The sequence below is a fragment of the Zootoca vivipara genome, chromosome 3 (genome assembly GCF_963506605.1).
Source record: "Zootoca vivipara chromosome 3, rZooViv1.1, whole genome shotgun sequence".
In the NCBI taxonomy this organism is placed as follows: domain Eukaryota; kingdom Metazoa; phylum Chordata; class Lepidosauria; order Squamata; family Lacertidae; genus Zootoca; species Zootoca vivipara.
The window spans coordinates 69,819,608-69,880,555 of NC_083278.1; the positions used below are offsets into that span (position 1 = coordinate 69,819,608).

Below are 60,948 nucleotides of genomic sequence, written 5' to 3' on the forward strand. Positions count from 1 at the left end.
TATGTTGATTGAAGCCTGATTTAAATAAAATACTCTTGGATGAAAAACCCACGCATGTGTTCTGCGACCAGCATTATTTTGATTTTTTTACTCCAGGGCTACAAATCACAGGCATGCAGATGCTGCACTCTGTATGCATTTTGAATTAAAGCAGGCTTCAGAACTAACTTTAGGGTCAGCTAACTATGGCCCTACCAAAGGCATAATCATAGGAAGAGCCCTGCGAGCTGAGACTACAGTGGTACCTCGACTCATGAACAACTCGACAACCGAATTTTTCAACTTATGAATGGGGCATGAGGCAGCACGCTTACGAATTTCTCGCCATCCGAACGGAAACCGCGGCGGTTTTAGATAGGGTTTTTTCGACTTACAAATTTTTAGATGGGGTTGCTTTGACTTACGAATTTTTCCGTTTCCAATTGCGTTCCTATGGGAAATCGCGTTTCCAATGGCACTTTTCAACTTACGAATTTTTCGACCTATGAAGGTGCCTTCGGAATGGATTAAATGTGTAAGTCGAGGCACCACTGTAAATGCCTACTTGGCCCAGAATTTTTTTTTCACAGTGGCCAACCAGATTTCTATGGAAAATTCACGAGCAGAATGTGATCAGAACAGCACTCTTCCCACCTGTTTTGGTTTCTCAGTACTGGCTCCTGAAGGGATGGTGATTCTATGATTAAAATTGGCACGTGATTGAGGAGGACTATCAGATAAAGCCAACAATTGGAAGTACAGGTGCGCCCAGTAGTCTGCGCTGCAGGTCTTGTTTGTCAAAGAAAACCCACAAAATAATCCTACTCCAAACAAACTTGGCATAGGGGAAGCTGGCTTGAACTGCTGGTTGTATACTCTGCTTATATCAAAATGAAATTGTCAAAAGGTGTAGAAACTAATCTAAATCTGAAATGTCGATCCAAAATAAAGTTTCACCCTATCTCTAACAAAACCTGCACTCTGATCATATTTGACTTTCCTCATATCTCTTACTAGATATTAACACTGGCCCGAGAAAATAACTACAGAAATATAGCCCATATTTTCTGTCACTTGACAGAAATTCCATTTACAATTGTTCAGGAGACAAGAAAATATTTCTAAATTTGTATGAGAGTTATTCTGACCCATTTTGGTTAGATTTTGACGAACAATCTGTACCCTCAATTTGGTGGAAATAAGTCCTGTGCAACCTGAAAAATAACTGGAAAATAAGGAGTGATGTTTTATATGTTTGAAAGAGGGATTCCAAAACTAGTGGGGTGATAAAATGTGTCCTCCCTGGTAGCTGAAAAATATCACTAGTGGGAATAGGAATGTTTAGTATTGCTGTAAACGGCCAAGAATAATTTGTTGTGACCTTTTGAGAAATAATGGCCTAAGAATGATCTTGAGCACAATATTCCTAACTCCAAGGCAGTATCAACCAATAACATACAGTATTGGCACCACAGCAATAGTTTTTCTCCGCCCTTTGGTGTGTGTGACCGGAGTCCCTGAATGTGGATGTCCTTCCTCATATCCACACTTGTGTCCATTAGGTTCAATGGAGACTAGAAAAGCTTTGCAGTGTGCATCTTCATCAGCTGCACATTTGCTGGTTTTGGGATGATGTTTCTGGTTATAGAACAAAACTATAGATGAAAGCCTACAACTGCCTTTTTTTGCAAGCAGAAAAACTATATTGCACGCATTGATCTCCGTCGGGCCATATACAGAATCGTTCACCACAAAGGTCTTCAAGCAGATTAACACGGCACAGTAAAATAGCTTCTGTAAAGCCACTCCGAAGCATCACATCAAAAGCTCGACTTATGCAAATCTCCAAGCTATGGAATGACAAGATACTTTGTCTGCAAGATCCGCTTATTAACATCTCCATATAACTGATTGACATGATACATTGTGTAAAATCCATCGTGCAGTCTCAAGCTTCTCTGAGTAGGGTGTTTTGCAGCTTATGAGCAGCTCCATGGCAGGCGAGTAATGAATTATCTGAAGCGAAAAGACCGCAGGGAGCCATAAACAAAAGGGTTTTACAGATTTGTGAACCAGCTGGTAGTTGATATCTGTCATTCACAGAAGACCATGGATGGTCTTAATGGCTACTGGCGCCCTAAGAGACCATGCGAATTGAACTTGTACAGAAGATGCCTTCTTTTGGCTGAGGCACTGCTCAATAAACCAGCAGAAGAGGGCTCAGTATGGAAAGTTTATACCTTTCCCTCTCCATCTGGCCCCTACACTAGAAGGAAAAAGTGGGTTCTTCTGCCATATTCAGGATGCCTCCAGGTTGCCAGCATTTTGCAGAAGGGATTAAAACTCATGCGAGGACTTCAGGCTTGCTCAGCTTAAGTGAATTAAAATGCCATGTTGCTGCAGCACAGGTTCTAATCAGGATTGGCCTCACAGGCCCCATCACCAGATGTAACAATAATGTCATTTTCAGTGTGCTGATATAATGAAGGTTTTCTTCCCCTTATGGGTTTGAATGGAATCCTACTGAACTGAGCATCAGCTGCAAAGCAGAGGGTTAAATCCTGCTGCTTTGACAGTATTTGTTTCCTACGGTTCCCTACTGAGAACAGGCATTCTCAGCCAACTGACATCAGGAGTAACTACAGCAGGTTGGTATAGTTTGAGGGGAATGGCCTTGTGGGCCATATTGGAGTCTCCTGGTGGGCCAAGATTAGCCTGCCAGATGGAGGTTCCTCACCCCCGTCCAAGCACAATGAACTTTTTGCAGTTTGCAAAGTGTTGGGGAAATGCATCAAAAAGTGTGGGATAGGTAAGTAAATTATGAACAGGAAGACTTGTAGCAAGCAAGAAAATCAGGATGAGTGCATGATTAATACTGTAAACAATACTGTGGACAAATCAAAACAAATGCTCAATAAAGATCAGACATAGTCTAACTTCCCTGTAAGCTTTGTGTAAGCAAATCAGGATGATGAATGATGAATAAGCAAGTTATTCGGAGGAACTCTTGTATTATTGACAAAGTTATGCCATGCTGATGTATATCTCATGGTTTTGTTTTTCTATAAAGAGCCAAAGGAAAGTGAAAACCTTTGTATTCATGATCTCATGGCATATTACATTTTTTTAAAAAACACAGCTTGCTTTAGTGTGTGCTGGAAAGCTCCGAATTGAGCAAACGGCAGTTTGTTTCTTAAGCAGCCTTGTGTCATTTTTGCAAAAAGAATAGTAATATTAGCTACCACTTTGTAGCTCAACCTCACGTTAAGAAATGATATGTTGGGGAATAAACATTCATTTCATCTGGCTCGATGTGTCTTGGGATTTAAGACACATACTTCAACACAATACCAGTTAATTTGGATCAAAATTTCACTAAATTAGGCATGGATGCATAGAGAAAAGTGGAGGGAGGAGAATCATTAACTGTAGCATCCTGCTTGGAGCTGTCTTCTAGCCACTGATGCAACGCTATTTGACAAGGAATGTGGCTGTGTACTGAGAGCCCAAGCTTGGTCTAAGGCAGATCTGCCTACTATCTTAGTTTTCATAACATACAGCAGGGATGGGAAACCTTTTTCAGCCAAAGAGCCACATGTATCTCTAAGCAACTTTCTAGGGACCACAGGCTAGTGGTGGGCAAGATCAGAAGCAAATGTAGGAGAGCAGACACTACACATTTTAATTTTACCTTTACACAGTAAGCTCTATCATACACACAGGGACACACATCCCTCTCTATCCTCCATCTAGACAAGCAAGAAGCATGATCAGAGTTTGTGGACATATTTAGCACTCAAGGAGGGTGCAAACTACAAACCAGGGCCACTAAGCGGCATGGTTCGTGAAGGAATGTTCAGTGGTGTAGCATGGGTTGCCAGCACCTGGGGCCATGTGGAGGGAGGGAGGGAAATGGACAGAGTACACATGCACATTCAACTGCCTAACAGCATCTGCCTCACCCAGGAGATCACAGCCACAGGGATAAGAAAAGAAGAGTTGCTCTATTATCTGGAAAGGTCACTTCTTTGTTCACATGTTTCCAATGGAGCCCAGTGACACAAGTCCTCAACTGTATTGAGGCCACACCGGGCGTTGAAATTTTGCACCCCTGGGGCAACCGGCCCTGTGGCCCTCCACACACTATGACACTGGGAGTGTGACCTTGGGAGAGTCCTGAGGGCCAGATACAGAGGCATGGGGTGGCATGCAGTGCCTGGGACTGAGGTTCCCCACCCCTGATATGCACCTCTGAACACAGATGTGGCCTCTGTGTCTGCCATCTTTAAGCACAACAGGCAGCCTCTCCAAACAGAGTTCATCCTTGATCCTAAGATTCAGAGCACAGCTTTCTCAAAATAAAATGAGCAGCAAACAATTTCATTTCAGCTCCTGCCACCCTGAAAACCTAACTCATACAGACACTTCATTTTTCAGGAATGGGCACTACATAGGAGAAATCAAGATGGATTGCGGCAAATGCAAGCTAGTTATCCTGATAAAGGATCTTGGGGGGTCACAGCCATAAGCAAGCACAACCCTTAACATCTTCCTTGCAGGCAACAGTAACAAAAGAATGTGATATCGATTGGCTGTTGATTCTGAAAGCAGCGCATTTATCTGAAGCTTGGGAAGGAAAAAAAAAAAGAATCGTGCAAAGGGGCATTCTGCTTTGTAAGAACATCGCCGGGGCTGAAATCCATACCATGGAAATGGTGTTTAATTTGGGAGCCGAAACTCCAGCCAGGCTCTCCTTTGCTGTTGCTTCTGAAGCGATAGTTTCGTACCATATTGTGCTGCTTACAGAAAGATTCGTCGAGGTTTTCTGATGGCAGCAAGGAGAAAAGAGTCAGTGAAGTGTGAGAAGAAGGAGAATGGGGATATCATGAAGGATGAACAACGTCTTAGAGGCATGTCAAGAAAAAACATTAAAAAATGAGCAGAGTGGTGATTTTTCAGGTGATGAGAAAATCTAACAATGTTTCAAGATGACATGGGCATCTGCCCCCAAGACACAGTTGCCGGGAATATGAGGCCAAGGTCATGGGAGGCTAGATGGCTCATAGGTTTGCCCTGGATCACGTGCCGAAATCTGGCTCAAAGGAGGTGTCATTTAACATTACCATCTTCTGGGGCTTATGTCTTTCTTAAATTGGGTGCCATTGGTGGCCTTAATCGAACTCCTCCTGCGTATCACACAACCCATTTGAAGCGCATGTCACTGGAGTGCAAGAGAGACATTCCCGTGCATGGTTATAGCATCGCAAGTTTACCTCCGCTCTCCCAGTGGCATTATTATAAGAGAAGCATCCTCCAAGGCCAAACCCTGGAGATCATTTCTAACCATTCCAAGAGTTTCTCCCAGGCTATTTTCCTACTACTGTTGCCTATTAGCATACTATTCGTGCATACTATTCATAATGGAGCCAGAGGATATGCAATGTAGGTCTTTTTAAAAGAGAGGGAGAGAAGGGGGAAATTGTTTCCTTGGAGTGTACAGTTGATTTGTGAGCCACACTGGCACAGAGCTCAGTAGTGGCCCGTATTACAACTTAGCATTTAAAAATTCATACGAAACAAGGGGATCCAGGCCATTGCCAATCTTGGCATATTATTTACCCCACGTGGTGGTCCTCACTAACAAATGCTTTGGCATGGCAGTACTCCACCTAGTGGGAAGTATCATTTTGCACAGGGATGGCTGTGTGAAGCATCTCAGTTGAGTGGATCACCTCCATATCACTGCAAGCCACTGCCAAGGAACAGTAGTGCTGGCAGGGATATTCCAAGTGATTGGGATGTCACAGGAAATAAGCCCAAATCAACCATGTACAAAATGCAGCCTGCATGGTTAGTGAGTACTATCTAAGCATTGCTCAGTGCAGTGGTGATCAGATATGCCTATTTCAGTGTCAAGGTGACCCTAAGCACATTTTTTTCATGATATAGGTACATTCATTAAATTTATATAAGGCGGTAAGTCTTCATAATGAGGGGATTATTTTATTTAGAAAAAATAAAAGCAGCTTTATTTTATCTTTTAAAACAAAAGGTATAATGTAATGTATTGCAGAATCATAGAATTGTAGAAAGGACCCCATGGGTCATCTAGTCTAACCCCCTGCAGTGTGAATCTCAGCTATATCTCAGGGTAGAGAGTCCACCACCTTCTGAGGGTGTCCATTTTACTATTGAATAGCAGAATAGAATAGAATAGAACAAGGCTAAGCAATATGCAGTTCGAATCCCTGTGACGGGGTGAGCTCCCATTGCTTGGTCCCAGCTCCTGCCAACCTAGCAGTTCGAAAGCACGTCAAAATGCAAGTAGATAAATAGGAACCGCTACAGCGGGAAGGTAAACGGCGTTTCCATGTGCTGCTCTGGTTTGCCAGAAGCGGCTTTGTCATGCTGGCCACATGACCTGGAAGCTATACGCCGGCTCCCTCGGCCAATAATGCGAAATGAGCGCGCAACCCCAGAGTCGGTCACGACTGGACCTAATGGTCAGGGGTCCCTTTACCTTTAAGCAATATGCATATGAGATCTTGGTATCAGGTGCACCCCAAGGTTCTGTAGTGTGACCAAGAAACAGGACCCAGAATGGGACTATATGCATGGGTGTAGGATTGGTTCCCAATGATTTACTAGGTGACCCTGAGAAGATACAGCAACCTGTCTCATGGTAGGAGGAAGTACTCTGTATAATACCTTATAGCTCAATTTCTAATTTCATTTGTCTCCACTGTTTACAGCCACCATCTCCCAGATCCGTTTTTCTTCATTTACTCCTGACTGACAGAAGACAATTGCCTTTAACCTACATGTTAACAGTCCTTCTTAGTTGTGAAAGAAATAGAAAGGCAGCCACCAAAAATCCACCAGGAAAAGAAAGATTGTTTGAGACTCATTATATCCCTATCCAGGAAGACACACATTTATAAAGGATGAGGCAGTGAGCCAGGCTGTGCCAGGGACCTCTTACTGAATTAACCTTTGAAACTACCTGGGAAATGTTCATTCTGTACAGCCTAGCTGATCCACAAGAAAGGCAGAACAGGCCTGACTATGCTTTTATGGCAGGACATAATCTTCTCAGGTTGTAGCTTGGAGACTATCTGCATATCTTTAAATGTCCTAAGATAGTGAGAGGAGACAGTCACTGTACCTCCTACCTAGGGATCGTAATCATGTACCTGTTCAGGACGGGGGGCAGGGGGAAGTTATTGCAGTGTCCTTGCATGAACTTGTCTTATTTCAGTCCATGGCTTATAGAACACATGTCAGCTTGACCAGCTCCCACATTCTGCAAAAATGAAATAATTGACTTCATTCCTCCAGATTGTGTTGTGAGAACTCCTCGTGCAATGGATTTGGCTATTTGCAGTTCTGCTAATGCTAATCATTGTTGACCTTCACCAAGTACCCATTTGATCACCGCCAGGGGTATTGTAATTTGCATGTCTGGGGGCGTTTTTGCTCTCACCTTCTTGCAATACCGACAAAGCAGTTTGTGTTCCAGACTGTCCCAACCCTTCTAAATCAAGCTGCAAATACTTATTTTTGTCAACAAAAGAAGTTGGCAATGACTTACGAGTTCAAAGGAGGGGGGGGTTGGATTTGATATCCCGTTTTATCACTACCCAAAGGAGTCTCAAAGTGGCTAACATTCTTCTTTCCCTTCCTCCCCCACAACAGACACCCTGTGAGGTGGGTGGGGCTGAGAGACTTCAGAGAAGTGTGACTAGCCCAAGGTCACCCAGCAGCTGCATGTGGAGGAGCGGAGACGCGAACCCGGTTCCCCAGATTACCGCTCTTAACCACTACACCACACTGGCGGAACCCAAAAGAAGGTGGATGGAATAGTGAGCTAATTGTTGTTCTTTTTTTAAAAAAAAAATCACCACTATTTGGCTATTATTAAAGTTTATTCATTCATTGATCCTCAACTGTGTTGTTGGGCCTGTTTTTGTATGCTGGGAGGGATGGCACTAACAAGTCTCACATCATGCCTATGGTTTGTACGTTTTCTCATGTCTGCAGTTTAATCATGGTAGCACTGTGTTCTCTTTATTTTTCTTTCCATCGACCTTCTCCAAGCTGGCCTGGATAGTTTTTCTTCATCAGGCCACAGACTTAAGCAATCTTGATTTTGCAGATGATAGGATTAACTCAAGTACTACCCATTGCATGGACAGGCGGAGTCCCCCCAGCCCCAGGTGACCGCCGAGCGGAATAATGACTCAAGACAATGTTCTATGGGATTAAAATTGGCCACAACTTTATTAAGGTTCATATGTAGGGAGACCTTGGCTCAGGCATTGGGCGTTTATCCTTCCTAGTCCCCAGCTGGGGATCTGGGTGACTGCCGCTTCACAGGTAAGCTTCACCTTCAGTTGTGTGGGCTGGGCGGTCCCTCCCCTTACCTGGCCAATCCCCTGGCAATGCCTCTCCCAGGCGGGATTGGGCGGATGACTGAGGTAGGCGGAGACCCCAGGTATCCAGCCTAGGGAGGATGAAGCCAGCCCGAACTACCGGGAGCTGCACTGGGGTCCAGGGGGCTGCACGTGACCACACAAAAGTTGCCCCCCATTTGATGTGGGGAGCGGTCATTCCTTCAAAGCCCATCCTATCCAGCATTACTACCTTCCCCACCACCCCACATAATCATGGTAGGTGACAGGAATAGGAGCATAACAATGAATGTTAATGGCTCCTGTCATCACCCCAGTTAAGCAGAGTTCAAGGGGATACACATTTCAGCAGCATGACAGAGCAGACACTGAAATGGGTTGCGTTTGATAAGTTGCCTTTTGATGTGTTGTTTTTCCCATGATGTTTGTTCTGCTAAATATCGCTAACACACAGGATACCTGATTGACTCACGATGATTGCGAGGTGGCAATGGGGCTCAGCTCAAGTGCAAGCTCGATTATCGAGGGAATCAGCACCATCCTTACTCCCACCACAACCAAGTCTTTTCCTGACGGCCTGGTTGTTCAACATTCATCCTGATTTGTCTGTGGAGAGCTTATAGGACATCGGCTACTTAGTGAGCATTCCTTCTGATGTGACTAGAGGCCATGCTGGGCAGGGCTGATGGGAGCTAGAGTCTAGTATCATCCAGATGACCACAGGTTCCCCACTGTTACACTAAGGACAAGCAAAATCACCCCTTGTAGGGTGGAATTCATGAGGTATTAGAGGCACTACATGTTTTTAAGCCATCTTTCTACAGTGCACAGATTCTCTGTTTATAATGCACTATGGTGTGTGCTGATCTATGTGGGTTTGGCATACAAGTGGCATGCCAAGCTCTTTTTGCCTTTTCATTCTGACTCTGGTGGAGCCCAGAAGCATCTGATGTCCCAGAGGTTCTCCATCCTCCCTTAGGAGGCTGGATATGTATGTAACCATCTCATTCCCTTCTCCTGATAAATCTACCCTCTCTTTTTTTTAAAAAAAATGCATCCATCAAATGCAACATCAGCAGGAATCTAATCCGTCTTCAAACCACTTACTTCTGAGTAGTTCCATTGAAGCAGCATGGAAATCCCTGCCATCCTAGCGAAATGTCTTATTATCGCTGGCAGAGAAGCATCCTCTCTCCCCCTCTGGTCCTAATCAAACCCTTTTGTTTGCTTCTTTCCTGTGATGAGTGCGATGGGGGTGCTCCTCTCTGCCACTCACTCACACAGCCTGGTAATCATCATTGGCTGAGCTGCCTCCTCGTCTACTTGAGAAGCGCTCTGTCACTCCAAAGATGAAGGCAGCATCTGGAAGAACATGAAAAGGATGCGGAGGAGGGGGAAGAGTTTGCTCCAACAGCTGCAGACCATTCAGCAGACTTATCAAAGTACATGCTGATTGGCATAAATTACATTGCCGCTTTCTGAATGGGGTGGCGAGTAGGTGGGGGACAAAGTTTCCTGCTAAACTTGCCAGGATAGCTTTCTCGCTTTTTTTGTCTAAAATAAAGTCAAAGCAGCATGCCAAAATCATCATCATCACCAGAATGTGTAACACAATTATTTAGGCAGTTGGGTATGCTTTTAAAGAATTATACAGAAATAAGGTATTAATCCAGATTGATATGCTACAGGCAATATTTCATGAGATGAGCTTTAAAAAACTGCAGGCACACTTTTGCTCATCTCTTTTATGGGCAGGTACAGTCACAGGTAGATAAATAGGTACCGCTCCAAGCGGGAAGGTAAATGGCATTTCCGTGTGCTGCTCTGGTTCACCAGAAGTGGCTTAGTCATGCTGGCACATGACCCGGAAGCTGTACGCCGGCTCCCTCGGCCAGTAAAGCGAGATGAGCGCCACAACCCCAGAGTCATCCGCAACTGGATCTAATGGTCAGGTGTCCCTTTACCTTTTTGCAGCCACAGTGAGCTTAGCTGTGCTCACTGCAATTCCCTCTTCGACACATTATCAAAAGCACAGAACCAGGTTCGTCCTCCTTTGAGACAATCTCAAAGTTGTTATCTTGGTTGTGAGTCCTAGTAGACCTGCTCCCTGCCTTACAGGCCTTTTCCACCTGGCCTGGGGCTGAGACTGCTGAACAGACACTTGGCTTCTAGGGCAGGGGTCAGCAAACTTTTTCAGCAGGGGGCCGGTCCACTGTCCCTCAGACCTTGTGGGGGGCCGAACCAGATTTTTTGGGGGGAAATGAACGAATTCCTATGCCCCACAAATAACCCAGAGATGCATTTTAAATAAAAGGACACATTCTACTCATGTAAAAAGACGCTGATTCCCGGACCGTCTGCAGGCCGGATTGAGAAGGCAATTGGGCTGCATCTGGCCCCCGGGCCTTAGTTTGGGGACCCCTGCTCTAGGGTGTTGCTTGTTGGGGGTATTGTTGCTGTTGGTTTTTCTATCTTTATTTGAGATTTTGTGTGATTTATGCGGAATTTGTTTCATTTGGTTGTGTCTTTTTTAATGTTTTATTGTTTATGCCTACTTTTGATCCGTTATAATTAGGTTTGTTTTGTTTTTTTCATGTTGGAAGCTGCCATGAGCATGGTTTGAACTGTGGAAAGGCAGCCTACAAATAAAACAATGGATGGATGGATCTGCCCCCCTCCCTTAAAAACGGGTTCCTATATTTTCGGATGTGTACAAGAAAACGGCAGCAAACCTAAGGAAACAAAGCCATGATTCTCCACACAGTTTCACCAGTTTTGTTCTAGCATAAATCTGGAGCTAGGGGCTAATCAGGCATAAAACTGACTTAACTAAGTGGAGAACCAAGCTTTAAAGCTGAATGACTGAAGCTAAATACTAAATAGATAAAGGGCAGCTTTACTTGGAAAAGATGGTTTTATATGTACCCTTGGGGAGCATTTTAATCGCGTCATCTCCTATTCCCAGGACAAGCTCCAAAGCAAAGGCAATCTTTTAAAACATCAATTTCCAGGTGCATGGTAGGAATGAGTTTTACTTCTCCAATAGTAAGGCAAAGGTGGGGAATCTTAGGCCCAGAGACCAAATATGAACTCTCACCAGGTTACACCTCCTCTCTCTAAGCCACTCCTCTCACTGGCCCTACTTGGTATCCCTGTTTTTGCATGACTAGAAGGTGTCTTTGAACTCTGATAATACCTCTTGTTTGTTTGTGTGGGTGGGTGGGTGTGTAGAAACTAACCTACAAAGGTAAAATTCATATATGTTGCCCTACATCTCCAGCAAAAACATTAATACATACAGGATGTGAGAGTCATGAGCAGGAGGTGTCATATTAATATTGGCCTGCAGTAGCTGCTGGATTGGTCTGTAACATGAGCACCATTTTAAAGCAGCATGAATAATCTTTTAAAAAAGTAAAACCTCCTCAACATCTAAATTTGAAACTATGCTCTCAGGTTCCCCAAACCACCCCCTTAAACTAAAAACTGCAGCATGAGTACCCATTAAATAGACTGCTCAACAATCAGATGGTCCAAGAATCCAGATTAGAACTATAGTGTCAAGAGGACTTGATGCAGACACAAAGAGGTGTCTTGGGCAAAATGAGAAACTCTTTAAAAAACAACAACTGTAGATGGTTGATGTACCTCCAGAGGCCAGGAGTTCCACAACCAAGAAAACTCTGGCTCAGATCATCATTCCAATGCTGGGGTAATGTAATAATCTTAGTAGCTGAACTGGCACATACCAGGAAAGAGACACTCCACCAAGTACTGAGGGCCTTATAAGCCAATATCAATACTTTAAAATGGACTCAGAAGCAAATTGGCAGGCAGCCAATACAGGTGTAATATGGCTCTGACTACATGCCACTCAGTATATAACATTCCACACTAGCTTCAGCTTCTGAGTTGTCCCCAAGGGTAGAGCAATGCAGAGGACATTAGCACAGTCTTCATTGTTGTATTTTTTTTAAAAAAAGTTATTTTGGAAAGCATTGTAATGTCTATATCTTTAAACTTTATCCTTAGGTTTACTAAGTCCTGACTGCATCACTTTCATATTTTATTTCTGTTCTTTATCCTTTACACTTTCTTTTCAGGATTTTGCAAAGTTAGCCAGTAGTTCAACCCAAAGGAAACTGTTAACCTGTTGCATATTTGTTATAAATATAAGCTGCCTTGGGAAATGCTATAGTCTTGAAAGATGCCTTAGAAATAGCTGAAATAAAGAAATAATTTTCTATGCAGAATCAGTGCAGCTTAATATTTGTTTCTCTTCCCAGTCTCCTTTTACAAACCTTCTCTCTCTCTCTCTCTCTCTCTCTCTCACACACACACACACACACACACTTTTGTTTCAGCTCCATTGAAAAACTGGGTTCACATTTGCTGATAGGCAGCTAGCTGAACATTTGTACTGAGCCGCTTGCATTTAAGCAGAAAATGACACTGATTGTCACTAAATATAACGAGTGCCGTATGTGTGTTTCATTGGAACCGCAAGCTCAAATTAGCCTGTCAGAATTTCAACGTACCCTGATGCAAACCTGTCAACTGACACAATTAGCTCAAGAGACTAAAGAAAAGGCTTGTCAACGCCGTCAAGGCTTTCTTCTTGATCAAGTCCTGTCCCTTTGCTCAGAGCCTTTATTAAATCTAACTGCATTCCACGCTTCCAGTTAGGTCAATGCTTATACTCCTTGCCTCACGCCAACACCATCGTTTCAGACTTTTAAATGTGTTAATTCTAGGAAGGGCAACATCTCATTTGCAGGGCCCTAAATTCTGGATTAGCAAGATGAAGATGATGTTCAGCTGTATGTGAAATCTTATCAAAGACTGAACCCTAGTGTTCAGTAGGATTAGGCAACATATTATACTCAGGATACAGCAAGTCTTCAAGAATGGATTTTCAGCCTGATCATCTTCGTCTAGGAAGAAAGACATACAAACAGTGAGAAACATGTATTTGTTTTGTTACAGGAATGCAGCACGTATTTCCAGGAAGGAAAAACTTCACGTTGGGAAAAGGAGAAGCTCACTGCTACTGTCAGGTTTTCACATGAGTGTGTCTTGGGCGGGCGAGAGGCACTTGTTAACATGTGTTTTATTAAGAGACACTCATTTCTCGCCTTTACACATTTATTGAAAACTGTTTCAGGGTCTCACGATGTTCAGCTTGGCTGTCTGCAGAGAAAACGGTGTCAACACAAGAAATGGGATCTGAGTTCACTGAACTTGATAGCAGCCTACAAAAATAAAAGTGAATCCAAAGGGACGTGCGTTTGTGAAATTCCATCCTTTCCCAACAAAACTGCAAACGCCCTGTTGGAAGTTGCATGAGACCATTTACTGGAACTAAACCCACAGGGCTTCGGTCCCCTGGAGCCAGCGCCTATGTTCTCCCACCTTCCTCCAGAGGAAGCCTCCATTGGGTCGCATTCCCTTCAACAAATGGAAGGTCCCCTTTTTTCATGGATGGGACACTCTGAATCCAACCCAGTGTCCCTGGATGTCCAGGGCCAAAGGTAATGAGCTTCTACTGCTTCTTCTACCATCATGGTCCTCTCTTGTTCTCATTCCATTGGGAGGATCCCTATGATATCTGTGAGAGTCTCCATCACATCCATATTCTTTAGGCATTGCCTGGCAACACAGGTTCTAACCATTAAGTTTCCCTATCAACACGGAACTGGAAACTGTAACATCCTGGTTGATTGAGTATATGGAGAAATCTTCCACGGTTCTTTGCAAACGTTTCCATACCTAACAACATTTCAGTACCATGAAATAAAGGAACTTCTCCTTGCAGGTATTACACAAACCCAATCCAAGGACTGCTAAATAAAAACTTCAGATGAACACAGTGAGAAACTGAAAGAGCATAACTAATCTCTTGAACAGTTAAATATTAATTAGACCAGAAAGAGGATGTGGAAATGTTTAAAACAAATGTTCTTGGTGGTATTATTAAATGTTAACTTTTATGCATACTAAATCATTTTGTAGCCAGTTAAAATAGCTTTTGTGGTCTAGCAAATGCATAATTAATATATTTTTTCCTTGCCATTGATGTTTAATAATTAAATGGTGTGCTGAACATTTAGACAGCAAAAGAAGAGAAGCCCTTTGAAAAAAAATGCTATGTTTCTTGAATGTTATAGAGATTAATCATTTCCATTAAAGCTTTGTTGTTATAATTTATTTTACTATACCAAGTAGCAGCCTGTTTAGATCTCTTTAAAGTCTGATTGGGGAGTTATAAGGCTCTTTGCCTGTTTCCTGCATCAAATACATTATTCTACATTTCCTAGTTGTGTGGGCAACCAGCAAGTGCAGAATAACTAAATGCGGACGCTTTTTAATTTTATTTTTTCGGTCTCGCTTTGATGAACTAGCCTTTAAGCCTGGCAGACGCAACTCACCAGTTAATATCATGAAAGAAAAGGCCTCTTATTGACTGCTCACTCAATATGAGCTGACTCGGTGCCTAGCAGAGCAAAAAGTTTGCTGACGAGAGCTCAGCAGTCTCGGAAAAGCCAGAAGTTAGAGCGGAAATGGCTGCTTGCAGGTGGGAAATGGTGACCAGGGGACAAAGAGCTTACAGAGTTGTGATCTGGATAAGTTTACAAGTTCTCATCCAGAGTGGGAGCCGTGACAGGGAACATGGGAGGGGGCCTTATTCTGAGTCAGACCATTGGTCTATTCAATCCTTTCAGCTTGGTATTGTCCACACTGAATAGGAGCAGGATTCCAGTATCACAAAATAACAAAGGTGAAAACTGAGTATTAAGAGTGCTAACATAAATCATATCATAGCTGCCAAGTTATCCCTTTTTTTAAGGGAAATTCCCTTATGCTGAATAGGCTTCCTCACGAGAAAAGGGAAAACTTGGCAGCTATGAATCATATACCCCAGTTTCCCAGTGGCCCTTCAAAGTACGCTTCACGCAGAGTTTATAGTAAAACAAAATACGCAAACAGAAGTTGACTTGGCTAAAATACACCACCAAGAGTTTAAAGATTTTTCCCAACCTAGCATGAAACCCCTGGCTAGCAGTATACCGTTTAAAGTATACAGAAGAAAAACAAAAGGTTGGCTTTCTTTAACAGAAAAACAAACTGACTCGGAAGAGACTTTAAACTAAAGATAAACACTCTCTCATACCCACATCCCAATCCTCTCCAAGCCTCCCGCCATACTACCACACAAAATGCTTTCCAACAGAGCCTTATATACATGGAGTAGAGCCCACGCCTGTGAGCAATTAAACAGAAATCACCGGCACCTGTTTTTCTTAAACAGACAGTATTGGCATTAGATCGGCTCAAAAGCAACTTTGATTATTCAAGAAATCCAACCTCCAGTCAGTCACGGTTCCCTGACAGCCCTACCTGGAAATGCCAGAAATTGAACCTGTGGCCTTATGCAGGCCAAGCAGATGCTCTGCCATGGGGATGCAGCCCTGCCCCACAGGTGAGAAAAGAGGAAGAGGCCAAAGGAAATAGCACCAAGTGAGCTCTTCTTCATGCCTGACTTCATTTGGGTAAGGAACTGGCATGTTTGTTTGTTTGTTTATTTATTTGTTTTTATTTCCTGTTTGATTAAAAATTTGAAATGGTGGGGGCTCAAAGCGTTTTACAAAAAGGTAAAACAATAAATATCGATAAATATCACAACCACGCCTGAAAACATACCAAAGTTAAAAATACCAAAACAAATTAAAATTACCTCAGCTTTCAAAGCATCTAAGTCATGTTCTTTTTCTTTTTATTCTGCACATACAGAGAATTACACCATATACAAGCAACACATTATAAAAGGGAAAGGGGGGGGGGAGAGAAACTAAGTCAAGATAACCTTCTTCCAATAAGGAATAATAATAAGAATAAATACATTAATAAGAACACATTCACTTCCTCGTTTAGCTTCTGCTCTAGTTACATTGTGTTGCTATTCTGTAAGAATCTATTATATCCTTTTCTCTCGCATATGTTATTTTATTTCTTAAATACTATCTATCCCTCCCCTCTCCTCCCCTCCTCCCCATTGCTTCCCTTCACCCATGTGAGATCTTACCGTCACTATTTTTTTTCTAGTTGCTTTAGTATAATAAACTGGCATAAGAGCTTATTTCTATAATGTCTAGTGAATTGTGATTGCTTCTTTTATCCTTACATACTTAACAATTGCCTATTAGAAGTTCTGCATTAACACCATATTTTTTTCATGTATTCCCCTATACATTTCCATTCTGTATTGGTTTTCTGGGTAGAGCAGCCCCTAATTGCTGCAGTCATTTTTGCCAGCTCGGCAAATTCACAGATCTTAACTTGCCATTTTGTAATTTCTGGTACTTTTTCATTTTTCCAATATTTCACCCCTAAAATTATTGCCACTGCGGTTAAATAAAGAAATATGTTCCTTTTATCCTTGGGGATGTCACTTGTTAATAAACTCAGTAAATATGACTCTGGTGGGTTTTTTTTAAATGGAACACCTGAAGATTTTTTTAATCTCATGTATCTCATTCCAGAATTGTCTAACCACCTCACATCCCCACTACATATGGTATAATGTCCCAACCTCTTTCTTGCATTTCCAGCAGAGATTTGAATGTTTTCTGTATATTTTTGCTAATTTTACTGGGGTGAGATACCATCGGTAACACATTTTCATTATATTTTCTTTTACTAAGTAACAAGCTGTGAAATTTATATCAGTTTTCCACAATCTTTCCCATCTGGACAACTGAATTACCTGACCTATATCTTGTGACCATTTTATGGTCGTTTCTTTTATAATCTCATCTTTCAATTCCCATTCGAGAAGTAAATTATACATTCTTGGGATGGTTTTCTTACTTGGTTGAATAAGTTCCCTTTGCAGTTTTGAGTTTTTTTGTTCAAATCCTATTTTCTGATCTTGGCTAAAGATGTGCACTATCTGATAATATTGTAACCAGCTGTTACAAAAGCATCTAAGTCATGTTCTACCGTAGGCTTCTTGGTAATGTTCTAGGTTATGACGTGGGAGGAACAAGGACTGCAAGCGAACCTCATTGACAAAGCTATTTCTAGGAGACTAATGCTCAATAGATTAATCTAGTAATGACATTTTTTAAAAAATCTAACCCCTACTCCCAAGGTATTCCAGATCCACCACCCCTAAATGCTTGATAGCCAATTTTGTGAAGTGATTCCCCGCCCCCGCCCCCCCCGAAGATGTCAAGTTGCATGGGCGGTTACTGTAATACACAGTTCAGCGGTGCCGCAGACAGATCCAAGGGTTCCCAACTCAAACCTCAGCAGATATTGATTGATGGAATTTACAGTCAACCTTTTTCTTCAAGGAGCTCACTCTGGCATGAATGGTCCCCCCCCCCTATTTAATCACCACAACCCAGCATCGCCTGAGCTCTGCGAGTGCGGCTTTCTCCCGATTGAAGTGCAGAGTGTTTGAGGACCGGGACATTCGCAGGGAAACCAAAATGCTTGTTTACAAAGCTATTGCACTACCAACCTTACTATATGCTTGTGAAACATGGACCACTTATAAACGCCATCTCCAACTCCTCAAATATTCCATCAACGGTGTCTCCGAAAAATTTTACACATCACTTGAGAAGACAGGTGAACTAATATCAGTGTACTGGAAGAAGCCAAGATCACCAGTGCTGAAGCAATGATTCTTCAACATCAACTTCATTGTACTGGTCATGTTGTGCAGATGCCTGATGATAGTCTTCCAAAGTAACTACTCTATTCCGAACTTAAAAATGGAAAGTGTAATGCTGGTGGTCAACAAGAGAGGTTTAAAGACTGTCTCAAGGCAAATCTTAAAAAAAATGTAGTATAAACACTGACAACTGGGAACACACTGGCCTGTGAGCGCTCCAGTTGGAGAGCAGCCTTTATCAAAGGTGTCATGGGCTTTGAAGACACTCGCTCTCAGAACGCAAGGGAGAAACATGCTAAGAGGAAGGCGCGCTTGGCAAATCCACACCGTGATCAACTCCCGCCCGGAAACCAATGTCCCCACTGTGGAAGGACGTGCGGATCCAAAATTGGCCTCCACAGTCACTTACGGACCCATTGTTAAAACCGTGTTTATGGAAGACAATCTTACTCGGATACGAGTGATCGCCAAAGAAGAAGAAGCTGAGGTAATGCTGCAGCTTGCCTACATCCATCAGTTAATTTCAAGGCTTATAAGCGAATATCTGAAAGTCAGGTACAGCTGCAAACATCCTTTCAGCTTTTTTTTTAAAAAAAGAACAAATACATCCTTGATCTGGTGGGTTCTGGTTCAGGTAAACTGCTGGGCTACCCTGAAGCTAGAAGAAGAGAAGAAGAAGAAGAAGAAGAAGAAGAAGAAGAAGAAGAAGAAGAAGAAGAAGAAGAAGAAGAAGAGGAGGAGGAGGAGGAGGAGGAGGAGGAGGAGGAGGAGGAGGAGGAGGAGGAGGAGGAGTAGTTTGGATTTGATATCCCGCTTTATCACTACCCGAAGGAGTCTCGAAGCGGCTAACAATCTCCTTTCCCCTCCTCCCCCACAACAAACACTCTGTGAGGTGAGTGAGGCTGAGAGACTTCAGAGAAGTGTGACTAGCCCAAGGTCACCCAGCAGCTGCATGCGGAGGAGCGGAGACACGAACCCGGTTCCCCAGATCACGAGTCTACCGCTCTTAACCACTATGCCACACTGGTTCCCACCAGGTGTCAAGAGAGGCGGTGGATAGAGTGTTAGACCAGGACCTGGGGTGCCAGAGTTCAAATCCCCACTCAGCCATGAAGCCAGTCGCTGCCTCTCTCAGCTTAACCTGCCTCACAAGGTTGTTGTGAGAATAAAATGGAGAGGAGACACCATGGATGCCACCATGGGGCATAAATGCAATAAAAAAATAAAAAAAGAGGTGGGAGAAGCTTTTCCTGCCAGCCCAAAAGCAACTGAATGCACATGAGCTATGCCAGAAGAAAAGTGGGGTGGCTACTCAAGCTGTTGCCTACAGCCTCACACAATGGTGTAGCTCTGCCAGGCGGCATTTATAATGGGACAAAGTGACACTGCAGTGCATTCATCGATCACTTTAGTGACAGCTGTCCTCCTGGACTGCATCACAGGCAGCACAGGCTGCATTTTTGAATGTTGCCTATGTAAAAAGCATAACTAAGACCTAAGAGTTACAGCCTAACCTTTTCTGCGATCTGACAGCCTCCCGCATGCAAGAAATATTCAAATGTGCCTGCCTCCATCCACATCCTCAGTTGGTATAGTATAGTCAGTCCCATGAGAATGCAGCGCATTAGAACAATCATAATGTTTACACAGTCTTCTCTTATTATACGGTCAGAGGTCACCCAAGTACTACAAGTAAGGAAGTAACAACATATCAGTTCAAATTTCATGAGAGCCACTGCCTTTTTAAAAAAGTTTCTTTATATATTTAACATTGGGTTTTTTCTATTTGTGTTTTCTGCCGTCACTTGGATTCCACTGCCATCTAGTGGATATTTGAAAAGAAACGAGCTGTTTCTGAAAAAAAAACCTGAGTATAGCCAGAGCTGTCGTAATGCCTAAATGGGATGAAATGCAATTGTAATGCATTTGTTATACATGGTGCATCACAGAATCCAGCAAAGGAGAATCAAAAGTAGGATTGTGTCTGTTAAAAGTAAAAGTGTGTATATCTCATTAAAGGAACCCAAAGAGGAATTTTGCTTTTGCCTTTGTATTGTTCAGGTAGAAACTCACCATAAGCTGAGTTAGTGGTTAAACAAACTTTCTTTCTGATTTGGCCAAGGATCCTGCACAAAGCAGCAACTAACCAGCCAGGCCATACCAGAGAATAATACACACATTTTCATCTTTGAATTGTTTAAAGCAGATATATATATATATATATATATATATATATATATATATATATATATATATACATTAGAGCATATGATATGCAACAATTACATAAAAATAATTGGCTATAACTGGCTATGCAAAGCTTTATCTTGCCTTTCCCCATGTTATTCAACACCTACATGAAACCACAGACAGTGGTTGTCTGACAGGTTGGGTGCTGGGTGCCGTTGAAATGCTGATGAAGCCCCCAGTTCCCTTCCATCATACTTGGGAAAGCACTTGAAGTCCAAAACCTGTCTCTGAAATCAACAAAGGCCTGGATGTAGACAAAAAGATGAGGCTTAATCCAGACAAGAAGTGAAGAAAGGAGGGTGTGGTGGCTTCTCCAGTTCTCACCAGCCATCCATTCACCTTCCTCAGCATCTGACAGGAGCTACTCCACATTTCTTAGATTTCCCTCAGTCACAGATGAGAACAGCACTTGGACGTCACTTTGCCCAACTTTGTGGCTGCTCACATGTTGTCCCAGTATCCAGACCTTTGCTCAGGGCTGTCTCAAGCCGGTCGGGCGCCGTGGCGCCGTGGCACGGAGATTGCTCCGGCGCCCCCGCCCTGGTGGGCGGGCGCAGCGTGCAGCATGGCTTCCGCACGGCTTTGCTGCACAGCGCCTTCCTGCCGGCCCCGCGCCCCGCGCCACCAAGACTACCCCTAGAGCCGGGCCTGCCTTTGCTCTATACTTTCAAGTAAGCCGCAGCTGTGGTGAGCCAAGTAAAAACGTATATAAGGAAAACAAATCACTTTATTAAATTTATGGGTATTAATCTGATTCGCATAGTTTATTACAAATCTGGTGCTATTTTGGATGCAGAATATAGGGATTACACATTGTGCTGTGTTGTAAAATTATGTAGGTCTCTGGGCACCTTAAACAAAGGGGATCTTGACCCAGGTAGAGTCCGCAGATCCTGGTAAACTAGCGCAATTGCCGCTGCTTACCGCTACGAAAATAAACAGAGCCCCAGCCAGAGCTGTCAGAGCAAGGCAAAATTTATTAACCCACTCGAAAATAAAGAAATAAAAGGCCGTTGCAACAGCGGTTCAACCCCACGCAGCAAATTTAGTGGAGAAGAACCCCGAACAAAAGAAGCTTTGGATTTTTATAGGAACAGTTTCTCCATGTTACACAGTTAGCGTGAAAAAGGCGGGAAGCGGGCGGAAAGGAAGCAATCAGGCATGTACAAAGGCTTAACAGTCCGTGATGGGTAGCGACAAAAGGTGACAATCTTTGGTGGTAGCTGACTGATGCATGAATAATTTTTCCTATTGTTTCAGGATGAGCCAACGGAGATGCGGAGAACATCGGTGATAAAAAAATCTAAATAAAGTTGTTTTTCTCCCTTAATTTTGTGTATCTGTGTCATCTGTCCGCGGCCAGCTAGGTGGCAGTGTGGTATTACATATGATGAGGCGGGAGGGACAGTCATCCTAATTCAGCAGAATATGTGAGAACTAATACACCGGAGTTCATAAACATATATAGAAATCAACTTGTGATAATGCGCTGATCGGGGTATACAATATTGATGATAAGTAGCAAGAAGTTACAGTTTCATGGGCATTCTAAAGAGGGTTTACATACAATTGTAGCGGGTGAAAAGTGGAAGGAACGATTACGTTCTGACAGCGATCGTGCAATGACAGCTACAGCGGAACACTTTGACATTCAGTAACAAAATATAACGGGATCTCAGGCCAAACAGTGTATCGAAGGAAACATTTGTTAGAGACAGTATAAAGAAAATTCCTCCTTTATTTTGGTACTGTTTACTGCAACAAGATCGGCTGGGCTTCCTTGGAATCGATAATCTCCTTTCCTGGGAGGGGGGGGGACGGAGACGCTTGGTCAGCAGCGGCAAGGAGTTTGTGTAATCAGACGAGATAGCTGTCATTTCCAAACATCCTGGCTTGGCTTTGTTATGTGTACCTTCCTATGGGCTTAGGGCGGAGGTTGTGGTGATCGGATCATGTTGATTGGGATGGTGGGGCATACCGGGGCATGTCTGGTTGAAACAATAGAAGGATTCCCCATCCCGGTCTCAAGTCAGCTTTCCCTTTTGACCTGATTTGGTACTCTGTGAAACATGGCTTTGGTGTGGCCAAGAAATGCGTGTCCCCTCTCTGTTCATTACTGAACCCTTATTTCATTTCCCCTCTCTGCGGCCTAATTTTTAATTAATTAAAAATTAATGCCGCACACTGGGGTTTGAATAGTCTCCGTTCCCTAGATGGAACATGGGGATATCTTCAGGGTACTCAGGGAACTGTTGCAGGGCGGCTTGCAGGCGCACAGAGGAGCCTAACGATCGGCTAGCAGCTGTCACTGGGGAACAGCTCTGCAGGAAGCAACAGGAGAGAAATAGGAGGAGTGCCAGGGATATGGAGATATAGATAGTCCCCTTCACTACCTCCTTTAGCCAATTAATGTTTGGGAGCCACGACCAAGGGTCCCAATCCCCCATCCCCTCATGTTGGATGTTCCTTAGGTCGTGAACGAGAGAATCCATTGTCTGGAGATGCGCGGTGACGTTAAGGGTCTGGTCAGAAATGTAGGAACAGCACTCTGCCCCGATGAGCTTACATGTGCCGCCCTGGGAGGCCAAGAGGAGGTCAAGAGCAAGGCGGTTCTGTAAGGTCATGGAGCGGACCTGGGTCAACTCCGTCAGGACTGACATGGTGGAGGCTTCAGATTCGTTTATAAAACGGAGCAAAATGTCCGTCAATCGTAAAATGTCCAAGTGGTTAGAGTAGGCTCCGTATGCAGGAATGAGTGCACGGAGCCATGTCTCTCCACTAGCATTGGGCTTCCGGGAAGTCACTGGGGAGCGTCTGTTCCTTCTACGGCCATGGGGTAAATTCCGGGTTACTCGAAGCCCCGGGTGCACATGACCCAGGTAGCAGGATCCTTGCATGTGTATGCTGACCCAAGTGAAAGCTCGTGTGGAACAGACCCAGAACAACCCACCCAAGGGTTCCCCAATACGGCCGGTCTGAAAGGTTTCCACAAGGGCCGCACTAGGGGTTTCGGTTATAAAGGGGTAAAGCACTGCGGTTAGGGCAGATTTCATATTTAGGTAAGGGCGGGAATGGGTACGGTTCTGAATCCATGTCCTGTTTCCCTCAGGGTCACTAATGACAGTCACTAAGCAGGAACTGGATCCTATGTGGTCCTTGGTTCCCGAAAATTTTCTACATAGTGGCCCGGTGATTTCCCCGCTTAAGTAGATATATTGAGAGGTAGGCTTTATAAAGGTCAGGTTGCGGGTGAAGAGGTATTGGGATCTGTACTGATCTAGTGTGAGGGGTGTAGCAACAAAAGGTACTCCTTGCTCAATATGTGCTGGGGTATGAGCGCATATCCAGCAGTCGGTGAGGTTAGTTGCATGGGCTACCTTCTGTACTAATTGGATATAGGAATTGCCTTGCCAAGCGGATCTTAGGGAGTTGCGTTGGGAATCAGGGAACTCAGATAAGTTGATAGATCTGGGGGCCGTGCCGACTGGGTGGAGGGGGTCATGGCGTTGAAGGAGATACAAGTCGGAAGCTATCCCTCCACATCTCTGGGGCCCCTTGAAGTCCCACTCTAGATCAGCGCTACCCCCAACCGGGTGTAACCATCCTTCCACATACTTGTTCCCATCCCATGCTGAAAAGGTCCCCAGATCCCATAGACAGCAGAACTTTCGTACACAAATACCTTGAACTGTGGTGGTAGTGACAGGATGGGTGCAGGTGAGTCCATAAGTCCAGAAATCATTAATAGCGGAGTCCGTATACCCTTCCCAGAGTCCATGTCCTATCTCAGTGGGGTCATAAGTCCTGACTGTCATTCCCCATTGAGTTTTGTGATAAGTTCCATTGTGGCAAGTTAATCGGTTCCACAGGTTGTCAATGGTGTAGAATGCACGTCCGATGATGGAATACGAGGCAGACCGGATGAGCAGTTCCCAGACTTGAGTGTCCCGTAAGCGGGGGCGGAAAGCATGTCGGAGCCAAGTCATGGTTCCGGGCAGGCAGAAGTCGAGGTTTCCCAAGTTGCTCCGAGATGAGGGATCGGTGGAATCAACCGCTCGTCGGTCCAGGAAGAAGAAATCCGTCGGGTTCCCTCCACAGTCGAATGGTGGTTTCGCGGCTACCAGGAGGGCGGAAAAACTGCATGCCAGGAGCAGGAGGCGGTCCATCTTTTAGGGGTGAGTCGCCAATCTGTGTGGGAGAGAAAGAAGAACATGACAGACACGATACACCTAGGGAGGAAGGGAATTGGGGCTTGGGCTTGACGGCATGCAAGGGGGGGTGAGGGGAGAAGAGGGTTGTGATAAGGGTAGGTAAAACAAAAACAGGGAACTCAGGCGTCAGTTTCGGTGGTCTTCTCCTTCCGGAATTGCAGTTGAATAGGAGGGTGGTCAGGATCGTCTGGTCGTGGTTCAAGCAGAATCTGTGACATCCACCTCTCCGGGGTCTCACAGCCAGAGTCGTCTCCTTGAGGTGACGGCGTAGTTGGTCGAGCTGCGGTGTCGCCAGGAAGGTCGACGTCAGGGTGAGCGTTCGATGCAGAGTCGTCTGGGGCAGTGATGTCCTCGGATGGCGGTCGTGTAGGTCTCTCAGCGTCGTCTGGTTGAGGCTCCTCTTCCTCCGGTGGTTGTGCTGATTTGCAGAAGGTGTGGTGGATCCATGCAGAGCGTTCGGCCACCTTGACAGCAGTCGGGGTTGTGAGGAGGATCTGAAATGGTCCTTCCCATTGCGGTTGTAGGGCAATACGTCTGTAGGTTTTGATGCGTACCCAGTCTCCCGGTTTAAACGAGTGGGCATCAACATCAAGGGGTACATTTTGACAGTTTGCAGCATATTGGTGGAGCCTTTTGAGTTGCCGCTGCAACTGTCTTACATAGGCAATTAGTTCATTTTCCCCAGCTTCCAGTTCAGAAATTGGGAGTTGGGTAGTATGGGTTGGGGAAGGTCTTCCAAATAAAAGTTCATAAGGGGAGAGTTTTAAAAGTCCTCGTGGCTGACTTCGGATATTATGCAGGACTAACGGGAGGGCATTAACCCATTTGAGGCCTGTGGCTCTGCATACCTTACCAAGTTGGGTCTTGATCAACCCATTCATTCGTTCAGTTTGTCCGGACGAAGGGGGGTGGTATGGGGTATGGAGCTGCCATTTTATCCCGAAAGCCTTGGAAATGGCTTGGACTATTTCAGCCGCAAAATGGGTGCCACGGTCTGAGTCTAAACGGCGTGGAACTCCGTACCGAGGTATAATTTCTTGCATGAGGATCCTGGCTACAGTTTGTGCGTTTGCGTGTTTGCACGGAAACGCTTCTGGCCACCCCGAGAGGCGGTCTGTTATCACTAGCAACTGTTTATATCCTAAGCAGCTAGGAAGTTCGGCAAAGTCCAGTTGAAGGCTTTCGAAGGGAATGTACGCCCATGGTCTAGAGCCTGGGGGTTTGCGAGGTTCGGTTTTGGGGTTAAAACCTGCACATATGGGGCAGTTTTTAGTCACTGATTTGGCAAATTGGTGGACACCCGGGGCATACCAGTGTCTAAGAATGCTGTCACTAAGTCGGTTTGTTCCCCAATGCGTGAAATTATGTAGTACCCGGAGGTGGCGTGGTACCCAAGCCTTTGGCATTGCCAGGCGGCCATCTGGCATAATCCATAAATTGTCCTTTAGTTGGGCCCCTAGTTCCTGCCATGAGGTTATTTCTTCTATGCTCGCAGTGCGATACATTCGAGTGAAGTCCACGTCGGCTGGAACTACAATGGCCTGAAATTCATTCCTATACATTTCCCCTCTCATGGCCGCTGCCTCCTGGGCAGCGGCATCCGCAATACGGTTTCCCGTTGACACAAAGTCTGTCCCGGTTGTATGTGCCTTACAGTGTATAACTGATATGGCCTTCGGGAAATGTATGGAGTCCATTAACCTTTTTACGAGGGGGGCATGAGAGATCTGTGTTCCTGCAGCTGTTAGGAAACCTCTTTGTTTCCAAAGAGTTCCCGTAGCATGTACTAGCCCAAAACAATATTTGGAGTCAGTGTAGATATTAATGCTCTTGCCTTCGCCTAATTCACAGGCTCTGATTAGGGCGATAAGCTCTGCTGCCTGCGCACTGTAGCGTGGGTTAATAGGCGCAGCCTCAAGGATGGATTCATGTGTGACTACAGCATAGCCGGTTTGTCTGTGTCCTGCCACCACCTTGGAGCTTCCATCAGTAAAAATCGAGAGGTCTGGTTTTTCTAAGGGGAGATGATCTAAGTCTTCCCGGGGTTTTTCTGCCAGTCGGACAGCTAAGGTGCAATCGTGATGGGGGGTGCCATCATCGGGCAGAGGTAGAAGGGTGGCGGGATTTAAGGTGTTGACTCTTTTAATGCGTACATTCGAGGGAGTGAGTAGAGCGGCTTCATACTGGTTTAGACGTTCGTTACTGAAATGTTGACAGTTCCTTAAGTTTAGTAAGGTGGCTACTGCATGCGGCACATTTAAAATTAGCTCTTGGTTTTGAACTATCTCTAGGGCTCTGTCCACTAATTCCGCAGCCGCGGCAATCGCCCTGAGACAACCTACAGTCCCCTTCGCCACTGGGTCTAATTGTATGCTGTAGTACGCGACAGGACGTTCCTGACCTCTGAAGGTTTGCGTCAGAACTCCGGATGCTACCCCCTTCTGTTCATGTACAAATAATGAGAAGGGGAGACGGTAGTCTGGCAACCCTAAGGCTGGAGCCGACCTCAGTTCTCTTTTTATGGTTTCAAAATTTTGTAAGCTGTCCTTGGACCACTGAAGAGGTTCTGGTTCATCTTTATTAGTCATTTTTACAAGGGGTTTGGTTAATTCTCCATATCCTGGGATCCAGCACCTGCAGAATCCGCTCATTCCTAGAAACCCTCGGAGCTGTTTCTTGGTCTTTGGCAGGGGAACCTTAGCTATAGCATCTACTCTCTCAGTTGTCAAAGCTCTTGTTCCGTGGCCAATTATGTGACCCAAGTATTTTACTTCAGTTTGGCAATATTGTAGTTTTTTTGGTGAGACCTTGTGGCCCTTGTCGGCAAGGGCGGTTAGCAGATGGACGGTGTCCAGGTGGCAATTAGTGTCGGAGGTGGAGCAAATTATCAAATCATCTACATACTGTAAAAGGGAGGAGCCTCCAGGAAAGGAGAGGTCTTGTAGGTCCCTATGCAATGCACAGGCAAAAATTGTTGGGCTCTCTACATATCCCTGTGGGAGTCTAGTCCAAGTCAGCTGTCCCTTTTCCCACGTGAAGGCGAACAAAAATTGGCTTTTCTCATGCACTCTTATGGAAAAGAAGGCAGAGCATAAATCAATGACACTGAAATATGTACTATCTGGTGGGATTCCGGTCAAAATGGTATTAGGGTTGGCGGTGATGGCGTGGCGGGGTATCACAAAGTTGTTGATAATTCTGAGGTCTTGGACAAGCCTGTATTTAACTGGGGCACCCGGGGGTGATGGTTTGCGTACCGGCAGGAGTGGACTATTGCATGGGCTGACGCAGGGAACAAGGATGCCTTGATCCATGAAATCCTGTATCATTGGTCTCAATCCTTCTATTGCCTCCTGCGGCAAGGGGTACTGTTTGATGGAGGGGTATGGGACATCGGTGCGGAATTTAATAACAACGGGATCTGCCGATTTTAAGAGTCCCACAGAGGTATTTGTAGTTCCCCACAGGTGAACTGGTACCTTGTCAATCAGAGGGGTTGGTATTTCTAAATCAGTCGGGATTTCTTCTTTTAAAATGCCTTGAAAGGAGACTGCCGCCTCTTCTGGCATGTGGAGGTAGATACCCTCAGCGCTGCAAGTTATAGTTGCCTGTAATTTACATAGTAGGTCTCGCCCTAGTAGGTTGACAGGGCTCGAGGTCAGTAGAAATGAGTGCTCGGCAGCCAGGGGCCCTATCGTTACTTTCGCTGGCTCTGAAAGAGCGCATGTCCTGGGGATCCCGTCTATGCCCATAATACGTTGCTTTTGTTGACTAGACCTCAGATGGCTGTCGTTTAAAGTTGAGAAAGTTGCCCCTGTATCTAGTAAACACTGATACTCATGGCCATCTATGGTGATTGTGCATATGGGGTCATGGGCTGATAATGCAATTGTCGGGCATACCAGGGCAAGGTTCGAAGGATCCCCGTTTAATTGTCATTGGTTAGTCTCTGAATTAAGAGTGGGGTGCATTTGCTCCTGGTTAAATTCCAGCGGTAGTTGGAATGGGCGCTGATTTTGGAAAGGGTTTGGCGCTATCGGGTTAGGGTTTTGTGCTGCCGTGGATCCCATCCCTAGAGCTGGTTTTGGTGCCACGGTATTTAAGAGTAGTGGACAATTTCGCTTGAAATGCCCTATTTGATTGCAGAAAAAGCATAGAGAGGTGGCCTCTCGATGCTGGACATTGTTAGCCCTTTGGTAAGGAGAGGCTTGACGATTTGCATGTGCGTTCATCCCCCTAGGTTGTGTGGGAGCCTTTGAATTTCTGAAGGGGTAACTCGGCTGGGGGTTATATGCGGTACTGGCTGCACTCAAAGCCAAGGCGAGGACTCTAGCATCGTCCTCCTTTTCCTTCCTTGCCTCCTTTTTCTTTTTCTCATCCCTTCCATCATAAATGGTTTTCGCAAGCCCGAGGATCTCACTCATGGGTTTCCCTTCATAGGCTACTTGGAGGGAGAGGAATTTTCTGATGTCCGGACAAGCTTGGTCTTTAAAGAAGCTTTTTACCACTACTTGGTTGTCTGGGGTATCAGGATCGATTCCCCCCCATGTCCGAAAGGCGGTTATTAGCCTGGTATAGAAGGCGGTGGGAGTTTCATCAGGTTCTTGGGTTACCTCCCTGATCTTAGTCCAATTTGTAGATTTTTTTCCCGCGAGCCTTATCCCATGTAAGATGGCTTTTCGAAACGCCTTCAGATACCAAATCCCAGGCGTGGTGTTATAGTCCCATTCTGGTTCGGTTCTAAGTTGGGCTGCAGTTAGAGGCTCGATCCCTGCGGGTTTATTGAGTTGGACATCAGGTAATTTTAGGGCTTCTGTTGCTTTCTCTAAGATCTCCTCCCGTTCGGGCTCATTAAAAAGACCATTCAGGAGCATGTGTACGTCTGCCCAGGAGGGATTATGAGTAGAAAAAATAATGGCAATTTTACGATAGCACATGTCAGGATTGTCTTTTAAGGTCGACATCTGCTGAGCCCAATTCAGTAGGTCTGAGGTTAAAAAGGGAACATGGGAATAGACGAAGTTTGTCCCATCTGAAACTGGGACTGACCTTAAGGGATATTGTCCCTGGGTTTTCTCAGTAGCCTCTAGGTCCCTTTCTATGGGGTCTCTTTCCTTTGTGGACGATCCCTTTAATTCCGATAGAACTGTCACTAGTTGCTCCATTAAATTGTTTTCTGGGTCACGACTACGAGTTCTGCTAGCGACAGGACTTAGCTGGGGGGGTACTTCAACAGGAATTCGGGCTTCGAGGTCGCCCTGAGGTGCTGGACTTAGACTAGGCATGGCAGGAGTTGCAGATCCGCCTTCCACTGCACTCCGGGAGTTTTGGACCTCATCCTCCCGTTGTCTGTTTGCGTTAGAAGGAGAGGGTGCCGGGGCTTCGGCAGGGCTACAGAGCTGGTCTACCGGCTCTTCTATGATTGTTTCCTGGTACGGTGGGGGTCTTGGGCTCCTTTCCTTTATCACTGGCATTTGTGGGGCTGTTGGACCTTCAGTTCCTTTAAGAAGGATTTTTGCCCTTTCAAATAAGTTGAGATATCGAATTTGCAAGGGATATTGGTCTTCTAGGGTTATTCTTAGTGCAGAGATTCGCTGGGCATTAAAGGAACCTCTCGGTATCCACTTCTCTCCCTCTGGATGGTCCGTGGTGACGCGGATCCAGTTTTTTTGACAGAGTCTCTTTAGCCGATTTTTGTCAAGTTTTTCCACCCCAGGTAATTCATGCCAATGTTCGAATATGAATTGTAATGGGCTTTCATCCTCAGAGTCCCCACTTTGGCGAAGCTTCCATTGAGCTTTGCCACGGCTGGGAGTCTGGGACAGGAATTCCTTTGAATTATGCGCACCCATGTTTATTCTGGCTCTTTATACTGCAGTTCTGGGTCCCCGACCCTTTCTCCTGGACACACTTAACCTTCCGAGTCTATGACCCACCCCCACGTTCTAGTGGTGTTTCTGCCTGCCGTTCGCGTGCACTAACTACTAGGCGGCTGGTGCAGCTAAAACCCTATTGGAACCCTCCCACTGGTCATCAATTGCCTGAGGGTTCCACAGCAACTTCCCTGCCTCTTACACACTAAACTCAGATCCTACTGAACGCTTGCCTATGCAATGCCAGGTCGGAACTGAGGAATAAAAGGTTGGAAAAGAACAGGTGCACTTGCGTTCCCTGGTCATGGGTCATACCCAACAATGGGTCGCCATGGCAGGGGGGCGTCTTCACCCGAAGATTAAGAGCAGAGGAATAGGAAACAGAGCTGGGATAGCCAGATTCCCAGATTGGTAGAAAAGGCGACAGTTTGCTCAGACTTCTGCTCAGTTTGGCAGAAGGGAGCTGGGACAGTCTTTCTAAGCACTGCGTTTAACGTAAAGACTGTTGCCCTGCACCTCAGTTCTACTTTATACCCGTGCCTTGGCAGCCTTGCTGCAACTGAGGTCCAAAGAGGAGAGTAGAAAAGGATAGTTCAAGCGGAGAAATAGATTTTTAGTTGCTGTGGTTCTTAGCTCACCCAAGGTGTCCCCTTTTAATACTCACAACGATTCTTCCCTGAAGCTCCGGATTCTCAACACTTAAAGTCCTGGTATAAAAAGAGAAAGGGAGAAAAAAAACCCACACAACCTTCCCCGAAACGTTGCTCCGCTCTGGCCGGTCTCGCCGGACTCCCAATCACTCCCCAGAGCTCCGGCCCCTGAGGTCTGGATGCCCCCTGCAAATGGCAGGAGCGCGCAGGGCTTCCTTTTCCCCAGAAAGGTCGGGGCTCAAGGAAAAACTGGGTCCCCGAAGTGGTCGCCAAATCTGTTGTAAAATTATGTAGGTCTCTGGGCACCTTAAACAAAGGGGATCTTGACCCAGGTAGAGTCCGCAGATCCTGGTAAACTAGCGCAATTGCCGCTGCTTACCGCTACGAAAATAAACAGAGCCCCAGCCAGAGCTGTCAGAGCAAGGCAAAATTTATTAACCCACTCGAAAATAAAGAAATAAAAGGCCGTTGCAACAGCGGTTCAACCCCACGCAGCAAATTTAGTGGAGAAGAACCCCGAACAAAAGAAGCTTTGGATTTTTATAGGAACAGTTTCTCCATGTTACACAGTTAGCGTGAAAAAGGCGGGAAGCGGGCGGAAAGGAAGCAATCAGGCATGTACAAAGGCTTAACAGTCCGTGATGGGTAGCGACAAAAGGTGACAATCTTTGGTGGTAGCTGACTGATGCATGAATAATTTTTCCTATTGTTTCAGGATGAGCCAACGGAGATGCGGAGAACATCGGTGATAAAAAAATCTAAATAAAGTTGTTTTTCTCCCTTAATTTTGTGTATCTGTGTCATCTGTCCGCGGCCAGCTAGGTGGCAGTGTGGTATTACATATGATGAGGCGGGAGGGACAGTCATCCTAATTCAGCAGAATATGTGAGAACTAATACACCGGAGTTCATAAACATATATAGAAATCAACTTGTGATAATGCGCTGATCGGGGTATACAATATTGATGATAAGTAGCAAGAAGTTACAGTTTCATGGGCATTCTAAAGAGGGTTTACATACAATTGTAGCGGGTGAAAAGTGGAAGGAACGATTACGTTCTGACAGCGATCGTGCAATGACAGCTACAGCGGAACACTTTGACATTCAGTAACAAAATATAACGGGATCTCAGGCCAAACAGTGTATCGAAGGAAACATTTGTTAGAGACAGTATAAAGAAAATTCCTCCTTTATTTTGGTACTGTTTACTGCAACAAGATCGGCTGGGCTTCCTTGGAATCGATAATCTCCTTTCCTGGGAGGGGGGGGGACGGAGACGCTTGGTCAGCAGCGGCAAGGAGTTTGTGTAATCAGACGAGATAGCTGTCATTTCCAAACATCCTGGCTTGGCTTTGTTATGTGTACCTTCCTATGGGCTTAGGGCGGAGGTTGTGGTGATCGGATCATGTTGATTGGGATGGTGGGGCATACCGGGGCATGTCTGGTTGAAACAATAGAAGGATTCCCCATCCCGGTCTCAAGTCAGCTTTCCCTTTTGACCTGATTTGGTACTCTGTGAAACATGGCTTTGGTGTGGCCAAGAAATGCGTGTCCCCTCTCTGTTCATTACTGAACCCTTATTTCAGCTGTTATATCTTTTATCAGTCCTGGCCGTTTATTTCTAAGCATATATCACAGGCACACCAATGCATCATTCTGGATATGATCCAATATATGGCATTTTAAAAATCTGCTTGATTTCAATGGGCAGTTTAATGTTCTCTAAAATCTCTTCCCCACTGGACTCAGTGGACTTACAAGTGCTGTACTTTGGACCGTGCCTTCAGATGTTGTAATACTGTGAGGCATTCCTTTGACAGACAGATTGCAGGTTGATTGTCCAGAATGCTCTTTGATGTCTCTTGAAGGGAGATAATGGTTAAGAGATACCTGGAGATCTGTCTTGACAGGTAGCTGTCAGCAGCATGGAGAGAGAGGGGGGGAGGGCGCTCTGACTCACTTGAAGGTGTATGGAACTGCAGAGTTGGAAACCTCTCTCTGGGTTTCAGCAATGCAGTTAGATAATTTTATACTCTGGTCCACAGAACTTGGTGGGGGATTATCTTTTAGTAGATCTACATTGCAAACTTCAAAGCAGCAGATTTCAGTGCACATAATACCCTGTTGGATTGTGGCCTTGGACTGGGTTTGATAGAGAACACTAGGATCTGCAGTTTGGCTGGCTGGGAGTTTTCAAAAGCCTGCCTCACCAAACTGCAATTACAGAATCTCTGGGGAAAGCCAGTACCGTTGACGTGGCAAGCAATGTCAGTATCTATACAGTATCTATATTTTGATAGCAAGCCTGTGTTTTCTAATTCTTGAAAAGTACCTAGCAATTTTAGATGAAATCGTATATATGTGGTTTAATAATCAACTCCTCTTCGCAAGGTCTCCTAACTGCTTTTCGCACCCTTTGCAAACTGCAGCTCCCAGAATTCTTTGGGTGAAGACATGACCAATTAAAGTGCTATCATAGGGCTTTAAATGTATGGTGTGAATGTGGACTAGGTGATCCAGCGGGGCTCTTACATTTTTAGGTACACCTCTGTCTACGATGGCATCATTAGAGTTAAGTTTGCGGCAGGTAATACTACACACTCTTACAGCAACTCACTGACTGATAATGACTGCTTACCCAGTCACAGGGTGGGCTGCTGTTGTGGCCCATCACGCCACACTCATTCCCCTCAAGTGTATCGCCAGGGCTAGGTGGTTGGCCGTTGGGGAATTCCCAGGCCAGTCGCTGGAGATTGGCAGGCTTTCCTGCCATCTGTCTATTTGAATCCTGGCCGGGCCAGGTAGGCAGGGCTCTGGACCTGATAAAGGCGGGCTGTCCTACACTGTCTTACACCAACTCACTAACTGATAACAGCATCTTCTCCCTACCCCCACCCAGAGCCCTTGGTCCCCCAAATATGAGTTCCCATATGGTTTCCCGTGAGTTGTCCCCCCCCCCCCGTCATACCTAAGGGCACAGCAAGAAGCTCTTTTTCTGTTAAAATTTCCACATTGGAAGTGGAATTAACTAAGGCAAGCCTTACACCTCATTTAAAGCCAAAGAGGCACATGTCACAAATAATTCCGATCAGACTGCAAATGCAGAAAATGCCTTCATCTTTATATATCCATTGCTGGTATACAGGCTATGACTAGGTAACCAAAACAGTAGAATGCATCAAAAGGAGAGCACTACAAAGCAGAAACAAAGAGAATGGCAACAGGGAAGAGAGACCAATTTATTAATGTGGTTCAAATAAATCACAATGCATTTCAAGCAATGAGCACTTTGTGAGGGGTCTATCAGGAAAAGGAATTGTTCATCTCTATTGCAGTGTCTTGGATGATTTGCTCCAAGAAGCTAATAAACATTGAATCCTATGATGGTACAAAGGATTTGGGAGGTTATCAAAGAAATTGTAATGGATGTGAGCTAGTCTTTTTTTTCCTGATAGACTCTCCAATAAACAAATAATTGCACAAACTACTTTGAGACTTATACCAAATGAATTAGTAAATTGGTCCTTTGTACCAGCTGGTTTTTTAAAACAACAACAACAACAATGGCAGTAGCAGTAGCATAAACATAATTGTACAGTGGTTGGGGAGGAGGGCACATAAATATTTCCAAAATCAAATCACACTTAAACCTAATTTTATGGAAGATTGAGAACATGTATTGGAAGAAGATGGGCTAGTGTGTGATTTTAATGACACAGTCAGTGGATTGATTTTATATGTGCCATTTAATGGCATTCAGGGGAAAATATCAAAGTCACAGTGAAAAATATCCTTACAGTCAAACCATCCAAAAGTTTGGAAGATTACTCTGGACTTAATTTTGAAGTAGAAAATAAGTACATATTTTGTAACTGCTGTGTCGTCTGTCTGCCATTCACTTTACTTATTGGGTAACGGAAAGTAATTAATCTGTTTTCAGTTGTTTATGGCAACAGAACGCAGATTTGCCACAGCAAACTTCAAGTATGGTGGGAAATTTTCTGTCAGAACAAGAAGCAACCTGTGAGAAACCGAATTAGCATTTTATAGAGTCATAATACATGTTCACATATGCTAAAGAATAGAGACATATTTCTGGTATGTTTGTTTTTTCAAGTAGCATACAACGCACAAGTTCAAATATATCTCGTCATTCATTGTTCACAGTACTGTTCCGTTCTTATCACAAAGAATCATCAGAAGATGATTCTTCTAGTGGCGCAAATAATCTTTCTGTTCCTTCAGGTGTCAAGAAGTCCTGCACCATCCCCCACAGATTCCTAAAAACAAATGGAAACAACAACACACTTGTGGCTAAAACCCACTGTGGCAAGTATTTGGCTGAAGCACCCCACCAAACTGCTCTCTACTTTCTTATTAAAGAGTAGCCTCAAATGTTGTGGTGAAAGAGTAATCTGCTCTCCCATCTTCTCACTATTCCATGTTGATTCAGCACTAGACAATCTACAGAGGAGAAATTGTCAACTGTTCATTTATCTAAGCTAGAAAGACTCAAATTTAGAAGATATTTTATCCTTGCCAGATTCAATGCCCTCCCATCTGCATTACTGCAGGGCAGATATGAAGGTAAACCGTATTCAGAGCAAATATGCCCATGCGGTTTGAAGGAAGTTGAAACTGTTATTCATGTCCTACTATACTGTCATTATTATAGGGACATACTTTAAGTATTTATCACTCCAATCATGCAGCGAATCCCAAGCAGATCTGATGACCACAATTTAAAATACCTAATAGAGAACAGGGAACCAGAGATTACCTCAAAAGTGGCGAAATTCTGTGCTGCTCCTATACAATTAAGGAGGAAAGCCCTGAATGAATCTAATGGTCAATGTCTTAGCACGCATATTTTAAATTAGAGGTTTAAGGTCTTAACCTACGTATTTCAATTGTTTTATATCTGTACTATTTACCATGTTCTAGCTTATAGAGTTTAATTTTTACCTATTTACCTGTTCTCTATTGCTGTATATGTCTGTATTTCTAGTCTGTGTTCATAATAAATCAATTCATTCATTCATTTACTTCATAGGATATGGAGAAGCAATGTTCTGTGTCTATTGTGGTCTCCAAGACTGTTCAGAATGTTCCTGTCATGATGCCATCTATACAGAAAGTCCTCCTTATAATGAGAGCATGTTTGGGAGATGTGCTCTCAGGGCTCTTCCACACTTACCTATTGCCCTACACCAATTCTATCCCCCCTCAAATATGTTGGGTGGAGTTGAGCCCCACCCCCCCATCTTGAGGGGCTTGATCTTGCCAGGCCTTCCTGCGATGGCGGGGGGGGGGCCTTGCCGGGCCTCTCCATAACAGTGGTGGGCCTCATTGTCCCCCCCCCCCCCGCAGTGGTGGTGAGCTTCATCAGGACTCGCAGGCTCCTCCTGACATGCATGACATCACACGTGTGCATCACATGTGTGATGTCACATGTCAAGGGCCCCCTCCCCCAATGTTGGGTGGAACTCAGTGCCTCTGCTTTCTAGGCAAAGATCTGGACTTTCAAGCTCTGTGATTTATTGGACAGCTCCCCTGCTCCCATTGATTTCCACAGCTGAATCGGAACAAACAGCAATTGGGGTTTTCTGTGGGTTGTCATTTGCTCTGATTCAGTGGTAAGAGTAGGTAAGAGTGGGTTTCAACGGGGAAAGGGCTGGGGCAAAAAAAAAAAACCCAAAAAAGGGCTTAGACACAGAGTTTTAAAGCACAGAAACATGGCACAAAGGGAAGTCTGGATGAACCCATGGATGGGGGATTGCATGTGACCCCAATGAAAAAGACTTTGGACATCTCAAAGGTAGAGTGGAGGATAAATCAATTTAACAGTAGCAGCAGCGGCAGCAAGCAATAATAACATCATTCAAGCTTGCATATGTTCATTTAGGGAGTGAATAGAAATATAAGAATATTCCTCTGTAGTCCGTTCCAACTCTAATATACTCATCTAGCCCCAGTTTCAATGAAGAAACAGGATTAATGTATAAGCCATTGCACCAAAATATGGCTGGAGATGTGTGTTTGAAATGTGTGGGCTACTGAAAGCAATTCAGTGTGGACAGGCAGTATCCATTACATGCAGGCACATTCATTCAAATGCACATCTGGATATGCATTTGATTCATTCCTCTAGTTCCTGCTTAGGTTCATGGGTGGGTTGGGCTGTGTGTGATTCTATATTACGGAGAGTTGGTAACAAGAGCTAAGCCAGCTGGGTGTATTGTGTGCAGGTAAATATTGACTTAGTCACACATTTTGCCTTCAGTTCAGCAGATAACATCACACAGCACCCAAGACGTTGCTCCTTTGGGGACTGAATAGTCTCTTTATTAATCTGTGCCTTGCCGCTAATTAATGCCATTTAAATAGGCTTCTGAGCACTAAGGGCTGGGGGGGGGGAGATGATCCAGTTCTGACTTCACACAATTAGACACCCTCCTTCAATTATGCCTCCCAGACAGACTTTGATTCTCGGGCTCCTCACAGCCTTTCAAATTCCCTAATCTATAATGAAGGAGACTGACGCCAGCTCCCAAAATGAGAATCATAATAAAAGGAGGGCAAAATTTGGGAGCACCCTCATTTATAAACTGTCTTATTATGCAAATATCTCCAAGGCATGGTACAATTTAAAGGAATCTGAATGCGCACTTTCACTGGGAGCAAAATTGGAAATTGTCTTAAAAGTTTAACACATTAAAAAATATTTAGTAAGGGCATTTCTTTAACTGTCTCCCGGCTAATTACTTTTAATAATTAACAGCCTATAAAAGAGACTAATTAACCTTGTATCCCACTATTATCTGCTGCTAATTGCCTTAATATTTTATTGCCAATAACCTCTAGGATAGACATATTTTAATGATTTTAAAATATCACCACTGTGGTTTGGTTTGGGGTTTTTAACTTCTAACATAACAAATTCCATTATTCTTGCAGGAACATGAGCTGTTCATATCCTTCTGCATTTCCCTTTTCCGATGTCATCAAGGCAGAGCTGGCTTAGCTTTTCTCTTCATGGTGCTGAATCCCAGCACATGTTTTTCTCCATCCTTACAAAATCCCTTCACTGACTGTTAAAGGTAAAGGTAAAGGTACCCCTGACAGTTAAGGTTGCGGTGCTCATCTCACTCTATAGGCTGAGGGAGCCAGCGTTTGTCTGCAGACAGCTTCCAGGTCATGTGGCCAGCATGACAAAGCCGCTTCTGGCGAACCCGAGCAGCACACCGAAACGCCATTTACCTTCCCGCTGTAGCGGTACCTATTTATCTACTTGCACTTTGACGTGCTTTCGAACTGCTAGGTGGGCAGGAGCTGGGACTGAACAATGGGAGCTCACCCCGTTGCGGGAATTCGAACCGCCGACCTTCTGATCAGCAAGCCCTAGGCACAGTGGTTTAGACCACAGCGCAACACGCATCCCTCACTAACTGTTAGTGACTAACAAATGGATGAATGGAAGTTTGGCTAGAAATAATCTTTTGGTGACCATCTTCTGATGGCTTTTTTTTTTGCACTTACCAAAAGCTCTCACACCAGTTGTCCCAGAGAGAGCTACTGTTTGTTCACCTCACAACTGTAGAGGAATCAGTTATGTTGGTATCAGGCCTTCCAAAGGGTCATCACCACAGATTGTCACAAACAGTGATTGTTTGTTGCAGTTTGGGTGGCTGGCACTCAAAAGTGTATGGCCAATTCTTCATGGCACAAGTCCCTTGCCTGAATACACCACGCATGCTCTCCTCACAACCCCTAACATGGCACATGTCCCTATGTGGGTGTAACTCAGAGTAAACTCCACAGAGTTCAAGGGGACTTATTCCCAGATAAGTGTCCAGAAGACTGCAGCCTTGCTTATTATTTTTGTGCGCACGTGCATGATGTAAATATAATGTTCATAACCAATCTGTGGTAGGTAGTATAAAGAACAGAGCCATATCTGGCTTCAGTCCTCAAGACTTTTTTAAAAATAAAATACTATGGAACTCAGATTTGTGTGGAAGCACCGCTTTCTTTCTTTTTTGCAGTTACCAAAAGCTCTCACACCAGTTGTCCCAGATTCTGATTCAGGGACCTTTTTCCAATTGAATTGAAATACTTTCTTGTCACTTGTACAACTTGTATACAGTGAGATTACACAGGCAACCCCCACTCAGCTCTCTTCGTCTTAATTCCCCTCGTTTACTGACGCACGCACACCAAACCCGAAAGTGATGTGCGGGGACTCTGCATTTACTCAGTAATGAGAGAAATGCAGTTGTTCAGGGTCACTCTCATCTGCTCTAGCTGAATGCACTCCATAGTTAAGCCCTAGGTTACTGACTCTGCGTGAGCTCATGCACAATTTAAGCCTCACCTAGTTTATTATTAGAACGTTCGGACTCACCGCTGGCTTTTCTCACTAAACTTCTGCCTCTGTAATGTACTTGTGACAGACTGTACAGCATCCTGAGAAACACAAAATGAGACAGATTCTTTACTCGAAACAAATTGGTTGATATAATATACATCCACGTGATTCACAGATGACTGATACAGATATACAATGTTTATTCATAGCTATTTGTTTACATATACAGTAGAACTTATAGATATTTATATATGCGACTTAACGGTGCTGATGTACATATACTGATGAAATGAGTGCCATATATATAGGTCTATATATGTCAATGTTGGTGGTATCAACTCTGCACATGGCACAACTCAGGAATTCTAAGAAACCCCCCCCCCCAAAATTGAACTCAGTGGTTAAAATCACTGCAGTATTGGAAAGTTCAGTTTGTCATCTTGATTCAAAATGGCACCCAACTGTATCTAAACACAGACAGAAATCTGTTTTTTGTTTTTTTCCAGGAACCATCATGCTAGTTAAGTGATGTCCAGGTGCATAGTGGACAGAAAATATATAGCAGAGTAGCGGAAAGTACCCAACCTGAAATTTATAAGTGGATAATGTAATTATCCTAGTGACAAATTGCACCATGGGCTGATTGAAAGCTCTTTTGCCAAAAACAAAAAGTCCCACACTGCTCTTTGTAGAGTCTGCCTGCCTCTCCTTCTTCCTGTCCAATGCCCCACCCCCTGACAAAACCCCAGATTGCTCCAGTGTAGTCTGGAATATTTCAGTCCATCATCCTGATTCAAAATGGCACCCAGTGGTGTCCAAACATGGGCCAAAATCCACTCCTCCATCCTGGGATCAGTCACACCAAACAATGATATCTGCAACAAACCCATAAAGAACAGACAGACAAAACATTTTCCAAAACATTTAGTAGCTGTAGGGCAAGTACCTCTTCTAATGATGCAGTTTTTGATGTATTGAATGAATGCATTTGACTAAAAATGAAACAAACTTACTCCTATTTGTCTTTTAAGAAACTTGTTAGATGCCTGGAGCTTTGATGCTTCACCCTGTAAAAAAAATCATAAATATGCACCTTCTTTAATGTTTTGCCATCTTTTTTGATCAGTAAGATTTTAATATTTTGCTAAAGTCATAATCCTATAGAATCATAAGAATGTCAAAAAGTAAAGAGCAGCACTACGAATTCAATATTGGAGAGCGCCCCCCCCCCCCATTTTCAATGCTTTCAAACCATTTTTATACTTTAAAGCTTCCTGTAAGTTTGTCCAGAATCCCTTACACTTTTTTTTTAAAAAAAAAAACACCTTTCTGGTTATGGGGAGGCATTGCTAAGCTTTGTCTGAGCTGGCATTAGCATCTTGCTTGGTATTGGACAAGAAGCAAATAAAATGTTGAGGGGCAGTTTGTCACTGTTCAAATTACATGAAAGGAAGCTCATGTTTTCCACCTACATACATTGCTATCTGCTCATATATATGTAATATATTTGTGGGGGGGGGCAATAAGAAGAGATGGTCACCCTCTTTCCTTTGTCATGGATTCATTCACTGTTCCTAGCCATTGATCCTTTTCTAGAATGCCCTGAGATACTGGCACAGTTCATTTTGTTTGTGAGTTTCTCCCTCCAATGAGAAGATTGTAAACTTTTGTTTCACTTTTGATTCTGATTTCAGCTAGTCACAGTTTAGCAGTACATCCAAACCCTAAGCTGTGGTTAACCTTAACTAGGTACACTTGGTAGGGGCACCGGAGAGGGCCTTCTTGGTGACTGCTCCCAGACTTTGGCACTCCCTTCAAAGAAAACTTACACTGGCTCTCTCCTTGTTATTTCCTGGCAGGTGAAGACTTTCTTGTTCAAACAGGCTTTTGGGAACTGGCTGTTTCTTAAAGAAAGGACTGATGCTGTGGTGTTCTTATTATAACAAACTGGAGCTGCAAGATGGCGTCGAGGTAAGACGTGCTTGCCGGAGCTCCTCTTTTTAAGTTTTATTAGAGCTCTTCTTTTAAGTTTAATTAGTGGCCTTATATCCCTTCAAACTTCTCGAAGACGGATTGAGGTTGCTCTGTTGATAACGCCAGGAATTCACACTGTTGATACTTGTGAAGTCGGCGTTGTAAATCAGTTTTAACGAGCTGGATTCGGCAGCGAAAAGATGGCGAACGGCACCCAGTCAGCGTGAGCTCTCCGATCTATCTTTTTAAAAGACTGTTTTTAATTACTATAGAAATTTGTTAAATTCGGTATCGTCTTGGTACCCTTTAGGCTTTTTTAGTTTTTAGTTTTTTAGTTTTTTATTTTACTTTTTAAGCTAGTACTTTAGTTATTTTAGTATTTACGAGGTTATCTGGGAGATATCCACTGACCTGGAATCCTGGGGGCAGCTGCATGAAGAGAGAAACGACTCAACAACCGCACAGCACTGCTGATAATAGGAGAGGAATTGGGAAACGTACCAGAGATATAGAGGACATAGAGGAACTGGGGTGCCTGCCTCTTGCCAAGCAAACTAAAATTAGTGAACCTTCCTTTGAAAGGACAAAGGATACTTTTAATATTCCGGTTTCAAACACTTTCGCCCCGCTAGCAGAGATGACTGATGAGGAAGTCACCCTGAAAGAACCTTTTGATAACCTGGATGCTAACCCTTCAAGTAATAATAACATCAATTTAAGAAGATCTACAATCACTGATATCCATTCGAAAGACTGTATTAAAGATCAAGAAAGCTGCCTCGCTGGTGCATTATCTGAACATTCGACCACTTTAGACCTTGTTGCAAAAACGGTGGACTGTATCTTTAAATATATAAGAGACATCCGAGGATCCTTAGAGAAGATTATTTCTCTTGTATCACTAAAAGGTAAAGACAGTCCTCAGGAGGCATTACCAGAGACTAGAACTACACAAATGCCCAGAGCACCTGTTTTACCTCACACACCTCGCATAACCCCTCAGGCTGCTTGCAACCATGAAAATGAACAAAATAAGGATGAACAACATTCTATACCTTCCCATAAACTGTTGCTGCAAGCTACCAAAATCTGCCTAACAGTTTGCCCCTTCAGAGGCCAGGTGATTAACTGGTATTACAAGAGTGAGATAAGGAGGCATCTAGCTGGACTTTTGGGGGTAAATCCTTACTCTATTGATTTGATCCATATTGATCATGTTAGCAGCAGGCCTCAGATGCAGAGAGTGCTGCTCTCATTTGAATCCAAAAGGTTCCCTACACGTATTATGTCCATAAGAAGATATTTAATCAATTTTGGAATTTTTGCTACAAGAGTTTTTGCTAATACCAAGATATACCCTCTTTTACCTAACTGCTTGCTCAAAAAGAAAGCAGTTAAGTCTGAGGGCCTACCAGTTACCACGACTCCAACTCCCCTGGTTGCAGACCTAATCAGCTGGATTGATGTCCCCCTTCCGCCACTGACGAAGGCTACCCATTTGGAGAATTCCATAGAGCATGAATTACTTCTATCCTTTTCCCACCTGCCAAAATCTGAACGAACAGAGATAACGGACAGATTGGACGAGTTGTTGCTCTGGCTCCGTAACTCAGAAGACCATGCCCATATAAATAAGATGAATCCCCCCCCAATTTTAGACCATCCTACTGAAGCCCAAGTGGAGCCTGCTTTAATAACCCCCAATCTTCAATATGGCAGTACATTCCATGGGGATGCTAAGCCTGTGCAGGAACCAGTGGGAGATTCGACAGCCCTTTGGTCAAACTTGGAAGCTGTGGCACGGCTGAACGCCCTTTTGGAGGCAAACCGAAAAGGTTGCCTTCCACCTGCCTTACATTGCATGTTCCCTACAGCAACTGTTGACCTAAAAGGTCCATCTCCCTCCACCTTAGATGCAGAGGCCATGGATCTGTCACTAAGTGATACCCCTGTGCATCAGGACTTACCCCTGCAGTTACCAATAATTAAGCCCCAGTCTTTGGCTGTTGCTGCAGTAAGTGAGGCTCGGAAACTGTCTGGCAAGCAAGCTACAATTACTTCCTTCTTCCAGCCTATTGCTCCCCCTTGTAGCAGGCATTCCCGGGTGGATTTCTCTGAGCAGATTCCGCAAGGGCCAGCATGACCCAAAGGGGTGACCAGGAGGTCACTTACTTTCTTATCCTGGAATGTAGCTGGTATTAAACCTAAGTTGATGGACCCATCCTTTGTTGCTTACATAAAAAGCAACCGTATCCTTTTACTGCAGGAGACATGGGCTTGTGAGGACTTCTTTTTATCAGGGTATAAGGGCTTCTACCTGAGTGCAAAACAGAATCCGTCATCACCAGGTAGGCCGCAAGGTGGGCTGGCTACCTTTGTCTCCTTGGCCTTAAATCTCCAGGCGGAACAAATCGACATCCAATCATCATCCATGCTAGGTGTAAAGCTACAAACAGCAGAGGAAGTGTTTGTGGTAATCAATGTCTACCTGCACCCAGTTTATAAGAAAAATCTGGTTGACCAGAGATGGAAGGAAATTCAGTCGACACTCGAAACTCTCCTCGATAAATACTCTGAAGCCACCTTCCTGGTCGCAGGAGATTTTAATGGCCGATTGTCTTACTCTGATAAATCCTTATTTACTAAATACAAGAAATACCCTCCATTATCCATCCTAACTACAGACCTTTTACCCAGGAACTTCAAAGACAGTGTTGCCACATATGCAGGCCTTAAATGCAGGCAAACCTTGTTGGCCCTTAATTTTCATCTGTTAAACGGAGCTCTTAGTTCTGATTACCCAGCTGAATTTACTTTCTGGTCAGGTTCCCGAGCCTCTACCATTGATTTTATCTGGACATCAGTAGAGTTGATTCCCAAAATCACTAACTTTAAGGTGGTAACAAGGCTGGAAAGTGATCATTTCCCCTTAGAACTTTCCCTGACCCTGGCTGGAAATCTGGACACGTATTCCTGTGTGCCTTTAACAAACAATCAGCTGCAGATGAGGCCTATTGCCTCAAAATGGACCGACAAAATGGCTCAACGGGTAAATGAATTCCTTTGGTCTGACCAACTTCAAGCGACAAGGGACTCCCTTATCCAGGCAGATGAGCCACTGCCAATATATGATAAGCTAGTAGATCTGCTAAAACCATCTATGGCTCGGGTTCCGGTAATGAATAGTAATCATTTCCCTCATAAAAAGTGGTTCGATGAGGAATGTAGACACTTTAAGAGCCATCTGTATAATGAATTCTTGGCATATAGGGCATCAAATGATCCCGTGCCTAGTAGTCACCTTATGAACCTCAAGAGAAAATATAAAGCTCTATTAAAGGATAAGAAGCTTGCGGCAGAAAGAAACAACTGGAACAACCTTCTAAAAGCTGCAGAGAATAGAAATCCCTCCTCCTTTTGGTATCAAATTTCCCAATATCTGGGCAGACCGTCGATAAGGATAGAACCCCAAATTTCAGCTGACACCTGGGAGAGCTTTTTCGCTGATTTATATGCAGCCCATGCTGTTGGCGGAGAAAGACCAGATTTGGCCCCCATGCCTGAGTGGGACCCAGTTACCTACTCTGAAGTGGAAACACTTATAGACCAATTTAAGGCGGGCAAGGCACCCGGAGATGACCTTATATCCATTGATGTTATCAAAGCTAATAAGGATTGGTGGTGCCCACTCCTAGCAGCACTTTATACTCATATAAATAAAACAGCGAAGTTCCCCCCAAGCTGGAACTCAGCACTGATTGTATTAATACATAAGAAAGGGTCGCGTACTGACCCGGCCAATTTTAGGCCAATCAGCTTGCTGAATGTTATCGGGAAGATTTACTCAAGGTTTCTGCTCAATAAATTAACGATCTGGATGGAGAGCAATAATATTATCGCAGAGGAACAAGCGGGTTTCCGCCCTGGAAGATCGACAACAGACCAAATTCTAATCCTGAACCATCTGGCCGACAAATATGCTGGCAAAGGCCTAAAAGCCCTCCATGTCGCCTTTATCGACTTTAAGCAGGCCTTTGATCTAATCCCCAGGAACCAGCTATGGACAAAACTGGCAGCGACGTCTATTGACCGCCGCCTCCTTTTGCTGATTATGAATCTGCATACAAATACCTTCCTGAGAATTAGGCTAGATGGCAAGGGGCTAGTCTCTAATCCGGTTGCCACCACTAGAGGGGTAAGACAGGGCTGCTTGCTTGCCCCTGCCCTATTTAATTTCTATATTAACTCACTAGTGGCCCATATGACCAATGCTGCTTTCCACCCGCCAAAATTAGCAGGTAGAGCCTTGAATGTCCTCCTGTATGCGGATGACGCCGCCCTTTTAGCTACCTCCCCCATTGGGTTAAGGAGGATGCTTCGAGCTCTTCATGAATACGTGACCCAACACGAGCTCCATCTTAATTATGCCAAGACCAAAATAATGGTCTTTGCTGCTCGACCAAAACCTAATTTGTGGTCAATTAATGGTATTCCCATAGAGCAGGTTAGTTGCTTCAAATACCTGGGTCAGATAGTTCGATCAAACAGGTCCTTCTTGGCACACAGAGAATATATAGCCGCAAATGCTTCTAAAGCAGCTCTGTTGATTAGATCCCTGTACTCCAAGAAACAGGCACAAACAGTGGATGTTGCCCTGCGACTCTTTAAAATGAAAGTTCTCCCACTACTTTTGGTGGGCATTGCCTTGGGTACGCGTAGGGACTTTGTAAGATTGGAATCCATCCAATCACAATTCCTCAGGGCCATTCTCAGGATCCCCCCTTCTGTTGCGGGTGCGATCATGAGATTGGAGACCGGTTGCCAAGCCTTTACGTATGTGGCCCTGAAAGCGAAATTATGGCTATGGCTCAAACTATGTTTCAGACCGATGGGTTTGGCCCCCCTGATTCTGAGGGATAATTTTAAATCTCCATGGGAAAGGGAAGTGGTAGAGGAAGTGCAAAAGTGCGGTCTGTCCTCCCTTTATATTGAGTCCATGACGTTCAGTCGCGCTAAAGCGATGATCGCTCAGAGATTGGGGGATATCGCCAGACAGGAGGACATAGCCCGCGTGAAATCTGGGATGTTTTTAGGGGAGCAGGTGTATCGGTCTGCACCAGCCCGTTACCTGGCGGATATCCACTACGTGGAATACCGCAGACTACTTACTGCGGCTAGACTGAATGTCCTTGATTCGGCGGTTTTGAGGGGAAGATTTGGAGGAGTCCCATATGGTCAGAGAATGTGCCATTGTGCCTTGGGTGAGGTAGAATCCACAGAACACATTCTACTGAGTTGTCCCTTTTATAATGATTTAAGGCAATATCTTATAGACCCGTATTTATCTCAGTTTAGTTCCCGACCAAGAGAACGGCAGGCAGCATATTTGCTAAACAAGCCCACTGGGAAAATAACCTTCTCAGTGGCTAAATTCCTTTTCCTGGCGCTCAAGTGTCGGAAACGTATAATCGAATGTCTTGATGTGGGTTACCGGTAGGAGGTTTAGTAGTGCGGTCATACCCCATTTATGTATCCCGCTGATGCCCTCAGTTTTATATTTTTATGTATCCCGCTGATGTCTTCAGTTTTATATTTTTTATATTTTATGTATCCTCCTGATGCCTTCAGTTTTATATGTTTATCTTTGTATTGTGAAATGTTTTTGTTCTGACTATCGGTCGAATAAAGTATATTGATTGATTGATTATAACAATCTGCATGTTTTAGTGGATGCGTGTGTGTTTAATTGCCTACCCTCCAACTTGGTGCTGCTGGAAATCAGGACGCGTGTCTTCCCAGCTGCGCTCCCGCGTGAGTCATGTGACCTGTGTGAGCTCACAGAGTCCCCAGACACATGTTTTAAGGCAAAACTTGCAGGATCACAACCTTGCACGGAATCACAGAGCCCAAAAACATAAAAGTAAGGCATACCACGTTCAACAGAATGGAGCATGCTGATATCCCCACCTACCTTTTCATTATACCCTTGGATCTTACCTCTAATTCTTTAACAGTCTTTTCACGGATGTTGGCGATGCCAGCAACCGCCATCGTTTCTTTAATTTCTTTTTGCATCACTTGGATTTCCTCCCATGTCGTGATAACTTGACACCGCAAGGATACAAGTTTCTCAGTGCTGGAAAGAGCAGGAAGCTCTTCTTTGGACAGGTCCTCACGTTTCTTTTCTGCAGGCGCAAAGACATGATGGTGACTTGTATAGGAGCATTGCAGCTGCAACCTTGCAATCCAAGGGCAAAAGCCAAACAGGTTGAGGAGAGAAAAGGAGCGAAGTAGCTTTTCCCTCAGCAGGACGTCTCTCTCAGCAGCCTGACACCGTACAGAACTACAGCACAATATTAGTCAAACTCAGAGTACAGCATTGGACAACGCCCACTGATTTTACAGTTCTTCTGTACAATCCGTAAAGCTTCCAACACATCAGTCCCATTGTTCAAAGCAAAGCTACCACTCACCTGCCATTTTTTCATAAGACTGGCTCATCCACAGCTCCATTTCCAATTCATTTCTCAATCTGAAATGTAAAAGAAGGAAAACGAAGCCTCTAATTCATTCCAGTCCAGCAGCGGCAGCGTTTTAAGACTTGCGCAATATACACCAGACCCAAGCAAAAGTGGAAGAGCTGATCCTGTTGAATGTGTTTACATGAGGATTACTCCACATGCAAAATGACTCCAAATCTGCACTGTGTGTTTGCTCACCCACCAGTTTATTAGCTGCATGAATGAAAGGCAGAACCCCTCGGATAGCAATCAGATTCTCCCGAATGCCCTTTTCTCAAATATAAACAACAAGGGCCATATTCTCCAGTTATTTCCATGCTTACCTTTTGTGGGTATTTTATTTTGTGGGTGTCAGGTGTAAGCCATAAGGCAGGATATCAGTGAGTGAGTGAGTGAATGAATGAATGAATGAATGACAAACAAAACAGGGGGTGGGAGCACTCCTTGCAAAGGCTGACTTTATTATAAGTGCACATCAAACTAGGTTGGCTTCGTTCATCCCTACAAATTGCAGGTGCGCATTTCTGGGGTGAGCAACATACATAGGTTTTTTTCCAGTTCTATCGTATGGGACAATTTGTAAATCTACATGTACAACTCTGAACATTTGTCAATGCCAGATTGTAAAGTGAGTTCCTTAATTCATCAGGGATGTGTCTACACAATCATTTTAAGAGCGCTGCGAGATTTTAGAGCAGGCAACCGAGAAGTCTCCTTCAAGGTTTCAAAGTTACTTTTAATAATATACTGTTGATATCATTCTGAGGGCATGAATATTCATGGATATAACAGAGAAGCAGAAAGTATGACAGACTTTGTTCACATCCTGCTTTTACTGGGGAAAGGGCCAATAAGTTCCAGGACTTTTGGCAAGAGATTAAGCCTGCAAGTCCATAACATTGTTATTAGAGAACAAGTCCTGTTGAACTGAATGCAACTGGGAGTAAGTAATTTTGAAATTGCACTGCACAAATGTACTTAGATCCCATTGGCATGAATAGGGCTTAAGCTGCCTAACTGTGTGCAGGCTTGGAGCCTAAGACACCACATATATTCACAGCCAAAATTTCTTGGTTCTGTGGCCAAGTGGATTATGATGTGATAAGTAAGAAAGTAAAATGGGTGAGACTTTCTGAGCCACAGAAGAAAGACAGAAACAGGAGCAACCACAAAAAAACACCTCTCTTTTTCTCTGCCAGTTACTTATTTCTGCCCCATTAATAGCATTATTGAAGGACAATAGTAGAACATTCAGAAGGTGTGGAACTCTGGATATAAGCAAATCTGTCCACTTTGGTTTCTCTGCTTTTCATTTTTCCACCCTTAAATTCAGTTCTGCACATTTCCACATCAGTTTCTGATTATTTTTAATAATAATAAAAGTCCTCTTGAAAATTAAGCAGCATTTTCACGCAAATGTCTCCTCACACACACATCTTTGTATGTGTTTTGGCCTAGCCATGGCCCCTTATTAAATGTATTTTTGTATGCTAGTTCCACCAATCCATTTGCCCTAGTATATGAATGAATGAATTTATTAATACGGTTGCAGACCAGCATCAACACGCACAATATCACAGATCATAAAACATATCAAAAATACAAAGGACAGTATGAATATAACAAGGATTTAAATATAAAAATTAAAATTAATTATTAAGGTACCCCCTGTAGTTAACATTTAGGGGTTTGATCATTATGGGATACCACTTGCTTCCTGCGATTGATTGCAGACACACATAATTTGGCTACATTTAATGTAGTCTTGGGATTCTTGTCCTCTACCAGTAGTTTTAAACTATGGTGTTCTGATTCTTTCATGGACTTTTGCAAAACAGGTGTAATAAAAGTCAAACGTATATGCTTATAAAAGTGACAACGTAGTAGTACATGTGAAGCAGTTTCTACTTCCATCGAGCCACAAGGGCAGACCCGTGCTGTATATGGTTTACCCTCAAATCTGCCCTGTAGTAAGGCAGAAGGGAGAACATTAAATCTGACGAGGGTAAAAGACCGTCTGTATTTGGGTATCTGAAGTCCTGACAGGTAGTTAGCTGGAGAGAAACCTCTCCCATAGTCCCTTATTGCTGAATGTTTGATCATTTCGCTCCGGGAAGAAAATAAGCTTTAACCAATAATGGATCTTCAATATCCATATCCGAGCACTGACAGGGATTTGTCCAACCTCCAAACGGACCACTATGTTAGATACACAAGGGGGGATCCCTAGCAGGCAACGAAAAAACTTAAGTTTGAAATGCCTCTAAGAGAGTAAGGTTTTTAAAGCTGCAGATCTGGGATCCATATAACAATTGTGATAGTATTTTTGCAGCAAAGACCTGGGAGGCTGCCGATATATGTTGGCCCCCTTTCCCGCAGAAGAATCTTATTAACGCTTTGGTAGATCTTTCTGCATTTGCAATAGTGTTTTTAATCTGATAGCGCCAAGAGCCCCTTTCCTGGAAGGTTATACCCAGGTATTTAAAGGATGCTACCTGTTCTATTGAGCGGTTGTCTATTCTCCATTTGTGCCTCCTCCTTTTTTTAGAGAACACCATGACTTTGGATTTGTTGTAGTTAATTGTTAATTGTTCGATACTGCAGTATTTGGTAAGAGATCTCAGACGTTTTCTTAATCCAACACAAGAAAAAGAAATTAAAACTGCGTCATCCGCATATAAAAGGACCGGGAGGGGCGTACCAGCCAATTTGGGGGGTGGGCATTTTCTTTCTCCATATTTCCTACTAAAGAATTGACATAGAAGTTAAATAAAGTAGGCACAAGGACACACCCGTGTCTGAAACCATAGTGGGTTTGGATTTCCTTGGATAGATGGCCCTGTCGGTCACACCTTACCTGGATCCGTGTATTTTCATATAGACTGCGGATGAGATACAGTAAGCGTCTGTTTATATTTGAAACGCTTAGCTTTTCCCAAAGTCTATCCCTCGGTATTAAATCAAAAGCAGATTTGAAGTCTATAAAGGCTACATATAGAGAACCTCCTTTTCTTGATGTATATTCCTCCGCAAGGTGTTGGAGAACAAGGCCCTGGTCTAAGGTTGACCGATTTGCCCTAAAACCAGCTTGTGCTTCTGAAAGGATGTGATCTCATTCCATCTAATCCACTAGTTTGTCGCATAGGTGGGCAGCGTACAATTTGCTAATAATACTTAGGAGGCTGATTGGCCTGTAATTAGCCGGATCTGCTCTGCTCCCTTTCTTGAATAATGGGATGATGATTGCTAATCCCCAGTCCTCAGGGATAGTGGCCGATTGATCTATACTGGTAAACAGGGCAGCTAACACAGGGGCCCACCATTCAACATTAGCCTTGAGGAGTTCTGGTGAAATGTTGTCTGCGCCGGGGTTTTTTCCAGGTTTAAGAGATTGGATAAGCCTATAGATCTCTTCAGTTGTTACTGGGGGTCATTTAGCGCCAATATCACTCGGAGCTGGCCCTAGTATATGCATTTTACAATGGCTGGAGAACCACATTGCAAAATTCAGAGAAGTGCAAATTTCAAAAGTTGGCTGAGTTTTCTTCACATCCTGTTTCAGAAAGTGCAGGTTGGGTAGGTTTACCTGTAAGTGCCAATTGAATTTCCTCCCCACATCCATCCAGGCCAATTTATTTAGCAAAATCTACTTCTAGGCCCTGGTGCTGTGCCTACAAAACCCACGAGGATATTGGCTACCCTAGTTAAGTCTCTCTCTCTCTCTCTCTCTCTCTCTCTCTCTGTCTGTGTGTGTGTGTGTGTGTGTGTTTTATATGTTGAATGAACATTTTCACACTTACACAACTTACTCTTCGTTTCTTGCTAAAGCCAGTCTGGATTTCTGCACAAGATCCTGCACCTCCTGCCTATTCTCTTCTACTTCATGAGTCATCGCTGCCCTCTTCTCCATGCCTTTGACTTCATTCTGCAAGGTCTATATTGTGGTCGAACGACAAAGAGAGCCATTAGGACATTCCAGCAGGAGGGAAGCATAGCTGAGAGCAAAGCCAGTTTGTGCTATTTATCTTAACTGGGGTGACAGAACATATCTTGAGTTTGTGTTTATGTGCATACATTTGACACACCATAGATTTAACACACACACACCACCACCACTGAATCCTGGGAAATGTAGTTTTGCCTTTCTCTGAGCTACAATTCCCGGCAACCTTTTTACAATTACAGTTACAAGAATTCGGGGAGGGGACTGCTTTAAATGTGTGGTGCGTACACTGCCTATGATTCATGTCACTGACTGCATAAAGGCCAATTACAAATACTGAGCAACATCCAGTACGGGACAACAATACACAGGCCAAATCCAAATTTACAGCAGAATGAGTAATCTGTAATCTGAACTACAGGCTACAATGCTCCCCTGTGTTAGACACGTCCTAGAAGAAGAAAAATCTAACTCAGCTCTTTGCCTGCTTTGTATACACCTTTAAGCACCAGGCAAAAACTTTCCTCTTCAACCAGGACTTTGGCTGATTGACATCCAATGCCCTTTCAAATGTGCTGTGGAAAGGGGAAATTATTGGTTTGTTTCTGTTCTTATTTTTATTATGTATTACACACACACACACACACACACACACACACTGAAGTTAATGTTGTGAAGCACTCTGAGATCTATGGGTACAGGGTGGTATACAAGTTTAATAAATAAAATAAAGTTAATTTTACTGCAAGTGCTAAGGAGGCCTAATAGAGCACACACAGAAGGCTAATCCAGTTATACCATTAGACGTAAGGGACATTTTGAGTTCTGCGCTGCCTGAAACTGGGGACACATGTTATGTGAAGTGTGGGTGGCCAAAGGACCACTGGGACAGGCCCAGAAAGATTCATACATTTGCAGTATATTGAAAAACAAACAATGATTTTTTTTTTTACTCTGTATTGCATTGTAGGGAGAGATTCCAGCAGGATCACCATGTAGAGTTCATATTCATTCTGTAAAGCCAAACAAGAAAGTTAGACGTTTCTGAGCACAATTCAAAGTGTTGGTGCTGAACTTTAAAGCCCTAAACGGCCTCAGTCCAGTATACCTGAAGGAGCGTCTCCACCTCCATCGCTCTGCCCGGACACTGAGGTCCAGCACCGAGGGCCTTATGGTGGTTCCAAGTTACAGGGAATAAGGCAGAGGGTCTTCTCGGTAGTGGCACCTGCCCTGTGGAATGCCCTCCCACCAGATGTCAAAGAGAAAAACAGCTACCAGACTTTTAGAAGACATCTGAAGGCAGCCCTGTTTAGGGAAGCTTTTAATGTTTAATAGATTATTGTATTTTGGAAGCCACCCAGAGTGGTTGGGAAACCCAGCCATATGGGTGCGGTTTAAATAAATAAATAAATAAATAATAATTATTATTATTATTATTGACAACCAGATATCTACATAGCTCAGAGACTGCACTTGGATGTTCTTTGTTTCCAGTGATTTTGGAAAGGCGGGACATCTCACTCCTTCCTGATCTTCAAATACATTTAAAATTTCCTATAAGATGCAAAAGAACTTGATAAACTAGTGGTCAACTGCAAAGGATACCTGGAGTTTTAATTTGTACATTTTATTTGAGAACTACCATTTATTCTATGTAACGATGACTTTTAGTATGTTAGGCAGCCCTCCTTGCCTTCCTGCACTTCAAGAAAAGCCCAGCTGATGAGGTCATGGGGTTTTCAGTGTGAGAATTCAGGGAGGCTCCAGAAGGCAGATTGCCAGAAATATTTATAGAATGAAAGGGCACTCATGAAACTCATTGGCCACATTGAAAGCAGGTTAAACACAATAAAAAACCAGCAGCCACCAATGAGAATTTCACTGAAATTTTCCCTTTCCTTTGATAATTCATAAATGCAGTTTCTTTTTCATAAATTGTCCAAAATTGGGCTTTTTTTCTTTTCTTTTCCTTTTTAGAGAAGGGCGGGATTTCCACCACATTTACTAGCTAAAACATGCACATTCTTCATAGCATAACTTTGTACAAATATCCGTTTGTATCCTGTGTTGTGATTGAGAGGTTGTGTGAGCTACATAGAGCCACAATGATGTTGTTAACTCAGCAACTGTTAGTTGAAAATGAATAAGGTATTAAAGGCATCACAGGTGCCAAAGCAAGCCACCGGGGGCTCGCGGTATACCACCTTAAATGTTAGGGACAGCACATACTTTCACTTCCTTCAGTATGTCACCAAATATCAAAGAACTGTTGCAGATATCTTCAAAAACATCACCAACAGCCTGCAACCGGTTGAAATGTGGCCGGCTGCAGTCACAGATATTCCGAAGTGCCTGGAAAGGAAGAGAAGGAAGTTCACAAGGTTTATTCAGATCTAATCCCTTGATCACTGCATGCAGACCCAAATATAAATTTCAGTCAAATTCCAAGCACTTCCAAACCAATTTCTCTTCTGGATAGGGGAGGGCTGTAAGCCCCATCACAGGTGGTGTTTTGGTTCAGAGAAAGGCAAGCAAGTTCCTGAAGAGAACATGTGTACAGTTTACATCCTGTAGTATCCAAAGATCGTGTTACTTCTTCCAGGAACCCAACTTCTCCCCTGCTGTGTATACACTATAGTTGTTGTTGTTGTTTAAAAAATTCAACCAATAAAGTCCTTCATGCCCTGAGCAATACTAATTCAAAGTCAAGAAGGGCTGGATTCTGCTGCTTAAATTGTGCAAACTGTTTATTTGTATAATTTCTCAATTTTTGCAAACTTTATTCATGTTTTGGTAGTCAAGGGAGGGACAAAGTTGCTGGAACATCAGTAACAACCACTAAACATCTTATTCAACCACCTATTCTGACTCCTTAGATGTTAGCAGACAGTGAATGTGTTCATAAGCCCCATGGCCCTGTAAGAATCAGGCATGGGTTGGCAGGCTCAGGCTGAGGAGAAGAAAGCAGATGGAGGGGTGAATCGTGGGATCTGGGGATAGAGGTTCTTTCCCCTCTAGCCCTCCTGCACAGTGGAGAGCCTCACTGGGGCTGAGGACAGTATTGATCACCCACCAAGGATGGCTGAGCCAGAGGCAGCAGAGGCTGAACAGGAGGGAAAGATGGAGCCTCACCACCAAGGACCAGACTCCACCTCTGTAGGCAGGAACAGACACACCCACCCAGTTGTAGTGCATGTTTACAAACTCAGCCTTCTCATAAGGTGAGATACTCTTGTGACTAAGTGTGCCATGCCTCATCTTGGAAAGTTTTGCAGGAGGGGACTGGAAACTTATTGGGACATCTTCATTGCTTCTACTCTGTTCTGAAGTTCTTGCCTGGGTCCTGAACTCTTCACTCCTACTGTTATGCTTGAGTCTCTGCTCTTACTTATGCACAAGTAAGAACCTCTGTCCCCGTGTTTTGGGTGAGAGTCAGGACAGATTGCCACAAGAGCTAGAAAGCAGCTACTAGAATGCTTGTGGGAATTAGAACATAATTCATTGATACTATACCGGTTGTGTTAGCTACGTATTAGCTTCTGGGCACAATTTAAAGTGTTGTTTTTTGGCCTTTAAAGCCCTAATCCACAGTCTGTGGCAGTTTTTGTCAGTTTGCATTTCTTGGTACAGAAAGTATTGATCTGATGTGCAGAGATCTTTCATATTCTAATTAATTCAAGAGGGTTCTGGAAGCTTCTCTGTGTGAAAGAAACAAGCAAAAGGTTCAGGATGTTTGGATTACTCATTCAGAGAAGCAGAGTACAGCTGGCTTAAACTGGTTCTGTTATCTCTTCTGTTCAGGTCATGCTGATTACAGTGGTACCTCAGTTTATGAACACAATTGGTTCCGGAAGTCTGTTCATAAACTGAAGCGTTCATAAACTGAAGCGAACTTTCCCATTGAAAGTAATGGAAAGTGGATTAATCTGTTCCAGACGGTCCACGGAGTACTTAAACTGAAGCGTTCATAAACTGAAGCGAACTTTCCCATTGAAAGTTATGGAAAGCGGATTAATTCGTTCCAGACGGGTCCGCGGAGTACTCAACCTGAAGCGTACTTAACCCGAAGCATGGGTGTAATTGGTTCCGGAAGTCTGTTCATAAACTGAAGCGTTCATAAACTGAAGCGAACTTTCCCATTGAAAGTAATGGAAAGTGAATTAATCCGTTCCAGATGGGTCTGCGGCATTCGTAAACCGAAAATTCATAAACCGAGGTGTTCATAAACCAAGGTTCCACTGTGTAATAGTAAGGCGAGAAGGAGCCTAGGTTTCTTTTTCTCTTTCTATCTCTCCTTCTGGTGTGGTGTTCTGTTCTGTATATAGTGTTAAGGTTTAGTCTTATTATAAGTTATTGTAAGTTTAAGTTAAGTCCACTGCAATTGGACTTCTTATGGACAGTGCCGATCTGGAATGTATTGGATTTATGACCATTATGCTCATTTGCCTTCGGCAGCAGTAAAGCTCTGCTGGATGAAATACAATTGCCTCTGGTCTATTTTTGGGGGACACTGCAACATATTTAAGTTTTTACTCTGCTAACTATACGTTGGAATCTGCTCTGGATCAATATTGTGACAGTTTTGGCATTTCCAGACAATCTAGTTAAACTGGGTTCCTACAAAGCTGCTGAAGGGTTAATTCAGAATTTTTTTGAAGACAGTGGACTGCAGTAGTGGTTGGTGGTGCAGAGTGGAGTGGGGTGGCACGGCTCAAGACTGGCTTCCCAATGTGGAGATCACTGCTAGTAACCAAGAGGGGGAGAGTAGAGGAGGTGGTGGGGTCAGTGTATGTGGAAGCAGCAGTGGGGTCTCTCCTTCACCTCTGTCCTCTTGGTTACCCTCAGCAACACCCACCTTTGGAAGCCGGGTGAGCAGGGCCAACCCACTCCACCCTGCTCCACCAACCACTGCTGGTTAACTGAACCCATTCTAACAGATGACAGGTTTGAGAGCTTGAATAACCTGACTGAGGCCTAGTGATATTTCTCGCTCTTCTAACAGACAGCCAATTATTCTCTCAAGATGAATACAAGGCTTACCCACAACACTGATTCCCCCACATATCATTTTTCCAGAATTTTATATGTGTTGGGAGCCTGTGTTCCTCTCTCATTCCACACTACCCTTTACTTACCTGAGCCAACGTCCTTTCATGGTGCTCTGCTGAATCGCTCCCAATAAAGTCATTCTTCAGCAAATCCTGCTTTGCGATCACATCCTTCTGAAACTGCATGAACTTGTGAAACTGGTCCATTTTGGTCACACCAGCCAAGTAAGAAGGAAAGAATTGATATTCGTCTTTCGTCTCCTCCATGGCACAAAGCCGACTGTTGATTGTTGGTTTGTATTTCAATGTTCTCATCTCTGGAACCTCCAGCTCTTCCCTGATAAGTTGCCTTTGAAAAATGCCCAGTTCCTCCTTTGCCTCCTCAGCATCCTTCTTTCTTTGCTGTTTGAAAGATGTGGAATCGAGGGAAGTGCTCACTGGAGATCTGTAGCTGGCCTTGAATGCCCGATGTTGAAAGCATGAATGAGAAGCAGATTTGGTACGGGTGGGTGTGGGTGTTGAGTCCACACAGCTGCTCAAGGTAGTCTTTGTCTTTCTGGATACCACGCTGGGTGTTGTGTAATTGGTTCTTTTTGTGATGATTAGTGCAGATTTTTTGGCACTTCCCCAGTAGTTGTTCTTTTTCCATTGCTGGGGCTTGTAAAGCTTGTCATGGTTTAAGTGGCCAGAGGTGTAAAGCTGAATGTCAGCTTTGTGGGCCTTTTCCATTCTGTCTAAGAGGTCCTTGAGGCTGCTTTTTTGGTTCTCGCCTGCCATGAGGAATGTTCATCACTGTGCATGGAAACAGAATGGTCAGGTCAAGCAAACAAAAGCAAAACACTCATCTCGGTGTCTCTTGTTTTCCGTCAAGAGTTCTGGAAATATTTTGGTTCACACTGGATAGCTGGATGCAGTTGACCTAACCCCACCACACTATAATGCCTCTCCTTTAGGAAAATAGCTATCCGTTCCCAGCCAAAACAAACACTCCCTTTATTTTGCAGTCTAACATACCAGCTATGCTACTCGCATTTCTCAAGGGGTAGATTGTTGGGGCAAAATGAAGAATCACTACTTGTGCTATGTGGGAAATAACATCCACCTTGGGAATGAAGGCTGGATCAAGTTATAGGATTTAATGGAAATGACAACAACAACAATAATTTTATTATTTATACCCCACACATCTGGCTGGGTTTCCCAGCTATTCTGGACAGCTTCCAGCACATATAAAGCATAATAAAATGTCAAACATTAAAATCTTCCCTGATACAGGGCTGCCTTCAGATGTCTTCTAAAAGTCTTTGAATCCAGCCAGATCAGTGGAGTATAAATAATAAAATTATTATTAATTATTATTATTCTAAGTGGAAGGGTGGAAATGTGTACCCATCATATCCTTTAGCCAGCCTGCTATAAGTACTTCTGGATGATTATTGGCACTCAAAAACTAGTTGATTGATACCTGCCTGAAGCACGGCACTATCTGATGCCTGTATCTCTAAATAGCACCCACTGTATGGTACAGGATCTGCCTGCCCATCCTGTGTGTTGTGGCTTGAAGTGTTCCACAGTAGAAAGACCAAAGTTACTTTTCTGCTTAGATCAGGATCTCCATTGCCTCCAGACACTGTGTAGGTGATCCTTTCCCTCCTGGCCAAGGATTGATTGAGAAATGCTCCATTTGCAAAGGTAAAAAAATAAATAAAACCCGACCTTTGGACGGTTAAGTCCAGTCAAAAGTGACTATGGGGTGTAGCGCTCATCTCACTTCAGGCTGAGGGAGTCGGCGTTTGTCCACAGACAACTTTCCGGGTCATGTGGCCAGCATGACTAAACCACTTCTGGCGCAACAGGGCACTGTGATGGAAACTAGAGTGCACAGAAACGCCGTTTACCTTCCCACCACAGCAGTACCTATTTATCTACTCACATTGGTATGCTTTTGAACTGCTAGGTTGGCAGGAGCCGGGACAGAGCAACAGGAGCTGTTGCACAAATTCGAACTGCCAGCCTTCCGATTGGCAAGCCCAAGAGGCTCAGTGGTTTAAACTTTAGACCACAGTGCCACCCACTCTCTTTTGGTCCATGTGGCCACATGTTATGTTGGAATTCTGAGCCTCGACATGATTGTCTGAGTTTCCTACCAATAAACACTTTTCAATCAGCACTAGAAAACAGCAGAGGTTCAAAACATAGCAAAACACTATACTTTTTTCTTTTCTTTTTTTTTGGCTTGGGACATTTTATAAGAAATTATATAAATACACCACTATAGCTAAGTGCAAGAAATTTATTTTTTAATTTAAATATAATGGAAGAAAAAGAAATTAACAAGTAGCAGTCTTTAAAGAAATTCCAGCTTCAAGTAAGCAAGATCTGTGTTGTTTTTTGGTGGCATCTTGCTTTTACTGTTTACTCATTCAACACAATTCCTTACTTCTTCAAAACAGGAAAAAAAAACTCCCAATAATTACTCTAACAAACCCGATTCCAAAAAAATGCATTTAAACTACGCACTAACTTACATTTCACAAACTCCACAAAGTATAGGACGTTAACTGCTGCTTTTATGCTGGTTCGTTCCCAAGGAAACCAATCAAACATTCCAAGTTCCATTTAAACCGGCTGTGCTTGTTAAGCAACAATGCATGAGTGACCAGGCCTGATGAGAAGCAAAATCCCAGTCCCTGGATATTCCATGAGATAATCTTTATTTGCAACAGAGGGTATTTCAACTTCTTAATGGTGAATCCAACTTCTTTGAAAGGATAGCTGGTTGAAAAGTGTTGAATATAGCAAACTTTCCAAGATAGGATTGCCTGCAGTAGTTTTTTCAAGTTCTGAATTCATAATATACAGTATGTGTGCATCAAACACAGTGACTTTACGGTGTGGTGCAAAGTAAGGTAGAGATGAATGAGAGACAGGATGGTGGTCAAAAGAGTCAAAAAGGTCACAGCAGCAGAAAGAAGAGTTTCCAAGCTGCTTATATTCTTATGATCAACAATCAGAACAAAACTAATGCTGGATTTTTTTTAAAACACCAAAAATGCTTCCATGTGCTTAACATCGTACAGCAGCCCTCTCAAATTAGCAAGAAAAGTGGTCCTCATTCTGAATTCAATTATGCACCCTTATTGAACTATTTATGCAGCTCCCCCTATAGACAGACAGAGAGGGAGACTACACAGAGACAAACTGAGCAGAGGTTTCTGTCCCCACTTCTCCCCAGAAATTGTAATAAAAATGAACACAAAATGCGTTTTTTTATATAAAAAAATCTCTGTATTCAGTAATATTCACAACATGTATATATGTATATGTCTGTATAATTCAATTAAAATTATGGACAATTCTAAATATTTAATGTATCATACATATATTTATATGTATAATTACATATCCACAGAAGATGCCTTGCTGCATTACAGCCAGCTGTTAAAGCAGAAATAGGATTCACTATAGGACTCCAGATATGCATATGTTCTGGCTGTTTGGTTTTGCAGACTTATTTACAACTTATCTAGGCCATAATAAACCATTTATGTTCTATTGTACAAACACAATTGTAAAGATTTGAGATCGTTTAAATACAAAGGCTGCAAATGAATACATGAAAATATTACATACCATATACAGTATTTATAATTCATAGATGCAAAGTTAAGACCTATTTAAATTATTGCACTTGCATATTTTTTACAAAGTTTCCTCAGCATTATACATAACTTCCCGCCTGAACTCCTTAGATATAATAAAATTGGATACTGTTGCCTCTGAAGTTTTTTTCTTCCCAGAACAACCCACCAGAACCTGGAAATACATGGATCTAAATCTACAAACCAGTTACGTTATTAATGTATGGAGTACACTCCGATATTACAATCAAGCACAGTTTTTTGGTCAGCAAACGATGAAAATTACTCTGATGTGTCTTTGATCGGTTGTTATGTTAGAACTATATTCTGTGTCTCCTAATGCCAATTTAGGGAGAATGAATGGTCTGTTGTCCTCAGAACAAACTTAGTTGCCT

General features: G+C 43.6%; 1 protein-coding gene across 4 annotated transcripts; it reads right to left on the reverse strand.

Moving 5' to 3' along the window:
• Positions 1-12,707: 12,707 nt before the first annotated feature.
• On the reverse strand, positions 12,708-60,054 carry C3H6orf118 (chromosome 3 C6orf118 homolog). 4 transcript variants are annotated; one of them, XM_060272811.1, is made up of 10 exons: positions 59,441-60,054; positions 57,000-57,704; positions 54,094-54,216; positions 52,818-52,877; positions 51,731-51,855; positions 47,874-47,932; positions 47,398-47,585; positions 40,440-40,493; positions 39,463-39,524; positions 12,708-13,324 (listed from the first exon to the last, which is right to left on the reverse strand). In XM_060272811.1, exons 2-10 carry the CDS (start codon positions 57,687-57,689, stop codon positions 13,315-13,317), a joined length of 1,371 nt encoding a protein of 456 aa, XP_060128794.1. In that variant the 5' UTR covers positions 57,690-57,704; positions 59,441-60,054; the 3' UTR covers positions 12,708-13,314. The 4 variants fall into 4 exon arrangements, with proteins under 4 accessions (XP_060128794.1, XP_034966456.1, XP_060128793.1 ...); XM_035110565.2 differs by lacking the exon at positions 12,708-13,324 and adding an exon at positions 34,009-35,338; XM_060272812.1 differs by lacking the exon at positions 12,708-13,324 and adding an exon at positions 35,294-35,338 and having other exon boundaries at positions 39,433-39,524.
• Between the last annotated feature and the right edge of the window lie 894 nt (positions 60,055-60,948).

What these genes read in the sequence shown, in the direction of transcription:
- C3H6orf118 (XM_035110565.2), bottom strand. Translation starts at nt 57,689, where the DNA reads ATGGCAGGCGAGAACCAAAAAAGCAGCCTCAAGGACCTCTTAGACAGA. An exon ending in ACATACTGAAGGAAGTGAAA is followed by an intron (nt 52,878 to 54,093) that starts GTATGTGCTGTC and finishes TTGGCTTTACAG; the next exon opens with AATGAATATGAACTCTACAT. An exon ending in GTCTTATGAAAAAATGGCAG is followed by an intron (nt 47,586 to 47,873) that starts GTGAGTGGTAGC and finishes TTGCGCCTGCAG; the next exon opens with AAAAGAAACGTGAGGACCTG.